The following is a 72,089-nucleotide window of genomic DNA, read 5'->3' as shown; positions in this document are numbered from 1 at the left end:
CTCTTCAATTGTGTTCCCGCATAATACATCCGATACTCTTGTCCCGTTGACAGAAAAATGCAGTCACTGTAGCTACAAATTAATACCACAATATAACTTCACCAAACGAACGTCTTTCTTAAATAAAATCGAAGCCAATACTTATAAAGTAAACTCTCCTTAAAGCAGTCAAATTTTTGTTAATTCGAGAATGATTAAAATCAGGAATAACTTAATTTCTTTTATAACATCGTAAGAGTTGTAACTCTATAATGTTTTAAACCAGAAATACGTATATGTTTCTTATGCAAATTACTTAAACAAGATCTTTGCTTTATTTAAATTTACCGATAGGTATATTCATGTCATTTTTCGCAGTCTTCTCCATTGTGCTCTATTTAACAGAGATGGAAAGGTCTGTAAGTCCTTAACAACACAATTATTCGGAATGGTCTGATCCAGCGCTCAGTAACAAATGCTTTACACAGGCCTACATTTTTATATCTAGGCTACGTATTAACAATTTCTCCTTAGTGCCATCTGCTGCCATTTTTACAACTTGAATAGACTATCCGCCATCTGTCGCTGCTCTACTCAACTAAGTGACGCTCATTTTCTTTCTATAAATTTTAATAAGGTATCACCACAGTTTTTCAGAATAATTCAATCCAGAACACGGCCACACACACAATATCTGTAAATCTCATAAATTAAGGTCAATAATGGACAAACTTTTCAATTGGTCACAGAAAGTTACATACTACTTTATTCTTTCCTTAAAACGCCAGCTTTAAGAACTAATTAGCTGCATTGTTTCGTATACAGCAGATTATTTTTGAACACATCTGAATACATATCGTAAGCAGCTACAAAAATACCAAAATATAATTTTTGAAATTATAGGTTACAATTGTTGCAGAATAAAAATAGACAATATCCCATGTAAATGAAATAAGATACTCCCATTACTGCATAAAAATTGCAAAAATATATTTAACAGAAAACTAGAAGAGAAACAAAACTAAAGTTCTATAAAACTATGGCAGTACCCGTGTTGACATATGGAAGTGAATCATGGATAATTAAAGAACGAGTTAAAAGTAAATTACAGGCTGCAGAGATGAGGTTTCTTCGCAGAGTAAAGGGATGTACAAGAAGGGATTTGATAAGAAATGAGGATATCCGTAAAGAATTAAATATAATTATACAACATAAACTAAAAAGTTGAAGATTATAAAGAAAAGTGGAAAGAACACCTGTCTCGAATGGATAACGAAAGAATTCCAGCACTGATGCAACAGTACCAACCTAAAGGCAAAAGAGACGTCGGACGTCTTAGGAAGAGGTGGAACTGAATGAAATGTGAAGACGGAACAGGCATTAAGCCTAAACCATGAAGTGAAGATGATGATGATGATGATGATGATGATGATATTTAACAGGGCATCAATATGCAGGATTAAAATCACATCTGGATGCAGACACTTGAATCGTTAGTAACATCGTTATTGTATAAGAATTATACGAGTAAGTTTCTGCCCAAGGACAAGTCTTTCGCTACAAACCCAGCATTCTCCAACCTTTCCTCGTTTCTGCCTTCCTCTTAGTCTTAGCATACGATCCAAAATATATATTTTCTTCTGCCTCGAACTTTTCTCCCGTTCACCACTCTTGCCAGTGTGTATCTTTCGTAGGCAGTTTCTTCTTAGCAACTGACCCAGCCAATTTCTCTTCTCTTCCTAGTCAGTTTCAGCATTATTCTTTCTTCACCAATTCTTTCGACCACAGCTTTATTCCACATTCTGTCTGTCCATTTCACTCTCCCCATTCTTTTCCATATCCACATTTCAAATTATTCTAGTCGTTTCTCTTGATTTCGTCGTAACGTCCATGTTTTTGCCCCATACAATACCACACTCCACACAGTACTTCACTAGTCTCTTCCTTAGTTCTTTTTCCAGAGGTCCGCAGAGTTCACATCTATTCTTTCACTGTGCACCCCTGGTGTGTGCTACATGACGGAGATGGAAAAGTCTATAAATTCTTAGAAACGCGATTTAAAGGCACGCAGAAAAGAAAGTCTTTTATAGTGTTGGTGGTGTGTACCCACTACTCCCTTCCAAAAACGCGCGCTGTTGCGAATGATATGTCGGTCCATAAAAAGAGTTGAGTTCATAAAATATCTAGACAAGAGGTCGGCAACTCCAGTCAACAATCAGTCCGTCCGTCCGTCTGTCTTCCTGAATTCATCTCGTCGGTTTGCCCTCTTACTAGTCGCGCGGGTGGGAGCCATTTTATAGTCGTAGGCGCCCCCATGGGGCGCATGCCCACTAATTACGCGGGAAGACTCGAAGGTATTCTTCCCTAACGATGTCTTCCTGGTGCTTTTGCATTCCATAGAGTTCTCTCTGCTGTCAGCCATGAGGGCAGAGTCTTTGCCCTCGTCGGGCTCAGATGCTGCCCGGAGAGGTGACCCCTAATAAAACACGCGCGCACCATTACAGCAATCTTAAGAAGCATTCCTGGACAACGCTTCGAGGTAGAGAAATATAGAGAGAAACATGGACGATGTGTGTAGGAATCGGATTTATTAGAACAGGTAGTTGGGCCTTGGTAGAGTTGAGAATTACATACTAAATCCAGTTCGCTAGGTAACACCATGGAGGAACATAGTAATGATCAGGCTTCGAGATTTTGGACCCGATACAATAAGACGTTTACTGTGCTTCTACTATAGGTTGTTGACTCGCTGCAGGTAGTGAAAGGTAGGGATGTGTTGAGGTAACAACGTTGCTATTTCGAATAGAGTACGGTAGTATGGGGAAACGCACACATATGTACATTCTGAAAGTAAATATACATTACACAATGACAATGTCAAAAGAATGTGAAAAGCATTTATTCTCCTGTCTTTTATAAGCATTTGTGTTTAATTATACACAGTATTAATGGTGGAAATAAACATGTAGCAATTTTAATTTCTTCATTTATCCTATTGATTGTCTTTAGGAAGTGCAGTTACAGTACCGAATTGGAATGTACTACAAGACACATTTTCAGTGTCTCAAACGTAAATCTTCTTCAATTGTCTACCAAACACAGTTTGTACTGTGAAAAGATGTGCTCTACGTGATATGACTTTATAGGAGCAAAACGAAAAAACCTAACATCATTGCAGTCTCTAAGAGACAGTCCTTTATTCTCGGGTGACCCTATGTTCACTAATTTGCTGTTTATATTACACAATGCTTCATATCCGTTACTTTTACATAAAATTGATTTACACTTCTGTTTTACATGTTCAGTAACCGGTGTACTGGATGTCTAATTAATTCTCTGTGTCTTTTCCTCAACTAATTTGAGGGTTTCCGGCGTCTCTTGCTCTGATTTTTCTAACCGTGTAATAGTTTCAGACACAGTTTGAAAATAGGTTTGTATGAAAACCAAATTATTCATCAGAACCTTCAAATGCAGAGCGTTTTCCTTTGCGTATTTGTTGTCATTCATTCTACAGTACCCCCACCCATTGTACGCTTTACCACTATACTCAGTACGCCGTTATGCAGATTTGCCACTGAACTGTTCTATCGGGTCCGAAGTCTCGAAGCCTAGTAATGATATTCTGATGTCGATGAGAGAGAATGTAAACTCTAGTGCAGCGTTTCTCAAACTTTTATGAAGTGGGGATTACTTTTTTAAGTCAGAACAGTTCCGCGAACCACCTTACTCTTGTTCCCTTCGAAAGCAGATTTATCATTTATGTAGCATATTTTAATATCAATATACTTACATGTTAATGTATGAATAATTAATTAAAATTAATTTAATTCAATTAATTTTATATTAGTATAAACTAATTAAGTTAATGTTAACAGAAGAAAATTTCTTATATCGTCATCTCCAAAAAGAGAAATAAAAAAATTAATGCAGAAACATGCCCGATTTTCAACAAGTAAAGATGCAATTTTGCATGTTCTATTATTGGTGTACGACGTATAGTACGTAACCATTTCAATGTGCAAACTACATATTAAGAAAATCATAAATACATGAAAAGGTTCGCTATTTTGGTCCTTTTATGAATTCGGGTAGTCCCGAGCTGGGTTATAGGAACGGCGCCAGATGTGCAGAGAAAAGATAGCGAGAAACACCACGTTCATAGTGCTTTAAATACCTCTTTTTTTGCTGAGAGTAGAGTGGGAAGTCGATAGACGGGCAGGGTAAATAAATTTCATAAAATGTCAGTATTGGGAGAAAAAGTGAAAGGCGATTGCCATGTGTCATTTACAAACTCTGAGATTTTCAGCTATAGTGTGATACGCAATTCGTTTGAATGTTATTTTTTCTTCTATCTTTTTTGAAGGACAAGGGACCACAGTCCGCGGACCATAGTTTGAGAAATGCTGATCTAGTGTCAGCCATCTTCAGATTTAGTCTTAAGTGATATAAAGTGTTAAAAGTATATATCAAGATGTATAATGTTTATTATTATTATTATTATTATTATTATTATTATTAACATGTTCAGCAAAACAAACTTTCAATAATGAATTAGAACAAGAGGATAATAACAATAACATTAGTTATTATTACATAAACTGTAGCCTATACAGTAAATAGAACTAACCAACTAAACCCTTAAAAAATTATGCACTTTCTGTACTTAAGGAACAAAGGGATCGTAACTTTTAACATATAAATGATCAATCCTAATGCACCTGAACACTAGGAAGAGATTTATAATTTTTATTGTAAGAGGTATAGTGACTTTTCTTTACGCATTTCATCGGAATATGTAAACTAATAGTTTTAATAAATTAGTGACAACTCACATTTGGACGGAGTTACGCAATAAAAGACCAAGCGCCAAAAACCTGTTTCGAGATATTGGCCATTGAAATAAATCTGTTTTTTTATATAAAACATTTTATGCAAGAAGTATTATAACGTTCATACTATTACAAAAAAAAAACACAAATAATATCAAAAAGGCTAACCTATTTTTTATTAAGAGACCAGCAGTTGAATTAATATTTCAAAACAAAATAAATTAATGAATTTTATGCAATAAACGAATTTTTGCTTATAAATAGCAGCAAAATTCAGATATCGCATTCTTGATTTTTTCCGAGTTAAATTAGCCTGCCATCAACAGATTTGTGGAAATATGAGTAACTCATTTTTTCAAATTGTCGATTGGTCTATTATTGTGTAACTCCGTTCATTTATTCTAAGGACCTGCAATGAAAGACAGCATCAAGATATTGATACCTTGAATATAAACTGCCACACTCATAATGTCATAATTTTTCTCATAGCTACTATTATTTGAATCACTGGGGTCCTGCACATACTGTATATAAGGGCAAGAACTTATGTACAATACATTCTAATTTTCTGAGTCAGTTAATTAAGAACTATAGAACCATATCCCAGTTTCGATAGTACAGAGTAAAGTATTAGAAGTAAGTGTATCGGCTGCAGAAAAATACCCACCTTTTTGTAATGGCATTTTTGTAAATCAAATCAACATGCTTCTTAATAGGCCTATGACATTTCTTGTCAGTAAATACGCCATAATGTTATTAAAATAATGTAGGATTACTAACAAATACAACATGACAGTATACAAATTACTCAGATGTTACATTTCTGTGTGGTCAACGAATAAAGATGTTGGTATTACTGGTTAACGGTACCAAAGAAGCATAACTTAAAGGCTGAACATTAGACATGACAGCAACTGCTCACACATTCACAATAGATTGTACGAAGAACATGGAAATTTTACGACACTTGAATCAGTTTCTACATAACCAAACCCAGTGAGTGAATGTAGATGGTGCAATGCAGTTTTGAAGTCGAAAAACATGCAGAGACAGAGACATTTCGTCTGACAGACATTACGGCCAAAAACAAGACAAATAAAATCTTCCTATTGATTGCTTTTCGTTATACTAGTTGACAGGAAAGTCGTGAAGAAGAAAGCTGGAAGGAAATGAAAATACAAAGCTTAACACATGTGGGGTAAAAACGCTTGAGTGTCTTCAAAAACGAATCACTCGAGGAAATAGTTGCTTTCACCTCTACACTACACGAAAATAAACCATATGTAACCAATATGTGCTTATAGTAAGACAATTTTTTTCGCTCTCTTCAAGACCTATCTTCTTGTCGATAAATTTCCCGCAGAATCATTTAAACGTTATTATTTCTATAATACGTCTAGTCGACAAGCGACGATTTCCCGTAATTAAATAACACACACGATCTATATTTTCTTAAGTGCATACCGTCTATTACCGATCTGCACCGTGATGTGTCCTTCCATACTAAAATCACGACACCAATATTCTTTACCGCTTGATATGAAGAAACATCAACTCACAGCACACCTGTTATATCTTGACAGATATGCTGAGAGCTAATTTTTTTTTTCCTGGAGCTATTTAATTACTGCATGAAGTTCATTTTAATCAGTTTCTAAAAATAGCACTGGGCAACAAATTTAAACTTTGTTTCTGTCCTTTAGATGAAACTATGTAATTTTAACTAAATGAGAGGTGCTGAGTTCATTTCTGAAAACCAACATTTTCTAACACATACCATTTTTATGGTACACGAACTTCACTTATTTACACAAATTTGTCACACTAGTACATAAAGTAACCTTTGTTTGGCCAAAACTCACATACTAAAAAGTCTTTTTTGATCTTTTACGTTTATAGACAGCTTCTACAATCTCTCTGATGGGTGACCAACAATATTCAGCCAGCATACTTGCATTCCACCTTCCACTGAAGCGCTTTTCGAAGGTAGATATTTCTTGATGAAACCTCTTCCCGTGTTCATCGCTTACAGCACAACGTTTTTTTTTTTTTTGGAAAGAAGTTCAGGTGGCTGTCAAGAAAGTGTACTTTCAGTGACATGTTGTATCCTATAAGGTGAAAGTAGTGCAACATTTTACTAACATTAAATAACTTTTTATTTTCGAGTAACAGTACGTGCTGGACAAAAACTAACTGCAGATTCGTTTTTGAGACCACAAAATACATCGAATACACATATTTTATGAAAAGGACAAATTTCATGTTTTTGTACAGTGTAATCAGTCACTTCTTGTGATTTCAAATGCCCAAAAATACAAGTAAAATTATATAAAATCAGTTGGAAATTGAATAAATAGACTAATGGACAACCCAGGCGGCTAAAATGACACATTCATTTATTTCTATTTGAGTCGAGGGATTTCATGAAATTCATGCTGCTCCTTTGTTATTATGAAATAGTTATACAATGAAAACGTAACTTTTCATAATATTTACATGTGTGTTTCTTAATGGACATTCTGGCAGATTAACTGGTATGAAAACGGCTGTCTTGAGATGTAAATCAGTAAAGACTTGAAGTCTGGGAGAAACGTAAACTCAAATTATGAAGACATTAATTAGAACCACCTGCAACCAGCTCGTTATCATAGCGCACGATTGTGTCATCCTACTGAAAAGAAAAGAAAAAAACTTCGGCGTCGTGGCTGACTTACAGCGCGACACTCAGAAGAGGTTTGCAAGCTCACAAGCAAACATTCTGATGGAAGCAGACAAAAAAGTTAATTTTTTTCCTTCCACCATGTTAATAATGTCAAAAGAAGTGCTTATACAAATTTTGGTCACTCGACCGCAATTACGAGGCCGTCCAGAAAGTTATTTTCCTCAGAACCGTTTACAGAAAAATAGCACAAATTCATGGAAAGATTTATTGAAACAGATACAGCAATTGTTGTGCTATTTTCTACATATCCCTCACTGGAATTGAAACATTTGTCATATCATGGTATCAATTTTTGTATCTTTGTCTCGTAGAAGTCAGCCGACTTGGCTCGAAACCAGCCTTTGTCAGTCGTCTGCCTTCTCTGGCGATCCCATGACATGGCAAATGTCTCAATCCCGATGGGAAATATGTTGAAAAATAGCTCAACAATTTCTGTGTCTGTTCCAATGATTTTTTCCAATGAAATTGTGGTTTCTTTCTGATAACGGCCCCTGGCGAACGTATTCTTTCACGGCCCACGTAATTGCGGTCGAGTGACCAAAATTTGTATAAGCACTTCTTCTGACAACATTAACATGGTGAAAGAAAATAAATTAACTTTTTTATCTGCCCCCCTCCCCCATCAGAATGTTTGCTTGTCAGTTTAGCATTTCACTCGCAAAATCACTGCTTGGTACTATTTTTATATACTTCCTAAAATGTACTTTTCTGTATCCTGAGATACAGAAGAAGAGAGCGACAAAGATGATAGGCTACATACTTTTCAATGAATTTTTTACACGTTTGAGACATTTTGGCCAAGTTATCGCTTCATACTTCCGTTTTCCTGCTAAAATGACTTTAACTGCTCCACTAACCATCATCGGCTTCATACTGGTACACTGTAGATCCACTTGCTAGCGTACAACACGAACTGTCCCTTAGACGGCATAATGCTCTACGAGTTTCATTGTATTGCTTCCACCGTCCTCGACGGATTTTGAGCTTGCGAACCTTTGATTCAACGGCCAGCATGAAAACTGCGAGATCACCGACACCAAGGACGAGCCGCCATGGATAGAGATGGTAACACATGGCGACGACGGAGAAGATATAACGATAAGTGTATGCAAATTATGTTACACGATTTCTTTTATTCCTTTTTTACTAGAGTTATGCGACATCGCATAATATCTTTGTAACAATAAAGTTCTAATATTCTACTGAATTAAAATTAATGTTACCCACTAGCGTAGCTCAGGCGATAGTGCGTTTATCTGCTGATCTGGTGTTGAGCTCGGGCGTGAGTTCGTTTCCTGTATTAGGTGATTATTTGGTTGAATTTTTCCGAGGTTTTCCCTAACTGTAAGACGAATGTTAGGTAATATCTGACGAATTCTCTGCCTCATCTTGTTAAATAGAATGTGGCTATCACCAATCCTATCGACGCTATATAACCTAGAAGTTGATATAGGATCGTTAAATAACAAACTAAACAAATAATTTTGCAATAATGTAGATGACTTTCTTGTCATAGCGAATTAGCCAGACTTATGACAAGAAAAGTAATGAATCTAGGATCATATAATTAGAATTACAGAAATATTAGTACACCCCTGAGTGTGATAATTTCTACAAAAAAGAAGGTGAATTTTGATATAGAAAAATCATGAAGTCACAAAGGATCTGAAGGAGTTCACCTTGCAGACTGTCTCGTCGGATCTAATGTTGTTACGGCTGGGAGATTTATCAAGATGCCAGCAGAGGACTTCTCAAAGGAGCACACGAGCTGATCCCACTGGGAGATTGCTTCGGTCTCAGTAATTATTCCTCTGGTTTGTTTACTTATCTGTATTAGTTACTTAATTAATCGTGATATGACAAGCCGACACAGACTTATTAGGCTAGTCGGAATTCTAGACCATGTCTACGCAGTGGGCTGCAATATGCTATTCAAACAGCATACGTGAAATAGGCTACATCGACTGCACGAACTCACGCATTAAACAATTTTATTCATAGGACATAATATTTTAATGTTAGGCATAATATTTCTCTTTCCACGGTCTCTCCTCACTCTCTTCAAATTTCTGCCTCCTCATATTCTTGCCAGTATGGTTAAATTTTTACTCCCTTCTCATTCTACTTTTTACTACATACTTACTTATGACTTTTAAGGAACCTAAAGGTTCATTTAGGTCTCACTTAAGCCCGCCATCAGTCTCTATCCTGAACAAGATTAATCCAGTCTCTACAATCATATCCTACCACTTTCAAATCCATTTTAATAAGCTATTATCCTCCTATCTACGTCTCGGTAGGCCTATCCTCAAAGGTCTTTTTTCTCTCCGGCGTCCCAACTAACACTCTATATGCATTTCTGGATAAGCCTAACGTGTTACATGACTTTTTATTACAACACTTTATTTTCCTTATCGTCTCTTCGTTTTTACCTGTAATTATAATTTTCTTTATTTTCTATCTTCCTCTTACAATCTTTCTTCTCTTCTTTTATTTCGGCTTTATTTTCTACGTTTTCCTCTTTCCTTTTCCTCTTCCTTCAATTTCTGCATTATTTTCTACTCTTCCTCTTTCTTTATCCTCTTCCATCAATTTCTGCATTATTTTTACTCTTCCTCTTTCGTTTTCCTCTTCCTTCTATTTTTTCGTTGTTTTATATTTCTGCATTATAATCTACTCTTCCTCTTTACTTTTCCTCTTCCTTCAATTTCTGCTTCATTTCCTACTCTTTCTTTCCTTTCCTTCTTCCTTCAATTTCTGCTTTAATTTCAATTCTTCCTCTTTCCTTTTCCTCTTCCTTCAATTTTTTCTTTATTTTCTATTATTTTCTACTCTTCCTCTTTCCTTTTTTCAATTCCTGCTTTATTTTCCACTCTTCCTCTTTCTTTTTCCTCGCCTTTCGATTTCTGCTTTATTTCCTACGCTTTCTCTTTCCTTTTCCTCTTCTTCCAATTTCTGCTTTATTTTCTTCTCTTCCTCTTTCGTTTTCATCAACTATCAAAATCTCCTTTATTTTCTAATAGACTATTTCTATTCTTTCAATTTGATCTTAGTTTCTACTCTTTCACTTTCCTTTTCCTAATCTTTGAATTCATACTTTAATTTTTAGTCTTCCTTTTTCCTTTTCAGTCGGTAACTTCTTTATTTTCTACTCTTCCTCTTTCCCTTGTGTTTCTCCTCTGTTTCCTTCTCCTCTTTCTATTGCTATTTTGTTCTTTTCATTTCTGCTCTATTTTCTTCCCTTCCTCTTTCTTTCTACTTCTAATTCTCTCATCTGCAGCCATGACGATGTCAATGCAGTCGTGGAGGATTGACGCGGAACATTCACAACACAATACTTTGACATGGAACACGAATGCTTTTCATAATGCGTCAAAGCATGGGAGACTATGTAGAGATTCTATAGCTGCTGTAGTGTGTACAAAACAATACCCAGAAATTTATCACTTCATTCCTTTGAAACTAATTGAAATTGCTTCTCGGAGAAGTCTAGTACGAGTATTTAATTCAGGATTACAGAATGAATTTTACAAAATTACGCAATCGTTGCAGATGCTCGACCTATCGACTCGTAAACTGTGGCCCTCTTTTACACGCGAAGATGAGCCTGGCAGTTGTAAAAGTGTTACTTCCTGAACTGCGTCGTAAATCCTTGGTACTATTTCGATCTGGACCATATTTTTACTTTATGGTCTGCGTTGCATTCTTCACACAATGGGCCGCCTCCATTTGAGAGGCATTTACAACAAAGAGGTCAGGTTATGCATGCTGTTAACAAAGAGTCTTCCGAAGTTTGTAGCTCCAATTTTCCGCCACATTGTCTGCCAGGCCGGACGAGTGGGTTAGCGAACTCCCGTCACATCTCAAGTTATGAAAAATCTATTATTATTATCATTATTATTATTATTATTATTATTATTATTATTATTATTGAGTTCCCTTACATATATTAGTAAGGTATAAATTTTCCAAATTTACAAAATATTGGTTACCTGCAGATGAAATATTCCTCTGACCTTACTTCTATGTATAGCCCTTCTGAAAAACCCATTGCGTTGTTGATTGTTGCTGCAATGTTTACAAGCACTACAACATTTCTCTTCTTTTACGAGTATTTTCCAGATACTCTAACTTTTTTTATTGTAGGTTTCTGTATTTGTTAAATTTCATAATATTATTATTTTTAATATGATTCAATAAAACAGCGACGACAATGCTAAATAGTCAGATTTTTTTTTTGTTTTTTATTCATTCCTTTGTCCTTCCCATCTCATTTCTTCCTCCTTTTGCTGCAATCTCTCTTATTTAGTTTCTTCAGTAACTGAATAATTGACTCACTATTCAATAAGTCATTCATTCTATAAATTTTTCACTTAATAGTATTTTTATTCATTAATACAATTATTCATTTTATTGACACAATGACGCATTAATTCATTGATACAATGACTCATTCATCCATTAAATCTTCCATTTATCCATCCATTCATTTACGTTTTAATTCACCCATTCATCGAATCACTCAATTCATTCATTCAGTCTCCATTCCCTCTTCAATTCATTCATCCTCCATTAACTCCCCAATTCATTTAACAATTCATTTTTATGCATGCATTTCTTACTTAATTCATCCACTCTTTACTGAAATCATTATTTCATGCATTCCTTCCTCAATTCATCCAGTATTCCATTCACTCCTCAATTTCCAATCATCCATTCACTTTTCAATTAATCCAATCATGGATTTACCCCTCAATTTATCCAATCATCCATTTATTCTAGAAATAAGCCATTCATACATTCATAAATCAACCACTCATCAATGCGCATCTTAAAATATAAATTCATCCATTCATTCAATTAATTTGTCTATTTATTCCTTAATTAATTCATCCATTCACTCCTCAATTCATTATCTCAAGTCATGTATCCATTCATTCCTCAAGTAATTCATCCATGCATCCTTGATTCATCAATCCCTTCACTCAATTCATACATTCATTCACTCCTCAATTCATCCATTCACTCTTGAATTAATTCATTCATGCTTCAATTCATTAATCTATTTCAATAAATTCGCTCTTACATTCACTGTTTTGTTTACTCTACAATTCATCACTCTGCAATTCATTCATTCATTCATTCATTCATTCATTCATTCCTTCCTTTACTCTATAAGTATAGTAATTTATTTTTCCACTTTTTCATTTACAGGTTAACTTTCCATCCTTCTTTTCCTGCTTCAAATCTTTCTCCTATCGATAGTCGACCTGAGTGGCGCAGTCGGTAGAGTGTTGGCTTTCTGTGCCCGAGGTTGCGGGTTCGATCCCGACCCGGCATTTAAGTGTGCTTAAATGCGACAGGCTCATGTCAGTAGATTTACTGGCATGTAAAAGAACTCCTACGGGGCAAAATTTCGGCACACAGGTGACGGTGATATAACCTCCGCAGTTGCGAGCGTCGTTAAATGAAACACAATTAAATTAATTTTTAGTAGGTTATTTTACGACGCTTTATCAACATCTCAGGTTATTTAGCGTCTGAATGAAGTGAAGGTGATAATGCCGGTGAAATGAGTCAGGGTCCAGCACCGAAAGTTACCCAGCATTTGCTCATATTGGGTTGAGGGAAAACCTCGAAAAAAAACCTCAACCAGGTAACTTGCCCCGACCGGGAATCGAACCCGGACCACCTGGTTTCGCGGCCAGGCGGCTAAGCGTTACTCCACAGGTGTGGACTAATTAAATTAAATCTCCTATCAATACTTTCTTATTTTTTTCTTTCTATTTCTTTCTTCAATTCTCAGTCTGGTTTTGCGCTTTAAATCTATCAATTTGTCTCGTTCTTTGTTTCTTTGTTTCTTTGTTTCTTTTCTTCCTGTTTTCCTTCCATTTAATCCCGAATTTTCTCCTGACTAAATGTGCCTAGAAGCCACTATATTTGAAACTACAGAGAAAAAAAGCACTTAATGGAACTCCCATCGCGTTTCATTCCTACTCCTGAAGTAACACGCTCAAAATGAACAGATATCCATGACTTCAGCGGGATTTGAATCCCGCAAGCATTCAATGTCACTTATATTGCAGTAATAAAAATTATTATACTTCAATATTGACCAAAAGTAACATGAAAGCTGGCCGAAGTCCGGCAAGATTTATGAACTGTGACACAGACGTCTTACTTCTGCTCCTTATGAAGCTATAACGGGATTAAGTATGCTCGCTGTCATGAAATATTACGGCTTGAATGTGCATGAGGATATTACTTAAGCCCCGGCTTCACAGTCGTGTCAATCCTCAATGCAGAGGTCACGTGCGAAACGATTAATCACCGCAGACTCGTTGGAATTACTTCGGGATTTGCAGACATCGTGCCTGTCATGCCGGTAGCCGCTCTTATCGCAGGGTATTTAAAAAATTGTGCACGTAATCTTCTTGTTTTGCCTTCTACTTTTATTACAACATTTGAACTCGTTTATAATATATTTCACAACCAATTTTTCATAATGGTATATGATCTATCACATTAGACATTTTTAAAATCATAATTCAATCCGCTCCAATCTCTTCAAAGTTTATACTCAAGTAGCTATACGTCAGTTTAATTGTCTGCTACAAATTACGAAGTGAGAGCGCGTGCTTTGCATAAAACAACAAGGCGTTTCCAAAAGCATGCTCCACAATTAAACTCGATGTCGTAATGCTTGTAATTCTACGGAACAAGCAACAACTATGAATTATTAAATGATTTTTGGGAAAATGGTCTTCGATAATGGTGTCATAACCAAGCAGCGCATTTTCGTTCCCAAACAAGTTAGGAAAGTTATCGGTTAGTATATCCTGGAGTTTCAGGGTTAAAACTCTAACACTAAATGCTTACGTCAGGACGCTACGAAAGGTAAAACCTAGTTCGGTACATAATAATAATAAAGCATGACAACTGTAAGTGGGATTGCTACTAAATTGAAATGATCTGTCCAGCTACCTTTCAACCATATAAACGCACTAACACTGCGAAACTAGCACTCTACAAAATATTAGTGCTACATATGACAGGAAATATAATTAGATCGATGATAATACTGAACTAGTATATATAATATACCAAAACATAATAGTAAACATGATACACATTTACAGTATACAGAGTGTTTCCGGGCTAGTGTTACAAACTTTCAAAGATGATGGCAAAGGGCACATGTATATATTTGAGAGAAAGAACCCTGGTCCGGAAATGACTGAGTCGAAAGTTATAAGCAAAAATAGTTGTGTGGAAATGAAATTATAATTTCGCACCACGTGCCCTCCGTCCCTTAACCTTTGGAACAGTCGTGGAAAGTTGGTATGGGCCGGATGTCTCCTACGTGGGTACTTGTACCGATACAATCTGTGAGCTTGTCTACTGTTCCCATTGGCTCATCCGTATTCGAAAATCACGTCTACATATTCCGCTCTCGTGTACTCCTCCATTTCACTAGGACTGATCGACTGGACACTGCAACTTGTACACATACACTGCTGTCTACAGACGTGCATATCAGGACCGGCCATGTCCGTTACACATTACGCCATCTGCATTGCTTTAGTGTAGTTTTCTGTCCCCATCCCTCAGACAGCGCACTGAATGCAATACTACCTGTAAGTAGACAACGTAACCAACGTCAGATGAATACAGTATGTGTAAGACGTGCAGATAAATACACATAATTAAGGTGTGCAGAGAAATAAAATTATTTCATTTCCACACAACTATTTTTGCTTGTAACTTTCGATTCAGTCATTTCCGGACCAGGGTTCCTTATCTCAAATTGATACACGTGCCCTTCCCCATCATCCCTGAAAGTTTGTAACACTAGACCGGAAACAACCTGTATAACCTAGTAGTTGATACAGTGTCGTTAAATAACCAACTAAAATAAAAAAATAACTTTACTGTATATACTCTATAAATACAATATATACAATTAATTCATTTAACAAAATCAGCTCCGTTACGGAAAACAGAAATATATAGGTATATTCTGAGGTTATGAAATTCGTATCTTTTATCATAACTGTCAGTAAAAATTTGTTTAAGCTAACAAAATATTCTTCCTAAGTCACAAGACGTACAAGGACACAATTATAAAAACAAAAATTAATATACAAATTAACAATATTTACATTTTACACAATATAGACAAAATACAGATCAAAATTAAATACAATATAAGATAGATTGACAAATTAAAATAATATTAACGCAAAAGTCTGAAAGAAAATGCAATTTACTCATTATTAGAATCGGATCACAATATAGTCGTAACTTGGTATTTTACATATACAACATTGAAGATGGAGCGCCTGTATTGTACTATGATTCATAGTCTATTTGTACCTGCTTACAAATTCTATCCTGCTTATGCATCCATGTGACGTAATAGATATACCAGAAGAAACTACTCGATCCGCTGTACGTTTGGGAACACAAATGCGCTACCTGGTCATAACTCAGTGAGTAGGATAACAATGACGATGATGATGATGATGATGATGACTTCGAGATAATGATAAATCGATTACGGTTAGATAGCTGCAGAATAGGGCTTATAAAAAAATACAACCGGTTTTCATTCGACCGGTCAGACAGCATCCGCCAACGTAGAGTATCCGACTGAATGTTCGAATTTCAACCGATAGCCCCTTATGTTTTGGAGGCTAGACAGAACACTGGCATTTTCTGAGTACATAAGCGGAGTAACAATTGAAGGAAATTTACCATGTGTAATTTAAAAAAAATATATTTGCTTAATATAAGTTAGGTCTACAATTTATTGCATACTTTATTATACTTATCTTAATACCTAATAGACTACATAAATGAACAAATGCACACCGGCAATAACAAAGGAAATAAGTGTAATGCATAATATGAAATTTGGTGTGTAAAGAAATGCAAGAATAGAATAAATTACAAGAGAAAATAAGTAGGCCTACACACATTCTATTGTAACGTTTACACTTTAAACTTAAAATGCATATCTCTAAAACAGTAGTTGTTAATAACTTTTATTTACTCTATGCAGATACATTATTTCATTAATAAATCATTTTCCAGAAGATATGTTTTGCTCTTGACGATACAACTGTAATACTTGAATTAATTAATTAACTAATGAATTAATCAATGAGTCAATGAATGAACCAATTAATAAATGAATGAACCATTTAATGAATGAATGAAGCAATCAGTGAATCACTGAATCAGTCAATGATTCAATCAATGAATCCATGGATGAATGAATCAATGAGTCGATGGATGGATGGATGGATGGATGGATGGATGGATGGATGGATGGATGGATGGATGGATGATTGAATGATTGATTGTAGTGAGAGAAGAATTATCAATTAAATAGTAGGCCTACACGATGACAATCACGTCCTTGCAAGGGCTCTTGGAATTCCTGCATGGCTCTATGTGGTCTGCCTTTGCCGTCCACTCACAAAGAGTGAGAAACAACTCGAATATTTGTTAAAACTGAACCTGAAACTCTCCGCGAGACGAAAGAATTTTGCATACTGACTGCAGAGCCAGACGTTCGATAGCAATAATATGATTTATATTTTTCGTAACCGGTTGTGCACGACTCTAATTACGATAACACTGCGGCAAAGAGATTTTGATGATACTGATTCTGAAATTGGCTAGAAATTCTGATCATTTGTTACACCCGAGTGATTCCCCCACAAAGTATCACAGCTTTCGTACACATACAGTACTTCTTTAAGGGTAAATAAAAGCATCATCTCTCTCTACAGAGCTTAGATTAGTTTCTTTTTACATTTAATAGGAAACAATCAATGCGCCATTTTGAAATCAATTTTTGGGAGTGTTGCCGTGTTCCGCTTTTGTATGATTTTAATATGTTATTCAGCATGGATTCCTGAGCTGTACATTGATTAGAAACCTTCTTAAGCAATTTTTCCCAGGTCGAAATGCAAATTGCCTTGACTACACATGAACAGAACATTTTAAAGCGTCAATAAAATTCGTAAGATTTTTTTATCAACAGTAATCTCACTAGAGGTTTTGATTTATATAGAGAAAATCAAAACTCAAGTGAGATTTAATTAACTATTACACGATTAGAAGAAATTAGCCCATATAAAAGATTAGAAGAAATAAAGTACTCATACAATAAAATGGATATTAATTGAGGGGCTTAGAACAAAAAGCAGGTAAGTGACATTATTAAAAAAATGAGGTAAGTGCGTGTTGTGATAGCCCAAAAGGATGTTTGTTTGGGATAAAATCAGGTAAGTGATCACACTGTGCAGTGCTGCTATATGGGCATCATTTCACCAAGCTAGTGTATAATATTTCATTGCATGTAGAACTTCAACTGTAATTTCCTCAAAACTAGGTTTCCGTCACTTACCTGCTTTTTGTTCTAAGCCGCTCAATTGACTTATTAATATTCTATTTCACCAAAAGTTTGAACGGAGCCGCCATTTTCAGTCGACTATCTATGAGGGAAACAAATGACGATTGCAAAGCATGTTTTATAATACCGTAAAGAATTTACAGTTTGAAATGTTGGCAAACAAAGAAACAAATGCTAGGGAGGGGATAAAAACAAATAAATGCTAGGGAAGTGATGAAATTGTGCAATAAGCAGCTATGATTGGTTGAAAGACGTCATTTCGTACCGTTTTATTGGTCGAAACGTAGTGAAAGTGTAATAATAGTCAAAGAAAACATGCTTTTACTGGTAAAGTTAGTAGCAAGTCACTTCTGAATTGAAACAGAGTCTTTTTTAATTGTGGGATTGTCTTTCTGATTATGACGATGACATTGCTTTGATGATTTCAATACATTTCGAAATACATGATCTATAGTATTTAGCCAATTTGGTCTCAAACTTTATTTGCCGTTAATACAGACAAAATTAGTGCGGTACTAAATTTGTTAACGACGTCTTTCCGGACGCCATGACGCGTTGCAGAGCTCGGACGGTGCGATGGGCAAACAGTCGCAGAAGCAGTGACTGGTACTGAAGCGTGGCACTCTTATCTAGCGGGTGATCTCGGTTCGTAATTTCTACTGACTGACTCCGAATTGGGGTTACAAGCTAAGTGATCGATCATTGCCGGCGAGTTGACCAACAAGAAAACAATCCCAGCGACACGACCCGCTCACGTGGCCAGCTTGCTTTTATTTTTAGACTGCTTCATTAGTATGCGTCTCGCGACACGTGGCGTAGGTCAAGACCAGCCGCCTCCCAACAGCTTCACTCGCTTCAAAGCATTCCGACCACTAATTTCTTTATCAAGTTCTAAGTCAGTTTCCAGGAACAATGCAATAGATGTTACATATCCAAAAAATTATTTCATTGATAAGTTATTAAATTTTCCGTGTAACAGGCCTATATCAGTTTTGACTCTTCCATATGATAAGCAACAAAATATCAGGCATTACAGCGTTTACTTTCCCTTAGATTTTATTGCCATTAAAGACTCCTTTTTTTTTTTTTTTTTTTTCTAAAATTATTACAGCATTATATGTCATCTCCATGGAGAAAGTTATACAACGCAGAACTGCACGCATTGTATTCTTCACCTGACATAATTAGGAACATTAAATCCAGACGTTTGAGAATGGGCAGGGCATGTAGCAAGTATGGGCGAATCCAGAAATGCATATAGAGTGTTAGTTGGGAGACCAGAGGGAAAAAGACCTTTGGGGAGGCCGAGACGTAGATGGGAAGATAATATTAAAATGGATTTGAGGGAGGTGGGATATGATGATAGAGACTGGATTAATCTTGCACAAGATAGGGACCTATGGCGGGCTTATGTAAGGGCGGCAATGAACCTTCGGGTTCCTTAAAAGCCATTTGTAAGTAAGTAAGTTATATGTCATCTCCAATATTCTGAGATAAATTAATTGATAGGTATAAAATATAAACTTAAACCGTACAGTAGTAGCCTATAGGTTAGAAAGTTTTTGAAATTTATATTTTCCCCGCCATTCATAAAATATTTTGATATGATACCTCTTGCACAAAAGGAGAGATCTATAACTGAAACTCGATTAATATATTTCAGTATTATTTGTAGTTATCCTGGTAATAATGAACAGTTTGACTCGTAGACATTTTGTTTTTCAGCATTAACTTCCCATGATTTTACGAGAAGATTAGAAGAGAACGGCAGTTACGTAGACTTTCAGCTCCCCACTACTACCATTAATGCACAACACAATGTCAATACGGCGGTTGCTGTCGTCTGCGATACAACGAACTTTTCTGTTGATTTTAGAGTTTGGCATTTTTCCCGGTTATTATATGCTTATTTAAGTTGTGTTAACTCTCGCTAGTGGTTTTATATTTTATTTTATCCGTCTTAGCATTTATTTTATTATCGTAAATATTTTTGTTTTATTATTATTATTATTATTATTATTATTATTATTATTATTATTATTATTGTTGTTGTTACTATTATTTATATCATCAGCATTATTATTTGAACCCTGTAAAATTTATGTAGACTACTGGACTGTACCCGAGCACGAGCATATGCTCATTTCGGGTATCTATTCATATGTATTCAATTCAAATGTAAATTGTAAATAAATTTGAAATTTGAAATCACTATCCACAGACTAGTCACATCTAGTTTTTCGGTTATCAGGTAAATTGAAAATCTGCATTTCCGCTAAACTTTCGCAATTATTTTTGTAGCATTATAATACTTCCTGCTTGGATCGTGAATTGTAGAAACCCCACGTGTTCATTTGAGTAAATTATCTGAAAAAGTATTTGGTATTTTGAAGTTACTATTTCTTTTTATTAAAGCATAATAATATGTTACAGTGTTTGACTCACATGAAATTTTTTTTCTGAAGTATTTTCTGGAAAAAGTCTGAATTACCTTGATATGAGGAGGTTTCTGCAATTCACGACTAGTAACAATCAGTTTATTTCTTTGAAACAATTTTTAGGTGAAGACGACGGAGGACAATTTTTTTTATCTCATAATGAGCTTTAAATGTATATTTAAGCCAAGAAATTGGAAAAAAGTGAACAAAAATACACAACTGAAAAATTATGTAAATATCATATTTAATCGAGGTTTTAGGTATTTACAGTGACTGTGATCGGAATTAGGCTTTTGGGTATTGCATCGTGTCCTGGAACTTAACATTTCCAATGTTTCAGAACTACATACAGGTTCCATCATCAGGTAAGACCAGAGAGGTCGCTTACTCCGTTGGACTCGTTAAGCCAGGCTAATTCGGATGACTAGAGCAACGAGGCCTCTCTGGTCCTACCCTGATGAAAAAACCTGTATGCAGTTACGAGACGTTGGAAATGATAATGGCAAGTTCCAGGACACGGTGGATTACCGAAAAGCCTAATTCCCAGCATATTTAATTCTTCAAATTCCTTTAATCTATACTAATAATAAATCTGTAGCCGAAATTTGTCTGGTAATTTTCGATTTTCCAAAAATAATTGGTCCTAACATATATAATTAACCGCCCTGAAACCGAAAATCGCTTTTTTGAAATTTTTGTTTGCATGTCTGTCTGTCTGTATGTTTGTTACCTTTTCACGCGATAATGGCTGAACGGATTTCGATGAAAATTGGAATATAAATTAAGTTCGCCGTAATCTAGATTTTAGGCTATATGGCATTCAAAATACATTATATAAAAGGGGGGTTATAAGGGGGCCTGAATTAAATAATTCGAAATATCTCGCTTATTATTGATTTTTGTGAAAAATATTACATAACAAAAGTTTCTTTAAAAATAATTTGCGATAAGTTTTATTCCATGAAAAATTTTGATAGGGCTGATATTTAATGAGATAAATGAGTTTTAAAATTAAAATAACTGCCATCTAAGGTCGTGTAATGAATTAAAAAACAAATGACTTCGTCTATAAGGGGCCTTGGCCAGCAACAATCGAAAGCTATGAAAGATAGCCTACAGAGAATGTTTCTGTGTTTGTATGAAGTAATATCGGAAGCTAAATTAACCGATTTGTGTAATTAATTATTATTTCACCATTGGAAAGTGTAGTTTCTGTAGATGGACATAATGCTATAATGTTATTACAGTAATTTCTTATATAATATAATATATTATAATATAATATAATATAATATAATATAATATAATATAATATAATATAATATAATATAATATAATATATGTAATATTATATAACATAATTTAAGTTATTTGAAGGGTTCAGAACCACAGTGGGCCAAGCGCCACTTACTGAATACGTAGAAAACAAGGGTTAAAATTAAGTTAATACCATAATTCAATGGAAACCTATAACAAATAAAATAAAATATACACATTAAATCTAAATGATGTCAATCTTCATTAAACTATGGTTGCATGTAATAAAAATTAAGAAACATGTTAAAGGAATTGTCATTGTACCAAATGAGTGTCTCTGGACCAAAATGATCGCATTTTAATTATTTGGATGCAATTTAAATTAAGTAACATATTAAACGATTTATCCTTCTATCAAACACGAATGTTCCCTGGATCAAATGTCTTATTTTAATTATGTAATTACTTTATATTTATTTCTAACGGGTGCAGCGGAGCGCACGGGTAGGGCTAGTTCTATAATAAAACGAAGAAAAGCAAACTGATTTTTTTTTTAAATTCCACAAACCCTAGATTCCTGATGTTTCTGCAATTTCCTGCAATTTACTGTAACTTATTGCCACAATAAAATGTACACTGAGCACTGGACGTGTGGGATTTCTGCACCACTTGAAAGCCTTATGCATGGATATTATAAACAGTATCTTACGCAAGGGGGAAGGGGTTGCCGGTTTGAACTCCTCCCTTGAACTTAAAAAAAAATGACATGTTTAGATTTGAGTACTTTTTTTACCCATAATCGTTTTAGTAAAGTAAATCCGTGGCGCTAAAGTCCATGAAGGGCCAAAACCTACCAGTCGGCTGCTGGGCTCACATCCTCATGCCGAAGCAGAGGTGGACGATCATCCAACCAGAATGGAGGTATCGTGTGGTTAGTACGATGATCCGCCAGCCATTATAGCTGGTTTTCGAAACCGGATTTTCGCTGCCTATCGTAGCTCCCCAAGTGCATCACGATGTTGGGTGGACACCAGTCCCGTACACTGGCCGAAATTTCATGAGAAAATTTCTTCCCTCATGAGGACTGGAACCAACGCACATTCCGTAACGCGAGTCCTAGACAGGATGCCTTAAACCACGACGCTACGGCGCGAGACTCATAATCGTCTTCCCTTCTCTAATTTTTCACTGTCAGAGTAATAAAATCTACATCGACATAAGGCATAGTTCTCCTACCCCTCCTTCAATATAATCCCTGTCCTTGGTACTGCGGCACGTTCGAATTTTAACAATGTTACCTATATCATAGAGAGACCTATCGCCTAATATTGGCCTTTTAATAAAATGAAGCAGACAAAAATTGAAATTTAACTTGTTCTGAAACATATTAAAAAAGCTATTTTGACAGTTTTGCAATGCATATGTTAAATATTGTACAATTTAGATTTTAAACTCATTTTAAGAGCGGTATTCACCCGTTGTTAGTTTGAGTTCTGACTTTACTGTGAAACGTTCGTTTAACGTTTTATGCATTTGACAGTTCATATTTTTAATATAAATATATAATGTATAATAATATTAATAAATATACCGTAAAATAATAATAATAATAATAATAATAATAATAATAATAATACACTAACAATAGGCCTACAAAAAATTTAAATTACCTACCGATAACGAAAATTGTAAACATTTGTAATACTGAACCCCCTACCCTTGATAAAATTCTATGCACGTCACTGATTACAAGTATATGAAAAGCTGAATTTCAGAAAACTAGTGACTTGTGGAGTTTCTGCAATTCGAGATTGATTTATACTTCGTAGCCTATAACGAAAAAGTAGGCCTAAAAATATTTGCACCTTTAATCAGAACGAGAATTTTCTTTGCTGAAAAGACGGAAAACAACTCCAGTACCGGTATTATACAAGAAACGGTATCTCCCAAATATGAAATGAACACAATATTGCACAGCCAATGCGTTCCGTTCTAGTCGTTGAACAAATTCGTGACTTTGCGATACACGAAACAAATTTTCGGATCACCCTATTCTGTTCTTTAGCACCATATGAAGCTACATAATTTCCTTACGATTAGTCATTGCACCACAAGTAAAGTAGCCCCAAAGTCCGGTCCCCCTTAATGCTACCGCATGACTCCTTAACAATAACTTTCTTTTCAGTAAACTACGATTACAATCCAACAGACCGTGATCAGTTAACCTTCACGGATCCGCAGGAGCGTGACCGACCAGGGAGCAGCCTCTGTGAGTCAATATCGCAGAGTATCGATATATAAAAATGGCGGTGCTGCACCCATAGCAGCTAATTGTGATGTGGGGTGAGGATAACAGTGCGCGCAGTGTATGCATGATATAGCAGGACGGCCTCCAGCGGTACCTGACAGCACGCGGGCAGGCCGCCCGCTCCTAGCCGCCTAATTGCAGAACGGACACGGTGCAAATAAATCTGCCCGCCCGGCCAACTGATGACTGCGTTCAATGACACCACCCGGTAGAACGGAACGGTAGTGCGCGAGATCGATTCTAGACAGGAGCAACTCATTTTTTTAATAATTTCAAGGGAAAAATTGTTCCGGGGCCGGGTATCGATCCCGGGACCTCTGGTTGAACGTACCAGTGCTCTTACCAACTGAGCTACCCGGTAACTCCACCCGACACCGTCTCAACTTTTCCCTTTATATCCACACAACTCGCGTGGGCTGACGAAACGCCTGAGACCCACATCGAGTGCACACAAACTCTGTGTGACTTGGAATTGCGGTTTTCTATTAACATACACAGTGACGTATATATTATGCAAATCTAGTCTTTCAGTTAAAGCTCCCTGTGTAAAGCAGATTTGAATAATTTCAAGGGAAAAATTGTTCCGGGGCCGGGTATCGATCCCGGGACCTCTGGTTGAACGTACCAGCGCTCTTACCAACTGAGCTACCCGGGAACTCCACCCGACACCGTCTCAACTTTTCCCTTTATATCCACACAACTCAATTATTCAAATCTGCTTTACAGGGAGCTTTACCTGAAAGACTAGATTTGCATAATATATACGTCACTGTGTACGTTAACAGAAAACCGCAATTCCAAGTCACACAGAGTTTGTGTGCACTCGATGTGGGTCTCTGGCGTTTCGTCACCCCACGCGAGTTGTGTGGATATAAAGGGAAAAGTTGAGACGGTGTCGGGTGGAGTTCTCGGGTAGCTGGTACGTTCAACCAGAGGTCCCGGGATCGATACCCGGCCCCGGAACAATTTTTCCCTTGAAATTGTTCAAATCTGCTTTAAAGGGAGCTTTACCTGAAAGACTAGATTTGCATAACTCATTTTTTTCTCTTCCTGCAGATTGTGTCGCAGAAACATTCAATATTTCGAAACTAAGAATAATTTTTGGTAACGGATTCAATAAATAGAACGTCCCTTTCGAATGGAGTACCATTATATCCTAGCACTGCTAGCATTGATGATTTATTTATTGTGCTAAATCGCGCACACCAGCCGACTGCGCTAAAGTCCGCTGTGTATTCAGGATTCAATAGGCACACGCAATATTATATGCACCCTCGACTAACCTCCTCTGTCGCCGACCGGAGATCGAAGAATCTCTCATGAAATGATGATGAACTAGAGAAATGATAGACTTATCCAGTGTTGCTAGATTATTGCTGCTGAAGTTCGTACTAGCAGCTGAAAACTATCGTACGAGGACCTTGAATCTATATCTGCATGGGCCAGAAAGTTTGTTTTGACTCTCAATGCAAGAAAATCACAAGCAATCCTAGTGGGACATCAACGTCTATTATGCAGTATTACTCCTGCTCTTCCAGTCAAGTTAAACGACACAATAATCCCTTTTGCTTCCTGTGTTAAAAACCTTGGAGTTTACTTTGATACGCATTTAAACTGGAATAACCAACTAACCCATATTACCAAAAAAAATGCTTTCCATACTACATTCCTTAAACAGCATTCGAAAATTCCTTCCGCTATCACTCAAGAAAATACTAGTGGAAACACTAGCAATGCCCTACTTCGATTATTGTGATCTTCTACTGACTGATCTCAATGTCAACCAGTCGCAAAAATTACAACGTGTTCATAATTCTTGTGTTCGCTTCGTCTGCGATGTCCGTCGCGCTGACCACATTACCCCATCCTTCCAAACTCTAAACTGGCTACGGCTTAAAGAACGTAGAAATGTTCATTCTCTTGTTTTCCTTTTCCAAGTCCTTCACACTTCTACACCTACCTACTTTGCCTCCCGTTTCAGTTACCTGTCATCATATCATAATCTCTTCACACGCACACAAAATAGCCGCATACTAGCCATACCAACACATAAAACATCATCGTATTCATCTTCATACACAATCTCGCTCTCGCGCCTGTGGAATACCCTAGCCAGTGACATCAGAGACTGTCGGAAATTAGTAGCGTTCAAAAGCAAGCTTATTAAGCATTTTCTTACTGCGTAGAGTACGTTTAATTTGTACTTAATCAATAAAAGAAATGCTTCTCTCTTCTTAACTTTTACAATAAACTGTCTAGCTTTTATTAATCAATTAATCTTTTAGTACTTTGATTTTTATTGTATCTATAAATTTAATATTAATTGTAGTTGTATTCTTAATATTGTAGTTGTAATCCCTTGGTTGAGGGGAAGAGAAGGCCTGATGGCCTTATCTCTACCAGGTTAAATAAATAAATATTTTGACCAAAAATTTTTACACGCACCTTTCTCCGTTCGTTGAAGAGCAATGATTTGCCAAAGGAATATGAAAGATTAAATCGAAAATTAATACTTCCCTCAAAAACAGAAATAAAATGTAAGGTAAATCCTACAGTCCTATATTAAAAGGTGCAAAGACTCCCAATTCAGACGCTACTCTTTATCAGTGTCGATAATAGTGGTATAAATTGTTATTTGTTACACATGATGATAAATAATAATTACTGGTATTATAGATATGCAATTAAAGACAATGTTTGACAGTAAAATGTCCGATAATTTTATAATGTAATGGAGACCATATTCATACATTTGACGGAGATTAATATAATATTTTATTTTAGCCACACATTCAAATATATAAAGTGTCAAACGTGTCATCAATAAGTTACAGAAGACACAATAAGGGCCCACTCGTATACTGTGCACAAGGTATCGTGTATCGTATCTAGAAATCGAAAATCGAGATCATAATTTTTATTATTACCGCGACCCTCCGTAACTATCGTACCAAATGGCAATATCGAGACCTGTTGTATTGGACTAACGGGAAAACCCAGACAAAACTCCAACTGTGATCTTGTCCACCAAAATTACTGAAATTCGAAATAATGAAAGACATGACTGCTGCGGTCAATTATACATTGCCATTTATTGAATTTCTTTTCAACTCGCAGAATACTTTGTACGTTTAATATACAACTGTCAACTGCAACACCTTAACATTTCCTGCAGAAAATCACCATTTTCTTACTATCTAAAGGAAACATATCCATGTTTTTAATTTTAATACATGCAAAATAAACGTCTTTAGTTTGCTGCACCTAAAATCAGCTTCCTAGTGAATATGGGGAATTGGCCAGCAATAATTATACGATAAGGGACTGGTTGGAGCAGAGGACCGTTGGAGAAAGGGTGGGGATTGAAATAATCCGTTATTCTTGACAGGGTTCGAACCTGAGACCAGTTGCTCCATAAAATGAGCTCAATGCATGCTGCAGTATTTGCAGCTACATCTGAATGGATTTAATGTAGGGCCTATAGTTCGTGGTACGTGTAGATCATTTTATCTTTACACAGAAGCAATAATCTCTACTATCTCTGTTTTTCCATAATAATGTTAAAAATGTAAATCGAGTAATGTAAGTTAAATTAACGAAAACTGGTGTATGTACAATTATATAAGCATTTCGATTTAATTACGATGTTAAAAAAATCTTCGAAGGCGATATGAGTACGAAGCTAAGCAGCCTAATGAAAATTGTTAAACCTGCGACTTATAATAGTAACAATTTGTAAATTAAGAGAGATCACAATACTGTTATGTACATTTCTTAATGAAGGATATGAGCTATTCACTCTTAAAACTTCCATTATATCTGATTTCAATTAAATTTTAATCACGAATTCCTTTCATTAAGAGTAAATAATGTTGAAATTTATCATTTTTTTAAATTTGAAAACTTGGTTCATTAAAATAAACAGAAGACTGCAGATCTTACCAATAAAATTAGATTAACCATAAATTAAAAAGGAATAATTGTTCTAGTTTAATGGTTTAACATATTGCTGAATGATTGAACAATGGAAATGTGTATTTGTTTTTATTATAATTTGGGGTTTGGGAAAAAAATTACTGTTTTTTCTTAAAGTCATGCAAAAAAAAAAAAATATATATATATATATATATATATATATATATATACTTGCTGTATTTTTCAAGTGACATAAAAATATTGCACATTTTCATAGAATACAATGTTTAAAATGCGTGGTAAAATGTTATTGTATTATCTTACTTAAAATTTTAGAAATCTGATATCGGATAGAATAATTTTTAAAATTTCATATCCAGAGAACTGCATTTAAACGTAACTTATCTTACGGTCAGGTTAGCATACCACCCCTTAAAATGATGGATATTTAGGTCACCTACAATAAATTCGAACAATGAAATGAAATTTTACATAAATGTTTGTCATAAACGAAATGATTTTTGGTGTAAAAATTGAAAAAAAAAAAATGATACAAATTGAAATGTTTTTCCACAACTCTGTAGTGCATACCCTTAACAGAGATAGAGGATATCGCAACACAAAGTAAAGGTTTTTTTTTTTTCTTTTTCTCCTTCACTTCAAAGTACAGATAATCTTTGTTCCGACGTCACAGATTAATCCGGCTTTTCCTACGCCTTCACTGATATCTTTTGCATCTAAGTTTTTAATAACACGCCTCTTTAGCTGGAGACGTGCATTCTTGAAAAACTACTTCTTCAAAGCTTCCTGGTATTATAAAATCTTGTTCTTCAATGAAATACCGGTAATTTATATTTCGACTCTAATAGTGTCATTTCTGATTTTACTTAATTTTGTGCATCTTTTCTCTCTCTCTTTCTCGACTAGTTTTCTCTCCCAAGATTAGTTGCGAAAGTGCTTCGTTTATGTCAGAGATCTTAGGATTGAAAATCTACTCTCACACGTTACATCGTTTCATCTCAAAAGGCTTAGATAAGTATATATTAAGGTATTAATACTGAAGAAATTCGAGAACGAATAATAAACTGCTTGGTATCTGAAACGTTGGCTGTCTTTACAGTACATTATGACGCGATGCAAATACCCGAATACGTCGTTCCATTTCAGGAGTATTATAATCTTGTTAATATTAGGCTATATTACTTACACACCTTATAGATTATTTGCTACAATTATTATTTCAAAAATATATCTAAATGAAATTATTTTATAGCTACGCTCTGACAGGGTGAGAATTAACGGGGAGAATGGAGGGATTTTCCTCCCTATTGGAAAATTATCCCTCTCTCATAAATTCATATTAACATCTCTGCCAAGGATAACTTCTATCACCCCTCAGAAAATATAATTGTTTTAATAGAGCATACTTTATAATGTATAAAGTAAGCAAAGAAAATAATACTGATGTATTATTATCACCGGCAAGCTGAAAACAATCATCTTATCTTAAGCCTGCTTATGGATATAATTATTATTGTGATCAAGATGATGCAAGACAAGCAATCAGTGCGGCCAAGCGTTGAGCCGTATCTAATGAGGGCAATAATAATTTTATGTATGGTATTCCCTATCTAGGATTGTATGCTCCCCTCATCAGAAATCTTAATTCACACTCTGCACTCTGAAATAAGTAAATAAAACATGGTTTCTGGATTACACATAAAAGGTTCTCTGCGTAATTCCAAATATTAACACATTTCACTTCATTTATACTTTGTACTGTTTATTTATTTATTTATTTTTTATTTTTTATTTTTACAAATTGACATGAAACAGCTCAGGTCTATATATACCTCCATATGTATTTAGTAATCACTTTAATATTAATTTCATATTTATTAAAACGGTACTTAGAAGTAATACAAATCTTAAAATATATTAGCGGTATATTATGTCCCGGTATATTATGTCCTATTTAAACTGTTTCCTTCCAATTCGAAGATAATACCTTGCTCCTATGGTTCACACATTCGTAACGAATGTTTGGACATTAAGTCTACCCGGCCTGATCCCTGTTATGTATGCTCTACTGCATTATAGCCTTTGAAGGATTCAATATTATCTTATTTATACCTCAATATAGTTGTAACAGTTATATACAATAAAAGTAATTTAATACAGTTATATGAACACTTTTTAATGAAAGAATAAAATTAATAAAATCGGTTAAAAAGCAGACATGTTTCGGAGGAATGGTCCTCCATCTTCAGTGGTAGTACCACGACGCTGGTATGGATGTTCGACCGCGTAACCTAGCTTATAACAGTTTTCAGCGTCTTATAAGAACAAATTAGGCCCAGTAATTTTTCATATTGAAGGCAAGTAAAAAGTATGGAACACTGCTTATATCTTTCTTGGCTTTAGTAATATGAAGTAACTCTATATTATATAAAAGTTACAGGGGGTGAAGAAAGGTATATTTTTTTAAATGTTTGGAAAAAACTATGAATTTCATTTATGAATGTTGTACCAAGGAGTCTGACTTTTTTAAAATGACAGTATGTAAGGCCTACTTATTTGTTTCATTTCTGAATTCTTTAGGTCTCAAAACTTACAAAGAGAAAAACAAGTTTTATAAATTAAAAGAAAAATTATGGCACAGAAATTGAATATGCGCTACTGAAATTTAACAATATTAACACACATAACATTTAAAGAAAGAAACACCATTAAAATCAACATAAGGCTACACTGTAAATCAGAAATGTCAAAGCGCCTACACTGCGTGCTCTCAAGAACCCGCACAACATTTCCTTAAGAGCGATGATTGTACTTTATCTTGCTGAAAAGTGAACCTTGTTGAATTTGTATTTACTTTTAGTATGAGTACATAATACAGGCGCTTTGACATCCCCAGTGTTAATCTTTGACAGGATATGCACATCCACGACACATTGTTGGTTTTTGACAGGATATACACATCCAGGACTCATTGTTGGTTTGACAGAGTGTGCATATCCAGGATACTTTGCTGAACTATGACAGTAAATGCACATTGAAGACGCAAAGTTATTCTTTGACGAGGAGGGTACATCCAGGACAACTGTTGATCTTTGGGAGGGTGTGCAATGTGTGCATATCCAAGACACACATTTGATCTTCGACATATTGCGCACATCCAGGACACAAAGTTGGCCTTTGTGGAATTTCGCATAACCAGAATGCACTTGATCTGTGGATATTAAGTTGCGCATATTCAGGGAGCAACACTGAACTCTTACAGGATACGTAAATCTAGAACTATCTACAAAATAACTTTTTATCTCTGACGATATGCATACATTCAAGACATAATGCTGATTTGACAGTATGTGCTCATCTAGTATTTATGTTGTGTATCTACGGCAAGGTTTACTGAACTTGAGAATTTGATTTTAGATAATGTAGAACATTTGTTACTGTGTTCAGCTTATCAATGAAGTAATGCATTTGGTTGGAAGATGGCATTTCAGATAATACGTATATGATGAAACATTCTCTTTATTTGCTTACTTTACAATTCGTCGGCGTCTGTGAAACTCGTTCATTAATGTCCCGAAGTCAAGGGCTCACATTTGACGATAAATAACTGTAAGCCGTGTTTCAGTTCGAGAAACTTGTAAACACTGCGTTGCGATGTCCTTGTGAAAGTTGTTTTTTTTTTAGCTGTCTCACTCAGCATCCCATGCAACCCTAAGCTATTTTCAGGTGTGAAATGTTCAACAAGACAACGGAAAGGTGTCGATGTGAACCATAAGATTGTAACCTGTTCCTCTCTGGGCTATGTTAGAGCGGCCTCATCCTATTGTCATACCTGTCTGTGCCGAAATACGTTAAATTCACTAAACAAGTCTCTGGACCTGTAAATCTAGTTGAAATAGTCTTTCACTTGTAACGAAAAATTCATTCTCTCTCACTCCACTGTGGATCAACCTGTTGCTCAAAATTTCGAGGATCCAGTTTCGAGTTGCCCTCAAGCTGGACCGTACTCTAAAGAATGTTAGAAACATATTTGAAACCAGGATTCTTGTTCTGAACAATGTAGAACTATTGAAACTTGTGATATTATTTTTATCCTTATCAACATCTTAGCAAACTTAGGCCTATATTATTTAAGGGGTGAAACAGAGCTAAGATAAATATATAGCTACTTCACGGGGTACTCGTAAGTAACAATTACTACTAAATGAATATGATGGCACAAGAATTCTCTTTCTACGACAAAACAATCTGTAGAGTTGGTTGTGAGTTTCTGGACTTGTCTCAGTGTTTAGAGCTAACATTTCGACCATCCTGCTGTGATCGTTCTCAGAGGTGTGGGAACAAGCCCGGAAACTCTCAGTATATGAACAGCAGCCGCGGAAGCCTACGCAAAAACCTGATAGGTTGTCGCTCTCTTACAGAGAAATTATTTATCTGAATAGAGAAAAACAGTGACTGTTGGACGGATGAAGCTTACAATCTTCTACAATGTTAACGTACATACTTACAAGTGACTTTCATAGAACTCGGAGATTCATTGCCGCCATCACATAAGCCCGCCATCGGTCCCTATCCAGAGCAAGATTAATCCAGTCCCTACCATCACATCTCACCGCCCTCAAATCTATTTTAATATTATTCTCACATATACATCTAGACCTCTACAAAGGTCTCTTTCCCTCTGGCCTCCCAACTAACACTCTATATGTATTTATGAATTCATCCATACGTGCTACATGCCCTGCCCATCTCAAACGTCTGGATTTAATGTCCCTAATTATGTTAGGTGAAGAATACAAAGCGTGCAGTTCTGCGTTGTGTAACTTTCTCCATTCCCCTGTAACTTCATCCCTCTTAGCTCCAAATATTTTCCTTAGCACCTTATTGTCGAACAGCCTTAACCTCTGTTTCTCACTCAAAAAGAGAGTCCAAGTTTCACAACCATACAGAACAACCGGTAATATAACTGTTTTATAAATTCTAACTTTCAGGCTCATGTTCACTACATCCATAAAATATAAACGTTTCTCCGAATATAAATAGGGTATAGACTAAGAATAACATTGAGATAATATTACTCACAGTAACTCACAGCACTAAGGAAAGCGAGCACATTTAACTCAGTGGTCACTAGCACTCATTGAAGTGGGCAAGAGTAAGCGGAGCTGTCCTGCGTGCCTCGTCGTGGAGCAGGAAGAGGTAGAGAGCATACCCTCTAGCAGCTACGAACGCATCATCGTGCAGTGTGTTCTCCGCTTGTAAGAGACGCTAGCCCCAGGGAGATCTGTGCTGATGACCGCTGATTTAACGTTTTTGTTTTAAACCACCGCATTTTCACCTCGAAGTACTCTACTACCTTAATACCCATCCACCACGACGTTGGATAGGACGTGCAGGAGAGAACGATATGAATCTTTTAAGATGGTCTCCCCTTTCGCCAGATTTAACGCCCTGCGACTTCTTTTTGTGGGGTTAAATCGAGGGAGCTATGTTTGTTCCACTCTTACCACACAGTCTGAGTTGAGGCTATATATATATATATATATATATATATATATATATATATAATATCATATCATATCTCATTTATCATATCATATCATATCATATGAAGAGTCCACTGCAAGAATGATGGATGTCATTTGGAATACATTTTTCAGGAGAAGCAATTGAAAGTTTGAAATGCTTAGCGCTCAAAGCTTAACTGTGATTTTCCGATCGTTACTGGACAATGACTATCAGTGTTAATGCCATATAATTCTCTATGTACATTCTATATGTCTTAAGCTATGCATTGACAGTCTTGGTTCATTTTCGACAAGAAAGTGACATCCACCATTCTTGCAGTGGACTCTTCATATCATATCATATCATATCATATCATATCATATCATATCATATCATATCATATCATATCATATCACATCACATCACATCACATCATATCATATATCATATCATATCATATCATATCATATCATATCATATCATATCATATCATATCATATCATATCATATATCACATCACATATCATATCATATCACATCATATCGTATCGTATCATATCATATATCATATATCGTATCACATCACATCGTATCGTATCGTATCACATCATATCATATCATATCATATTATATCATATCAATTCATATCATATATCATATCATATCATATATCATATCATATCATATATCATATCATATCATATCATACTTCGTTTTACACAATTAGGTAAATTTATTCCAAAGAGCGATCCTCGAAATCACTGCTCACAATAAGTGTATTGTCAGTCGTATGGTCGTACAGTAAACAAAACAAGAGAAGTGAAGGGAGCCAAATCACCATTTCACTTCCAAGAATTGAACTTGTTTCCGCTATATTTGTAACCGGAAACACTACAACTTGATTCATAGCTAAGGACAGTGTATCTCTATTGCGAGCTAATTTACCGACATTTTTGTTTTGTTGGCAGTCCTGACGTTAACAGTGCGTTTAATGACGTCTTTCACAGCTTCATTGTAGGGCGAGATGTCCGTGGCTTCAGCCGTCATGTAGTTTCAATCGCTTAGCAGGCACAAACAAGCTTTAGTTATGTCATTCCAAATAATATTGTTACCGGAGAGTAACGTGTGAAGCCTGTTACACGGTGCCGAGAGCAAAAAGCATGTGAAATTACTACACGGGAAGCTTCAGACCATTAGCTCCTTTATATACAATATTTCGGTTACAGTGTTCAACCCCGTCCTTACCCGTGTTGAACCCTTTTCATAGTCCATCTCATTAGATATGCATCGTCACTCAAAACATCTAACGAAAATTTCATAATCGCCGTCGTATCTTCTAGGTGTTACAAGAAAAGGTGACATTGTGGGAAGTGGACACCGACCTTCACATTAACTTCTTAAAGCCCTTCAATGGGGAACACCTCAAGCTCCCTTACTGCTTGACCAAGTCTTTTATTCATAAAAATAAAGTCCTTCTTTTTGCCTCCCTTTTCCTTTCTCTTCTCTTGGCTGATGACTTGGACGGAACACTGCCCTTTGCATATATTTCAATTTATTTTCCTTCTGGTTCTTTTGGTGTCACAAAAATAATGAAAATGAGAGGCGTGGTGAACCCCTGCGATGATGATTGACCAGTGCAGCGTGCAAAGGATCGTGGGATGCTGCAAAGGACCTGCTCTGAGCCTACACAAACAGGATCCGGAGGGGTGCAACTCCGCCATCAAACATTGTGGAATTTTTTAAAACATGCAACCAGTTGCTACAGGTTGGGGCGGGTTTAAATGGAGAGAACTAAAAATTACAAGTGAAAAAGAACCAGACTAAAGGTCTCTGCTCTCTCCATCAGGTTCAGAAACTGCTGTTTCTTAACGGTATTTTGCATTTGAACTTGAAGTGATCGAACGGCTCAGTCTTTCAATTGAAAGCGAAGATTTTTATCTTCTCTAGTTTATACATTATTGGTTTACAACGCTATGTGATATACGAGTTGATGCTTTGACATCTTCATTATTCCAACTGGCAAACTGCAGACAGGTTGAGGTCGAGCAGAAGAAACAAGAAAAGTGGGAGGAAAGTAAAGGAGGGGAGAGGAGCAGAAAATGAGAAAGAGAAAGAGGCAGAAAGTGTATAACGAGAAGGAGGAGGCGAAGAAGATGGAACAGAATACGAAAGATAAGAATAATAAGGATAAACTTAAGTAGAAGAAAAAACGGATAAGGATGAAAAGAAGATAGATGAGAAAGAGAAGAAAACTGAAGATGATAAAGAGAAGAAAACTGAAGATGATAAAGAGAAGAAAACTGAAGATGATAAAGAGAAGAAAACTGAAGATGATAAAGAGAAGAAAACTGAAGATGGGAGAGGCAAGAAAACTGAAGATTAGAAAAAGAAGAAAACTGAAGATTAGAAAGAGAAGAAAACTGAAGATGATAAAGAGAAGAAAACTGAAAATGGGAAAGGGAAGAAAACTTAAGATTAGAAAAAGAAGAAAACTGAAGATGATAAAGAAAAGAAAACTGAAGATGGGAAAGGAAAGAAAACTGAAGATTAGAAAAAGAAGGAAACTGAAGATTAGAAAGAGAAGAAAACTGAAGATGATAAAGAGAAGAAAACTGAAGATGGGAGAGGGAAGAAAACTGAAGATTAGACAAAGAAGAAGACTGAAGATGATAAAGAAAAGAAAACTGAAGATTAGAAAAAGAAGGAAACTGAAGATTAGAAAGACAAGAAAACTGAAGATGATAATGAGAAGAAAACTGAAAATGAGAAAAGGAAGAAAACTTAAGATTAGAAAAAGAAGAAAACTGAAGATGATAAAGAAAAGAAAACTGAAGATGAGAAAAAGAAGAAATCTGAACATGAGATACAGAGAAAACGGAAAATGAAAAAGAAGAAAACTCAAGATGAAATGGAAAAGGCAGAGAAGATAGAAAAAAAAGTAATCCGAAGATGAGAAACAGAAAAGAAGAAAAAGTGAAGAAAACGGAAGCTGAAGACGAAAGAAAACGGAAGATGAGGAAGAGAAAAAATGGAGGAGGATAAAGATAGGAAAACGGAAAAAGTCGATGAGAATAAGAGAAAAAGAAAATAAAGGCAAAGGAGAAGAAGTCGGAGGACAATAAAAACATGGCGAGGAAGATGGAGTAAATTTGAAGTACAACTTCGTTAATCTCTTCTTCAAATATTGGTTACTCTTAAGAGAACAATTGAAACGTGTGATCCCAAGTCCATTTTTATGAAAGAGCTGGACTAGTTTTAGTATCTATGGGCCGTATTCATAGACATTTTTAGGGCGGCCTTCCGGTGGATGATAAGCGTTTTTCGTATTCATAAACCAGTGTTAGCGATAGGATATGATTTGAATTCTGTTCTAGTAACCAGTGGATAGCCGGGGTTAGCTTAGTACATTCGTAGCGCGTGCTGCGAAATGTCTATGAATAGCACCCTATCAGTCTACGGACTGAGCGAGTTTTCAAGCACAATAACATAATCTTTTAGGCAAGAATTGACATTATTTTGGTAGAACAGGCTATAGAAATGACAAAAATGGCCAACTGGACTGAGCGAGTTTTGTGGTCACGCTCTTCAACTTTATTCTCGAGCAACGAAATGATAATGAACAATTAAATATCAAATATCTCTACATTAAACATTCTGGGCCGTACTACTTCTGCTCAATTCTCTCTAAAAAATCTCAGGAAGTCTCCGTAAACACACTAGTCTATATAGCTGATCGCAGATCAGAAAGTCAGAGCAGATGTTGGAGAGAGGAGGCGGCGATTTGACTGCACTTGTCTGATCGAACTTATGATGAAAGTTCACAGGCAGAGACGTTGATTAGTCTACTTTGTACGAGCCCACACACATCTATCATTCCTCACGCAGTTCGCGGACCACTGACGAGAAATAAAACAATGGGGGCACGCTATTATGGCCCTGGTGTTAATCGGCCCATAAATATTACTCAGAAACTGATACAGGTACCAGATAAAACTACTCGGAATGAAAAATAAGTTCACACAACTGTACAGTGCGTGCCGCAATGTTGGGACCAGACCTACGCAACGTACAATTAATGTATTTACTTCTTGAGTAATGTTGTGATCGGGCGCGGGTTCGATTCCTGCTTGGGCTGATTACCTAGTTGGATTTTTCCCGAGGTTTTGCTCAACCGTAAGGCGAATGTCAGGTAATGTATGGCGAATCCTCGTCCTCATCTCTCCTTATCTCCAATCCCATCGATGCGAAATAACTTAGTAGTTGGTACAGCGTCGTTAAATACTTACTTACTGGCTTGTAAGGAACCCGGAGGTTCATTGCTGCCCTCACATAAGCCCGTCTATCCTGTGCAAGATTAATCCAGTCTCTATCATCATATCCCACCTTCCTCAAATCCATTTTAATATTATCTTCCCATCTACGTCTCAGCCTCCCCAAAGGTCCTTTTCCCTCCGGCCTCCCAACTAACACTCTATATGCATTTCTGGATTCGCCCATACGCGCCACATGCCCTGCCCATCTCAAACGCCTGGATTTAATATTCCTAATTATGTCAGGTGAAGAATACAATGCATGCAGTTCTGTGTTGTGTAACTTTCTTCATTCTCCTGTAACTTCATCCCTCTTAGTCCCAAATATTTTCATAAGAACCCGATTCTCAAACACCCTTAATCTCTGTTCCTCTCTCAAAGTGAGAGTCCACGTTTCACAACCATACAGAACAACCGGTAATACAACTGTTTTATAAATTCTAACTTTCAAATTTTTTGACAGCATACTAGATAACAAAAGCTTCTCAACCGAATAGAAACAGGCATTTCCCATAATTTATTCTGCGTTTAATTTCCTCCCGAGTGTCATTTATATTTGTTACTGTTGCTCCAAGATATTTGAATTTGTCCATCTCTTCGAAGAATAAATGTCCAAATTTTATGTTTCCATTTCGTACAATATTCTGGCCACGAGACATAATCATATACTTTGTCTTTTCGGGATTTACTTCCAAACCTATCGCTTTACTTGCTTCAAGTAAAATTTCCGTGATTTCCCTAATCGTTTGTGGATTTTCTCCTAACATATTCACGTCATCCGCATAGACAAGAAGCTGATGTAACCCGTTCGCGTCGTTAAATAACCAACTAAAATAAAAAATAAATACAAATTCTTGAGGACGAAGAAGAAATACAATCACGAGACCTGGTGAATGATACACGTATATAATTATGTGAGTATCATATTCTGAACGAAACGTCACGAAGGGGGGAAAATGAGGTCTGTTATGTGTGGTTCAGTTCAAAAATGAAATAGGCCTACTTAAAGTCAAAAATAATAACTTCCTTTATATTGTCGTCTGCATGTCGAGCAGATAGTTTATTCTTATTGGGTGTCGGAGTTCCAGAAGCACTCATGAGAATGAATCAGTGATCGACTGTGAGAAAAGTTATTTTAAGTTTTCATATGTATTTGCAGGATGTTAAAATAATTCGTAATGCGAGTAATCGAACCATTGAAGAATACGTTTTGTGTGAGAAAAGGCTTCTATAAATCGCAGATAAAACTTTCAACGCATTGTATTCACAAATTAAAAAAATATATATAATATATCATTGTGAATGTACACATGCGAAGAAAAATAAAGGACTATCGCCTGAATCTCAAACGAAACGTGCATTCTTATTCGTTGATCAACTTGACAAATTCTTTACATTGGCGCATTGGGTACGTGTAAAATTCAACAGGCCAAAAACTTTTTACTGAATCAGCGTAGGGTAGTTATTTCCAACTGGCCAACCTGTGACGTAGGAGCGCGTTTTTTCTCTCGGAGCAGAACTGGAAGAGCACGTGAGGGAGGGTAATGTGTCTCCGCTATTCATTTATTTATTTATCTATTTATTTATTTATTTATTTATTTATTATTTTGCTAATAATTGTAACATAAAATATAATATAGGCTATACAGAAAAACTTTAGCTCGCCCCTGAAAGAGTAGAACTCGTGCTCAGGGGTGGATTCCTGAATTTAAATTAATAATTATACAATACAATTTGTCTTATGTCTACTGTGCAATTATAGTATACAAATTTAAATTTACAATTTTTCAATTTTTATAAAATCCATACATAACTTTTTTAATTTAATACTAGAACTATTAGAATAGACAAGATTAGGATATTTAAATATAAATTTGTTATATATTCTTGGATCTAAATTACTACTATGATTAAATACTGTAACAGTGTTGCATTTTGGTTCAAACAATCTTAAAGAATTCATACCTTTTCTTTCATAACTATGAGAATACAACTCAAAATTATTTCGATTTTTAATGTATGAATTTTATTAATACAATATAATAAATTTGTCTTACGTTAAGTACATTAAAGTCTAGAAACAAATTTTGAGATGGAAAATCAATAGGTTTATGAAGACATATTTTAATTATTTTCTTCTGTAATAAATAAAGTGGATTAAAATTGGGTTTAAATGAACTACCCCATCCTATAATTCCATACGTAATTACCGATTGAAATAAAGTTAAATATATTGTACGTAATAAACTTATTGACAAGTAATTCTTCAATAAAACAAAATAATATACTATTTTACGTAATTTATTATAAAGGTAATTAATGTGTTGGTTCCATTTTATATGATTATCGAAAATTATGCCTAAATACTTAACTTCAGAGGACTCTTTAATAATCGAATATTTACACTGTATAATACAAAAATCAGAATTATGTAATTTAATACTTAATATAGATGTAGGAGGTTTGTTACATTTTTCAGATAATGAGAATTGAATAATTATGGTTTTATTTTCGTTGATAGAAAGATAATTTATGTCAAACCATTTTTTTTATTAATTTAAGTCCATTATTTGAATTATTATATACATCATACCAGGTTTTTCCACCAAAACGTAAAACTGTGTCATATGCATAGGAATAGTGAACACCATTGTATTTAAACATCTCCATCCTTTTCACTGCTACTCCTCCTACATTATCCTTTCACATATGCTTACAACCTCAAGGAACTTGAGAGCAGAGACGTATGATGTCACAGAGCCAGCAGTTGGAAATGCCTGGCGAAGAGGAAGAAGGATGATTATGATTATTAATTCTAAAGGTAAAAGTATCCCCTATGCATGCCATTAAGGCACTTGTGGTTCATGGAGGTAGAACACCATGCTTTCTTGATCTAATTCAAAAGAAACCAAAGCAGGAAAATAAGGCATAATAAATCAAACTAACAAGGCCAAAAATAATCTAAAAACAGGGACAAAATTACTTCATATGTGAATACAATAGGCGTTTAAAAACTAATCTTCGTTTGGAATCGAACCCGGTATACTGGATTTATTCTCGGACATGCTCCCATTCAAATCATAGCTTACGGTGTAAACGTCAGTAAATTCGAAACTGACTCAGGTTCTTAATTTTCAGTAGTGACTGTATATTTAAGTTGTGAATGAAGACTGGCTCAAAATTACGTCACTCAGAGACACAGCAACCAATCATTGAAAAGGGAAGCTCAGTGAGGGTCAATTGCGCGCGTAATACGTACCGGGCTGCCAACTTTCTCTGGGGCATAAATTAACTATAACAGTTTATTAAATGAAACAAAACGAATAAACGGCTGCTGGCGAGCGAGGGGAACGAACGAAGGCTTTCACGTCAACGGTGGCTTTTTGATTAATTGGCGCACGAGAATGGTTACGAGCTCCAATGAAGCGTGACTGGAAGTTGCCCAACCCCCACCACCACTACTGCCCTTCGCGATAAGTGCTGCACAGCAGTGTCACTTAGTGCACTTTAAAGCAGAGCTTTCAGTTCCCAAACAGATTTTCACGACATGTTTCAATACTTTTCCACAATGGCTGACTGCTTTTATTAGCAACAGCAACGACTCTAAACAAATCAATATTCTAAATCTAGGCCTATGTGATTATTATTATTATTATTATTATTATTATTATTATTATTATTATTATTATTATTATTATTGGTGCTGCATTATCAAATCTCATATATATTGACTATCCATGCTGGAGTCCCGACTTCAAATCTCGGTTGTTTAAATAAAATTTTTTAACAAATATAGTGTTGTTTCAGGTTTCCATCGGGATACTACAATTTCCCTTGCTACCACTTTACGATTTCCTACAATTAAATATAAGAAATAATTCGCACTACCACTGTGATGAGGCCAAGGATCAAGAGATCGAAGACAGAAGCACCTATTGCACAAAGACAAGACATTCATGGACTTCATCTAAATCAATCTTCCTAATGTATCCAGCTGTTTGCTGACAACATAAAGTCCACTATAATCCACTGCAGTCTATTCAGTTGTTTTTCACGAGAAATGAGAGGTATTTTGATCGGTGTTCATTATAGTTGCCTGTTGCTAATAGCCAGAGGTGGGGTGTTATACAGCAGGGCTGTCTTCTGCAACTGGTACTGATGATTTTAATTTACTACTTATTTTGTGGTTTATGGATGGACGGTATAGGAGAATGTGTTCCAGATCTTCATCATGATTATTACACCACAGACAAGTAGAATTATCAGAAATGTGAAATCGGTGTAGGTACAATTGTGTGACAATGTGACCTGTTATAGCTCTTGTTAAAAATGTTTGAACATGTCTGGGCAAGTTTTTGTACATATCCAGGTCATTTGGTTTCTTTTGTACAGACTGTAAAATTTTTCCTTTGTCAGAAGAGAGCCAATTGTTGATCCATAGGTTTGTAAAATGAGACTTTACTGAAGCAAAAGCACAGGATAGAAATGTCACTTGAAGAGGTCTTGAATATGTTGCCTGTTTTGCAATATTATCGACTTTCTCGTTTCCAGGTATACCACAATGACTAGGTATCCATCGAAATGTTATTTCCTTTTGGAGTTCTTTTAGTTTAGGCCTACTTAGTTGTTTCTGAATTGGAATAATTCTATGTGCATATAGGTTTGGTACATATTTCATTATATTAAATATAGTCCCCTTGGAGTCGGTAAGTATGCAAATAGATTTTTCAGAAATTTGAGTAACACACTGAAGAGGAGCATCAATAGCTAGCAATTCAGTGTCAAGACTGAAGGAGGATGAACATGGTATGAAATAACTTTCCTGCTCCTGATGTCCCATTATTAGGATTTGACTTTTTCTAAAGTCCAGTTGGTTTACACTGGCAATAGAATTTTTAGAGGCAGGAAGAAATATCCTCTCTCTTGGAAGCATTGTTGCCGGAACCTCTAAAGAATGCCATAGGGTGTTGGAGAGAGGTGGAAACTACCTGTGGTAATAGTGTCGGAACTGTCTCCACCATCTAATTGTAAAAATGTGTCTTTTTTCAACACTTGTTTGAAAAATCACAAACATATGTGAAACTATCGATGTTAATTAAAATATGGAATCAATTTCAACTTAACAACCAACATAACTCTCAATGGGTACACCACCAATTTTATTATAACCATCACTGACTGACTGAAGCGGCGAGGCATCTAGGAAAAAGGTATGACAAAAGCGTTTTGTTCTTCAGGAAAATTCTAAGCCTTAATGAAGGTTTTGCATTGAGCTTCAATAAGTGTAGACGAGATTCCTTCTCCTACCCGCTTGTGCCAATATAAACCGAAAATAATATAATAGACCTCAATGCTATCATCATCATCATCATCATCATCATCATCATCATCATCATCATCATCATCATCATATTTGCTAATACAGTCGAAATTGATTATTTCATATATCAAGGAAGCATTAAAAAAAGGCGAATTATCCAAGATTTCAATTGAGACAAGTTCCAATTGTTTCTTACTTTCTATGCCAGAGAAATTTTGATTGAAATGTATCAACTTTTTCGACAGAAAGGGTCCGAACCAACCAAGTTTATGGAGCCTCCATGGAAAACGTTCATAGAAACTCTTGTATAAAAAATCAATGTAATACAGTAAGAACAAAATTTTTACTCAAGGTTTCATATTACATTGTGAAAATACAGGACAGTCAAAATTAAAAAAAAAAGCTCGATATATTATTGTTTTTAGAATTTAATCTTTGATTCATGCAAAATGCTTCAATTTTATTGAGCGACTGAAAAATATTTTTCATTCATATCTTGTTATCCTTCAGCATAGCATCTTAATTCCCTGGTGGTCCCTGACCAGGGCTTTTGTACTTAGATATTGGTTTCTCGGGAAGTTCTGACCCTTCTTCATCTAAAGACAGGTCAACGGTCTGCTCGCGTTATATTGATGTATGATTTTCGTACTTTTGGAACTGAATTTCGTTCAATTTCACTTCGAATTACAAAAAAAAAAAAAAAAAAAAAAAAATTGAATGTGATTTTTTAGCATTGCGTTTTTTGTGGGGATGTCAAGAGATGGCATGAAAAGTTCGAATTAAACACGATTTCGAATTTAAAATTTTCGAATTTGACAAGATCGACTATATTTAAAAACTGCAAATGCACTGAACATGTGAGTCATAATTTTATATAATTTTCACAGCGTAAAAATGAATCATTTAGGAGTTTTTATGGTATGAGACGAAACTTTTAAGATTTTCTTTTTTGTTATTACGTACCGGTAGTATACGAATTCTTTTATTCTTAAATTTGAATATAATACACACTTCTCAAAAACAAATTATGTTACAAAATTAAATTTTTGTCTAGATTTTCGGAACTAAAGTACGATAAAAGTGTATTATTATTATTATTATTATTATTATTATCATTATTATTATTATTATTATTTGACAATTTCAATTATTTTCATTGAAACTGTTAATTTTAATTACAGTATGTTTGATAGTGAAATGAATTCTTTTTTCAACGTTACTAACTAATCAGTAATCACATAGGCCTAAGCACTATTATAATAATACATTTTATAGAATTTCATTAAGAATTACTAGTATAAAATGAAGCTCCTTACATAATTTTTGTTTGAGAACTATGCCCTCATTCTCATAAAATAATTCAAATTTTAATGTAAGTTATTATTGGAAGATTATACAGCAAGTCTACTGTGAACCTTCAACATCTGAACGTTTATTTTTATTGTCAGGATGTACTACAGATGTGTTTCTGGTCATAAAATAATAGCAGACTCAAAAAGTTTATGTATCAATTTCATAGTACACGCCGAAGTCATTGTAACGCTGCGACAATGAGTCATTTATAAAATGGCGTCTCCTAGCGAGCGTGCCCATGTTGTTTGGTGGCATGCAGAGACACAATCAGTTATTAAAGTGCAAGAAACTTCCGTCGATAGTACAATAAGGACTTACCGACGTTTAAGAATATCAAGGAGTGGTGTATAGGCAGCTTCACCGTTTTTGGCATGTGAAATAAGTAATGGGAACCTTAAGTGTGAGTGTGTTACATTTGTAACAGACTATGGGCGATAAAGATGGCAATTATTGTGATTTGCAGATTGCTGATGTGACGTGTATTTAGAAAGAGGTACGGTTCTCAGCTGCAGTGGCAACAGAAACTCACTGACTGGACAGTGTATTCAAAGACAGACCGCAGGAACGCTAGCGTAGGGAAAGCTAAGTGCGAGTATCTTACTTTTGTGCGAGATCGTGCGTATTTGCTTGGTTTCCGCACAAAACCAATCCGCGGAAAGTCTAAAATTCCACATTCAGTATTCCCAACCTAACACACATAACAATTTCCCTCTTCTTACCGCTTAAGTGACATATTGATTTTACTGCTTTAGGCTTTTAACATATTATTTTTAGAGACGTTCAATATAGTAATAATTATAAATTGGAAATTTACCACTGCAATTTCACCTAAATTGCACTGTTAATTATTGTTTTTAAATATTTGTAAAAATTAAGTAAACTCTACAACTCCACTAAAGTTACTGCATTCGTGATGCAAGTAACATTAAGGAAGCCGTGAAAAAATCAACACGATTCCAGATTCATCATAGACTGGGGGGAAAAAAAAAAGACAGACGTATATCACGGCCTGCTGGAGTATAGTAAACACAGAAAACATTTTAAAGCAACAATGTTGAAGATAGATATTTTTTGTTTTTCAAATTTACCGTCATTGAACAGAAACCAAGATGGAGATTTCATTGCAACGAATTAGAAATTCGTCTTTCAGGTATGTAATAAACGATCTTCACACAAAATAATGTACGATACACGAGCGGTATGTTTTCTTTCAATTCTCGGAAATTAAAAAAGCTCAACTACGTTTCGCTTTTTTCAAACTTTTCCTCGAACATGAGAACTTCAACATACCGCGCTTGTAACGCATATTACTATTGCCGCAGTCTGGGCAGTAAGACTGACAACTGTGGTTGGCAGATTGTTGACTTGACGTGTACAGGAGGCGGTACAATTCTCAGCTACACTATCAACAGATGCTTTCAGACTGTCTTGTACTCAAGGAGACGAGCTAGAAACGCTGGCGTCAGCAATAGTAAGATTTGACCAACGGTAATGTGTTGAAAGGACACGGAGGCGGGAATCCCGGTATCCAGGAAGGGGCTATTGAAAATGTGCGGGTATTGTTTGAAAGAAGTCCAGAGAAATCAATCAGACAAGCAGCGAGAGAACTTGGAACAATGGTACACAAGATTCTTCACCAACGATTACATTTTCACGCATTCAAGGTGCAGATTTTGTAAGAAATCAAACCCTGCAGATTTTGTAAGAAATCAAACCCGACAACCGAATAAAGCGAGAATCATTTGTAATCGATATGTTGTATCACAGTGCTGATCACAGAAACTCTATATCGCACATAATGTTTTCAGAAATTCGTCGAACTGAGTGATGTGTAAGTTGAATCGATAGATAACACCAAATAGTGAATTACGATACTTACAGGAAGGCGACTCTACGAACTTCAATAATCAGCCCTACTATAGCAGTAGTAAACACAAGAAGTCTCGGGTTGCGGTATAAGTCTTCGGATCCTCCTCGGTGCTGGAAAAAAGAAAGAAGAGAAGTTAGACCTAAGGTTGTCAGAAGAGATGAGTTTCGTGAGAATAACGATTGACTGTACTAATGGGCTAAGGAAATCAGAGAAGACAAACCGTAAGAATTAGAAATGGACTTTATCCAATAATATCTACAAGAATATTGGCTGAAGTATTATCAGCAAGTTTTCAGAACAGAAATACATAAATTATCAACAGTAATCTCACTAGAGGTTTTGATTCATTTAGAGAAAATCAGAACTCGAGTGGGATTTAATTGACTATTACACGATTAGAAGAAAGTATATAAAGATTAGAAGTAACGAAGTACTCCAATACAATAAAATATTGACTTACGAAAATACAAAACGGTCTTCAAACTTGTACCATCTCGACATTATAAATATTACGCTAGTAGATGGCAGTAGTGTGTTATGATTAGCTGTTTTCTTATCAGTTGTGTCAACTATGGAATCTTCATTGAACTCTGTGGACGGTTACTGGTCAAGAAGGCTTTGTTGATTCAGTTTCATTTTTATTAAAACAGTTGCATTCCACTTCAATTATCCCGATCCCAGTAATCAACGTCATTTGACAGATGATTTTCAATAAATCTTAGTATTAAACAATCTCTGATACGTGACTATTCATAATATCATATAGGAGAAGCTATAACATAACCTAAATAATATGAACAAGTGTTAGAAAAGTTTTAATTAGGGATGATGAAATAAACAAGAAACATTTTAATTAACGTTGACGTAATAAAAAATAAAAAATGAATAATTTTAAAAGAAACAATTATTGAAAGTAGGTACAATTTTCAAATTTGAATGTTTTAGTGGTTGGTGGTTCAGTTGATGTTATATTGGACGTGTGCGTAAAAGAACTCGTTGATGTACATGGTGTATCCCTCAACTTATTCAGGATTTCCGAATGGTGCTCTTCATTTATTTGTAAATAGGGTTTCAGGGAAGATGTATAGCTATGACCAGTGATCTTTATTAATTCTTGTTCTTGAATGCCAATGTGAGTCATATTTGAAAGTGCTGTGCATCGACTGGAGTGGTTTGTAATTTTCTGTTTTTTTTTTTTTTTTTTTTTTTTTGACGTCCAGATCAGTGCAGTTTGAAATGTTGGCAAACAAAGAAACAAATGCTAGGGTAGTGATAAAAATAAACAAATGCTAGCTCGCGATAAAATTTAAAAAATGCTAGGGACGCGATAAAATTATGCGATAAGCAGCCATGATTGGTTGAAAGATGTCCTTTCGTAACATTTTATTGGTCAAATGTAGTGTGACGTAGTAAAAGTGTAACAGTCAAAACAAATAATGAACTGTAAACTACAGGTAGAGCTACTTGAACAACATACAAATATGATGAAGAACGCAACTGGACACCGAGTTCTAATATAGGCTATGGCAAAGGTGGGACTTTTTTCATTTGTTTATACATTCGTATTTACTTAACTACTAAACATTGATTGTGTACTTATGATTCTGAAATAAATTATTTCAATTTAAAATTACGATTTGTGTTGTTTGAATATGTATCCTCGCTATTTAATTGCAAGAAATTGGATAATGAATTTCAGTTTTCCTATGTAATTATTAAATTGAAATACATAGACACAAAATAACGTTAGTTTATAATTATCGGAAGAGATTTTAAGATCATTCTACAACCAAAAGTATATCGGTACTGAAGTAAAATGGACGGCTAAGGGATAGATTCGGATTAAAATTTCAGCGCTATCATATATACAGTCTTTAGATACGATTCTGTGAAATATTCATGTATTTCCTGTCATAATCTCACTGTCTTCATTAGTCAATAACATTCTTTGCTCTATATAGAAATCAAATTCTAGATCCAATACATTATTAGGCATCAAACTGCAACAATACAATCAAAACTCTTTTTTATTAATATTAATTATTCCTTATTTATCTATTTATTTATTTATTTATTTATTTAACCTGGTAGAAATAAGGCAACAAGGCCTTCTCTTCCCCTCTACCAGGGGATTACAACTGCAATATTAAGAAAACAATTACAATTATAATTACAATTAATATTAAATTTACAGATACAATAAAAATCAAAGTACTAAAAGATTAACTGATTAATAAAAGCTAGACAGTTTATTGTGATTCCTTATGTAGCAGAAGAAAAAATGAGGCCCAGAATATTTCGATATGAGCCATTCTTAGCGACGTATTACCAAATGACTATTCACAGCTATTAAAATTTTCTTCTCGACTTCATCTTTCTATCATTACCAATCTTTATCTATAGGCCACGTGTCAATTATATGGTATCTAACATTTCATCGAGATTGCCTGGCATCGCCAATTGTCCAATCTTCTCCAATAATGACAGAGTATTGAGGTTATGTCGCTTTGTCGGGGTAACCATTAAGCAGAACACAACAAAGGGTAATCTGCGGTTGGAGACATCCTGGATCTAATTAGTGCTCGACACTAATTCCTGTTTGCAGTAAGTCACGCGAATCCGAAGGAAAATGGATGCGAGCTGCAGTGCAATAAGTCTGGCCGTACTTTATAGCTTCGCTTGTTGCAGAACAGGGGTGGCTAACTAAGATTCCTTTTAAGGAAACGGAGCTTTAATGATACTTGAAGAAAGTATAATGGATGAAAAGAAGTGTTCATAGTTAGCTTTAAAGGCTTCAATGCCTTGGATGAGGAGAATTTTTCGTTTTTAAGTGTGAAATCACTTGTTCAGATATGAGGCTCTGCCATACACAGTAACATATTTCCAACTAGTTTATAAAAGAAGGGATGTGAAGAAGGCTGAAAAGGTGTAAGAAACGAGAACGGATAAGAGAGTGCGCCCAAGTAAGAGGCGAAGAAGAGAAAGTGAGAGGAAGGGGAGGTAAAAATGAGAGAGGAAGAAAAGAGGAGAGTATGAGAGAAACAAAATAAAATAAAAAAGAGCGAAAGGAAAGAAAATAAAGAAAAGAGAAGAAGAAAATAAAAGAAAAGAAAGACGAGGAGAGAAAAGAGGAAACAAAATAGTAGAGTGAGAGGAAGGAAGGAAAACAAAAAGAGAGTTATAGAAAAAAGGAAAGAATAAGAGAAAGAAAAGAAAATTATTATTATCGTATCTCCAATGGGGGTAGCCCTATTTTACATATGTATGCTAGAGCTATAGTTTTACACAAAAAAATAGGCCTAAGCATAAAAACAAATTGAAAAGAAAAAAATTAGCTTACACAAAGTAAACAAAACGTAAACAATCCGTAATTTAAACACTGCGATTGCAAATCAAACATCAGGCATCAATTTGAGACATACAAAAAAGAAACAGTTACAACACATAAATGTAACATTTCTTATAGCCGTTCTCTATAACACAGTTATGCAACTTTCCGTAACATACATCATAAATTAATACACAATAGTCACACAAACACAATCAAGCATCCCATAACTATGACTCACATACACAACAAATCAAGCATCCTCTACAACACATACACTTCAACGTAATAGCCATACTTTTAAAAGTTACAAATTTGGCTCCAAAAAGAATAAATAGGACACTGTTACTAAATATTGTTATTTTCTACAAGGTCTTAAACACATCTGTAATAAATCTGTGAAATTCCTTTATGCAACATTGTTTCAGAAGAACTTTTGTTATTGGTGGTGAGAAAGTTGTGTCGCACATGCTAAAATGGGTTTCTAGCCGGTATCTCTTGCGTTCTTGTAGGGGGCACTCAAATAACAGGTGGTCGACTGTTTGTGTGGGGTAAAGAAAAGAAAATAAGAGAAAATAATGAGAAGAAGAGGAGAAAATAAAAATACGAGAGAGAAAAAGATAGTGAAAGAAAAGAAATGAGCGACAGACAAAAGAGAAAATAAAATATAAAAGTGATAGGAAGAAAAGGAAATACAAAGGAGTGAGAAAGAAAAAAAAAGAAAATAAAAGACAAGGGTGAGAGGTAGAAAAGAAAAGAAAATAAATAATTGTGAGGAAGAAAAGGAAATAAACGAAAAGAGTAGACGTAATGGAGGATAAGGAAACAGAAGAAAGGAGAGAGAGAAAGAAAAGAAAAACAAAAGAAAAGAGCCAGAGGAATAAAATAAAATAAAATAAAAGTGTGAGAGAGAAAGGAAAGAGAAGGGAAGGAAAGGGAAAGGAGATACGAAAAGAAAATATGAAGACAACAGTAGTGAAGAGGATAGAAAATGAAGATAAGAGAGAGGATAATAAAACAGTGGAAAGGAGAAAAGAGAGAAGAAGGAAAGAGAAAGTAGTGTGTTAGAGGAAAATGAGGAATAAAGGAAGGAACGAGATAAATTAATAAGGAGGAAAAGGATATTCATGCAATGATACTAAAACAACCCGCGCAGTTGATACAGCGTCATTAAGTAACATATTTGTTTAAATTGTCAAACAATCTTATACCACAGTCTAGTATATACAGTCACGAAGCTCAATACGTAGTAAATATGCATCCATAGATAGTTGTTAACCACTAGGATCGCTACTATCGCCTCGTTACAAACAATGCGAAATAGTACCTGCACAGTCTATTGTTCCTAGTACCCTCAAAACTCAAGCTTCGTGACTGTATATACTAGACTGTGCTTATACACAATCATTTTATCAAACGGAATGAATTAATTAAGAAGATGGTCGATGTATATAGTTTAAAAAATATCGCGAAGGTAAAATATTCGCAGGCTATGCGTAACTGCAAGTGGAAATAAAAGTTTTGATTCACTTGTGTCATATACAAGATCTTTTTCAACACCGACTGAGAAAACAAAGACGCTTTCTATGTTTATTTGAAATTATAAATGTTAGTAACTGGCACAATATTTTCCTGCAATATGAAGTTTGTACTCGTATAATATGAGTCGTTCAGAGCAAAAGTGGTGTAAGTAAAAGTTGGTTAATGAGGTTTAAAGTAAAATTTATGTAAAATATAGAGCAAAGTAGCAATTAATATGGCCTTCTTGCTATCCATTGACTACTAATAGTTTAAATCAATTGAATATTAATTGCTATCTTGCGCTGTATTTTACAGAATGTTTACTTTAACCTTCATTACCCATTTTTTACTTAGACCACTTCTGCTCTGAACGGCTCATATATGAGTTCATCGATTATCTAAAAATAATATTTGAGTCATTATTTTATTCACTATTTGTTAAAGTAACAATTTGTTCATCATTATTGTTAAAGCGGAGTTTAGTAACAAGATTTAGTCATTAACCTGCTACTTATGAGGGTGATTAAAAAAGTAAGGTAACAAGAGCTCTCAGGGTGAAATATTCCCGTCTTGTTCGAATTTTCAGTCAGAACCGCAGCAGCAGACCACAGCTTTAACACGCAGTCATTAGAGTGCACATTATGTTACGTCATACCCTCGCAATATCAGTTGTAAGATGGCTGCGCGCACGGAAACATGGTCAAACGTGGAAGAGTGTAATGTGATCCGCTTTTGAGTTTGAAGGGCACCTCACTAGCAGAAATTCATCGTTGGAAATCTGCGAAATGGCGCTTCCGTTGGAAGGAATTGGGCCTTTCCCCTACAGCCCCGACCTGGCACAAAATTCGAGTTTTATGAAGCACTTTATAGGACAAGAGGTGTCATGTTATTTGGGAAACTATGTTGTGACATTATTGAGTTGTGATTTGTTAGATACACCCTTATTCGAGGGAGGTCTTCAATTCACAACATGAATTGAATTTAAGAGGCATATTGGTCGGACAAGTTAGCATATAAATGAAATAAGTATAATAATCCTTCAATAACTGTCTTTTTAACCTAATAAATAATACAAAAATTACATTAGGTCATTACACAATCAAACATGACTAGCTGTTTCGCCAATTAATGGCATATAGTAATGCTTTGAGCATAAAGACATAGGTAAATGACAAAATACGGTAATAAAATATGATGAATTGCATGATGAAAAATTGGAAGAGATTAATTAAAAACAGTATTACATGAATAACAAAGTAATGTAATAATAATTACTTAAAGGCGTAGTGGTTGTAGTGATTAAACTTCATATACAGTTTAAATGTTAAAATACAGAATCCAATTTTTTTATTCATAACACGCTACCCATTTTTTGCGACGTGATGACTGCTGCAATATTTTTACCCTTTTTAACTATGTTATCTTCATACTTCTACGCTGCAAACATGCTCTTTTAGCCTTCCATTCAATGCATGGATTCTGTATTTTAACATTTAGACTCTATATGAAGTTTAATCACTATTACCACTACGCCTTTAAGTGATTATTATTACCTTATTTTGTGATTGTAGAGTTATTCATGTAATACTGTTTTTAATTAATCTCCTCCAATTTTTCATAGTGCAATTCATCATATTTTATTATTCTGCCATTTACCTATGTCTTTATGCTCAAAGCATTACTATATGCTAATAGACCTGAAGATGCCATTAATTGGCGAAAGCGCTAGTCATGTTTGATTGTGTAATGACCTAATGTAATTTTTGTATTATTTCTTAGGTTTATAAGACAGTTATTGAAGGATTATTATACTTATTTAATTTATGAATTGAATTTTTGCAGCAAAACGTATAACGATAACAAAATGTTATACCCGGCCCCGGAAAAATTTTTCCCTTGAAATTATTCAAATCTGCTTTACAGGGAGCCTTACCTGAAAGACTAGATTTGCATAATATATACGTCACTGTGTACGTTAACAGAAAACCACAATTCCAAGTCACACAGAGATTGTGTGCACTCGATGTGGGTCTCTGGCGTTTCGTCAGCCCACGCGAGTTGTGTGGATATAAAGGGAAGAGTTGAGACGGTGTCTGGTGGAGTTCCCGGGTAGCTCAGTGGCAGAGCGCTGGTACGTTCAACCAGAGGTCCCGAGATCGATACCCGGCCCCGGAACAATTTTTCCCTTGAAATTATTCAAATCTGGTTTAAAGGGAGCCTTACCTGAACGACTAGATTTGCATAATATATACGTCACTGTGTACGTTAACAGAAAACCATAATTCCAAGTCACACAGAGATTGTGTGCACTCGATGTGGGTCTCTGGCGTTTCGTCAGCCCACGCGAGTTGTGTGGATATAAAGGGAAGAGTTGAGACGGTGTCTGGTGGAGTTCCGTGGCAGAGCGCTTGTACGTTCAACCAGAGGTCCCGGGATCGATACCCGGCCCCGGAACAATTTTTCCCTTGAAATTATTCATAACAAAATGTGTTATATTCTTGAAATCAATTCCTTTTGTTCTAATTTCAATCGAATATCTATATTACTCGCTATATCTTGTGTTTAAACGAATACGTAGGCGTCCATTTTCTCACCCCTGTAAAACAAGCAAGGAACTATTTTACACCACACACCGGGAGTGCAATATTTATGTAGTCGCTGGATCAATTTACACATGTTCGAAGCCGAAGGTGTACAAATAAGTTGATTATACAAATGTGATCGATTGCTTTACGTTTTCAATTATTGCCTCTAACACGACAGAGGAGTGGGGAGAGGGGACACGATATTCACCCCTTCTCTCCCCTCCAACATATCCTTTTCTCCACATGTCAGTTTAAATTGTTCTAACAAGAAGCAAGCTCGGAACGTGACCGGCCGCCAACGCCTACAATTCCGACGACAACCCACAGAAGTGTGCGAGTGTGTGTTTTCATTGTGATTTGGGGCGCAAGTGTTTATGTCTTACGGTGGCTTTGCATAACTTAAAAACCAATTTTACTCAATCGCCGCTACTAAATCATTGTACTGTGAGTTAGTACGCTTTCCACTGATAGTTGCGGAACGCCTCACGATTTAGTTATTGAGTTGTCTAGCCTATTAGCTAATAGGCTTCCGAGACTAAAAGGATCTATAAAAGGATATTACGATCTTGTGTGTGTGCAATTATTTCACCAGTTTTCCTCCAAGCTATTTTACAATCAGCTTTAGTTTGTTATTGCCTCATTTAGCAACTCTATCAACAGCAAATATTAAACAGTTGTGATTATCATATTACAAAAGACAATCAAACAAGGTGAAGGTTTATCATATTCTGAAATGCTGACAGATTCTTCTCACCAACGAGCTCTTTGTACCAACTTCGTCATTTATATCACTTTTGCGGCTTCTGCATATTAATTCTGCAGTGCCTGGGAAAAGTGACATAAGTCAGTTTCCACAAACCTTTTTTGATAATTTATATATATATATATATATATATATATAGTAAAATATCGTTGGAACAAACGCCAATATAACGAAATATATAGCCTAGCATTACGAAAATATTTCCCGTGTCCTGCCGTTTTCCCGTATAATTTTATGTTAAAATAGATCAGTTTAATGAATTTCGCTTTTACGAAAAGAAAAACGTCAGTATAACAAAAAAATAAATTCGCTCCTTGCCGAAAAGTCGAATGCTTTAAATATAGGACACAATTCTTTAGCAAGCAGGGAAATATTTCATATTATAATAACACTGCAATTGCATAGTGGCCACGTGGTCATCAAATATCTAGCTAATTAGTAAGTGTGCTATGGTGCAGATATCTCACAATTTTGCGTTAGTTTTTTCATGCAGTTCTTCCCTTGTTCTCTCCATTTAATTTCCTTCAACCACTAATTTCGCAACATGGATGTGCTCATTATGACATTTTTTTTTATTTAAAGTGCTAACAATGTTACCTAACGTGGAAGTCTGAAAATACTCGTACATTCCATAACACGTGATTAAAAAAGGTTGGAGCAAACACAATTAATCTCCTATCGGCTGTACTGTCCATTCACTCATGTTTTAGCTAGGGGATGGGGAGCGCAGGTAGAGTTTTAGTCAGTGGAAGGGGGTAGTGTTTACTTGATCTGAAGCTAGTCAAAACCCTATTCTATACAGCTATATAGCCTATCCTGATAGAGCTACTTTATTCGAACCTTATTTATTAATATAATACACAGCTCCACATTGACCACGTCTTATTAAAGAAGTGGTTTAGCTACGAGAAAAATTTCAAGAATATTTTACAAGTATGTTGCTGTAATTAATGAATGAATCTTATAATAAACTGAATGAGCAAGGTATTAACTGACATGCCATTAGTGAATAAAATAGCCCGGAAAATTTTAAATGGGAAAATCTTCCTAAACAATTTCATGGCAGTTTTTCCCTTATTAAATAATTATTTTAGCTTACTGATTTTCATAAGTTTTACACCCATATACCATGCACACATGGACACTTACACATGACACAATACATTCAAGTTGTCTTAAATTTAATTTTTTGCTGCTTTCCTAACCATGCAATTATATCTACAAAAAAATGCAATTTTTATGAGTTGGCCAACACCTTCAAATAAAGAAAATTAGTACAAGACAGCGGGTCGATAAGGCAGTAATTATATGAGCGACAGTCATGCTCGTGGTTTTTTGAGCCGTGGCTGCTTTGCAACTGGACAGCTCGTGCGGAGGCCATATCTCGAATCTCGGGATTACATTTATGCGAGGAAAAGACACTTTAGAGTGTGTTTCTCCAGAACGTAGCCTACTGTTGTGTTTCACAATCTCCTCTCTGCGTAACCTTGACAGCAGAGTCGTTCATTAAAATTTAATTTATACCCGTGTTCAAAGCGATTGCCCGATAGACCTATCACTACCTAGTGCGAGCAAACATGCTAAAATATCTATTACGACAAACCATACTTGGACTTGCATTCAGTTCTCTATCAGCTTACACATCTTCTTCTGTTCATTCTTCCATCTTCATGTAGTAGGCTCTAATGAACCTGTTATGTGTGGAATACAGTTTGAAAATGTATCATTCTTTCATTTTCCATTTATGTATTTATTTCATATTTTTTTAACTAGTCGCCGCTGTCGCTGAGAGAAAAATGAAGTATGTAGGTAGAAAGTAGTCAAATGTAGAAGAAGAAGGATAAAGAAGAAAGGAGAAAACGGGAAAATATGGAGATGATGATAATAATAATAATAAATGTTAATCTATTATTACTGTTATTATTACAATATATACTATATGAAAACAAAAGACAATATAATTTAACCACAAAAAAGATAAAGCATAAGAAGATCAAGGAGGAAGAAGAAACAAGGTAAGAGGAAGAATAAGAGAAAATAACAGTAACAGGAAAGGAGAGAAAAGCGGAAGACTCAGAAAATAACAAAATTAGTCCTATAAAGACGCTATGGAGAAGAAAATATAAGGTGAAGTTAGAAGATTAAAACAAATTGAACAAATCAATGAAGCAGGAAACAAATTCGAAATACTAAGAAGAGAGCAAAGAAATAAAAGTTAAATTAAAGTGAAAGACGAAGAAGGGGTAGCAAAGTGAGAACGAGAAGAACGAAGGGGCGGTCAAGGGTAAGAAAGGAATGGACAAGGAGAAGAAAGAGACGAACTGACAAGAAAAAAAATTATGGACAAGGAATAGCAAAGTGCAAACAAGGAGAAGGAAGGAATGGACAAGGAGGAGGAAGGGACGGACATGGAGAAGGAAGGGAGGAAACAAGGAGAAGGGTCAAGCGAACAAAAGGAATGAAGGAAAGGACAATATTTAGGATGAGATGGGCAAGAATTAAGGAGGAACGGATAAGATTTAAAGAGGAGCGGAAATGAAGAAAAAAGATACGGAAAAGCTGAAGAAAGGGACGGACAAGTAAAAGGAAGGGACGGCAAGAAGAAGGAAGGATGGACAAGGAGAAGGAAGGGACGGACAAGAAGGAAAGGACGGACAAGAGAAGGAAGGGACGGACAGGAAGGAAGGGATGGACAAGGAGAAGGAAGGGACGGACAAGGAGAAGGAAGGGATGTACAAGGAGACGGAAGGGACGGACAAGGAGAAGGAAAGGACGGACAAGTAAAAGGAACGGACGGCAAGAAGAAGGAAGGGATGGACAAGGAGAGGGAAGGAACGGACAAGGAGAAGGAAAGGACGGACAAGTAAAAGGAAGGGACGGCAAGAAGAAGGAAGGGATGGACAAGGAGAAGGAAGGAACGGACAAGGAGAAGGAAAGGACGGACAAGTAAAAGGAAGGGATGGTAAGAAGAAGGAAGGGATGTACAAGGAGACGGAAGGGACGGACAAGGAGAAGGAAAGGACGGACAAGTAAAAGGAAGGGACGGCAAGAAGAAGGAAGGGATGGACAAGGAGAAGGAAGGGACGGACAAGAAGGAAAGGACGGACAAGTAAAAGGAAGGGACGGCAAGAAGAAGGAAGGGATGGACAAGGAGAAGGAAGGGACGGCAGGAAGAAGGAAGGGATGGACAAGGAGAAGGAAGGGACGGACAAGAAAGAAAGGACGGACAAGGAGAAGGAAGGGACGGCAAGAAGAAGGAAGGGATGGACAAGGAGAAGGAAGGGACGGACAAGAAGGAAAGGACGGACAAGGAGAAGGAAGGGACGGACAAGGAGAAGGAAAGGACGGACAAGGAGAAGGAAGGGGCGGACAAGGAGAAGGAAAGGACGGACAAGGAGAAGGGATGTACAAGGAGAAACAAGAGACGGGCATGGAGAAGGAAGGGATGAACAAGGAGAAGAAAGGGACGGACAAGGGGAAGGATCGGGATAACAAGGAAAATGAAGGCAGGAGTTAGACTTAGGAAGAGATGGACAAGGATTAGGAAGGGACGGACAAGGAGAAGGAAGACATGGTCAAAGAGAAGAATGTGCTAACTAGGAGAATGACAGAGCGAACAAGAAGGATAAACCGAACAAAGAGAAGGATAGGCGAAACAAAGAGAAGAATAAGTTGAACGAGAAAAGGGATGGGGTGAAAAAGGAGAAAGGAAAAAGGGAAAACAAAAAACGAGAATAAAAAATTAAAGAGACGATGAATGATAGATTTTAAAAGGTGAAGATAACATAATCAGACACAAAGTAAACTACTGGCCATTTTCTTGCGCCTATTGATGTTCGAAATATTGGTAGCTATATCGAAATGGATATTGTGGTCCATCCCAATCTATTCTCCACATTTTTTCTTAATGTGAAAGTTAAAAAAGGTTTCTCAAATGACTCATGTGTGCCAATCCTATACAAACATGGTGTACTCGTGTTGGTACAATTAACCCTGTAAGCCAAACTCTTAATTAAATCTTCAGATACTTTGACAGTTGAGAGTGCTTGGAGTCCCAGTGAGGTAACAGCACAGGTCGCTTGCTGCATGACCCCTCTCAGCGAGCTCTGCCATGTTCAGGCCTTGGAATACAAGCTTAATGGTTTGATGAAATAATTTCACACTGGACGAAGGTAATCGACAACCTTGGGCAGACCAACTGAAGGAACATGAACCTCCATTACTATGATATAATATATCAACGAGAGTGAAATGATCAAGCCTTCTGTAGATATTGCGAAGGTTTTAACACCAGGATTACCGGAATATCTAACATTTCCTGAGTTTTTACACATAATCATAACTTACTCTGAAGTAAACAGAAATGCGATAAATTCAACGTATAAAAACGTTTGTCTATACTTTTCACTGGGAAACGATACTTTTATTGGACAATTTAGTAGCACAAAACCATTTCAATTGTTTTTCTTAGTTTAAATGCCAAGTAATAAAATCGAAAAAAAAAATGAGTCTGTAATGGTATAACTGGATGGGGAGGCATTACAAAAACTGCTCTTTTTTTCTCTAATGATGTTGCAAAAACGTATAATCAAAATTTGTTTGAAAAGGCGACTGGATTATCCAACAAATTTGATCCATTTCGAATTGAATGTTTTTAGAATTGACCAAATTTATAAATACTCTTTAATGAAATTCTATCATAAAAATAGAACGAAATTTGTAGCTCAGCCACATTCTCATAATACAAGACGAAATGAAATTCTTATATTAGTTGGACCTAAATGTTTCACATCTGCTGCTTTACTACACAGTACAAATTATGGTCCACGTCTATATAATTCGATAATAACATTTCATCCAGAATTGACTACTTTGAGCAATTAAATTTTCAGATCCAGAATTACAAAGTTCATATGACAGACTTCCCTGTAATTATATTATGTACCATGCATTGTAAAACAAGTTTATTTCTATCCTATCTTATCTTGGTTACTATATCAACATGACCTGTACTAATTATACTACTAATAATTTAATATTAATCCACGAATCTCAACATCGTCTCTTTTTTCACTCAGTTATTATTAGTATTATTATTATTATTAATTTTATTATCATATTTATGTGACCTTTTTTTCTTAAGTACGAGTATTTTGTCGTACATTTTATGTAACGGAACTGTCCCAGAACACGAGCTTTGCTCTTTCGGGGTATTTTAATGTAACGTTTTTATGTACACGTTATTATTAAATAAATCTAAATCTAAAATTAATCAGTAATTCAGGGTGAATGTTTTAGATACATACAAAACTATGGCAATAATATGGCATGGTGTGCATAAGGGGTACAGTCTTTGGTCATAACCATTGTCTAGGAGTCCACTTGGCTATTATAACATCCTTAATTATTCATTTTTGCACATATTCCACATGAATAATTTGTGTACCCACCATTTTCCTCCAAGACAGCACGCAATCTTATGTCGATTATCAAAGAAGAAGGTGCATCATGGAATGGAAACTATTTCAGGAATACTATTTTAGAAAACAAAGTGTTTCCACTTTTGACGGATCCTAATAACGCCCTTGAAACCCAGGAGATTTGTTTCCTGCACGATAAAGTAACATTTTTAAGGCAAACGCAACATATTGACTTATTTGGGAAAGCAAAATGATCTCACACCTTAACGTGGAAAAACATTTCGTTGTAATATTAAAGGATGCAATGGGGCCTCTTGTGATGCAGAAACGAAGACATTATAGGTATTCTGGGAATGGCACACCTCGCAGCTGTTCTAAACGATATTAATGGGATACAAATCTTTTTGTTGCACTATTACGCTCATTTTCGAAAGATTACGTGGTGCCCGGGAGTCAAATAGCGGAAACATAAATTATTGATGTGAAACATTTGTGAAAATTGATAAGTAGAAACGTTATATAGCCAAGAGTGTTTGTATGGGTTTGCTTTTACGTTGGCCTCCTAGACAAAGTTTATGGCCAACGGTACAGACACTTTTACGTATTAGTTGTTTTCTGTTATTCTAAATATTAATTTTCAGTTTTATTCACCTGACACTTCAATAACAAATAGTAATCATAATGTTTAAAATTGCATCTGCAAATAAAATGTAATACAGATTCAGGCAATCTGGCAGCCTGAGTAGAGTGTAGCATTTATTATGGCGGCAATGCATATCTGTATTTCCTTATTAGAATTATTTAAGTGTTAATTGATGTTACTTTAGCTTCTTTGCCGCTGCACCTGCAGATATTTACGAATCGGTGTTCTAAATTGGACGTTTTAACGGCGCAACTGACTGAAGAAATTATTTCTATACTTGTTAATGACCACTAGTTACGTTTTATTTGGTGCGCAACGTGTCAGGTTTCTGGGCTAGTTATTGTTGGCTTTATTGGCGTCTTGCACCTTTTTAATGAGCAATCAAACGTTAAGTATTTCCTATCAGTTCCAATTATTAACTCTACTGTGTTGCTCATATTCTCGGAAAGAATTTCTCGATTAAGTTTAATTACGATTTTATTACATTTTACTGTAACTAGAACCATTTGTTAGAATGCGACTAGTGGCTTTCATTCCAGACATTTTGAATATGTTATAATAAGTTATTTTCTTACAAGACACCGGAATATAACATTTTTAGGCCTGTTACCATCTCAACGAAGAATGTTCATTTCATACGAGTTGTGGACGAGATATCAATATGCATTTTTATGAAATATCGAACGTCATTTTAAAATTAATCCTACAGTACGTCGCGTTTACGCTGCTTTATGAAGCCGTAAAGAGCTGCATCATTTCCTGGTAAATTGCCGGACAAATTTCCGGATTAAATATAATAAAATAATGATATAGGTCTATAATTTGAAATAACGTTCTAAACAAAATATCAAATTACTCAAGAATAACAAAGAGCATTTCGTAGGAAATAATAGTAATTTATAGTGTAAGGGAGTAAAATTAGATTTTATGCGCGAGTAGGAAGTTTAGCGCCCGAGGCGAAGCCGAGGGTGATGATTTCTACGGGCGCCTAACTACTCTCGTGTGCTATACAATAATTTAGCCATTGCTGGTATCTAAATTTAATTATTGGTATCTAAATTGAATTTTCAATTGTACACTTTTCTTTGTAATGTGTTGTTTGTGGAGAAGTTATAAATGAATGAATGTGTAGATTTTATAGTTGCTAATGTGTTGGTTGTCATGGAAAAAAAAATGCGTTTACTACATACTTTTGCGTTTGTAAAGTATGCTTTTATTTAACATGACTTTATTCCGCTAGTGAAATAAACTTTATGCTCGATCATGCCGAAATGTACTAATTATACACCTGGTAGCAGTCCTTTAATGCATGTCATTAAAGTACACCTACTCATTAAAGTACAGGTGTTTTCAGCCAATGACAACTCAGCTTACAGGTGTTCAGCTAATGACAAGTCAGCTTTGTACCGTTATAAAACCGCAAGTATCGATTATTCTCGGATATGCAATCGAAAGAGAATTAGCGAAAAGTCACGGAGGCTGGAAATCCAATACTGTCGCAGAAGGTTATGTTCTGTTACTATAATAATTAGCGTTAATTGTAAATAATATTCAAATAAATTCAATTTGTCATCTCGTTTTTCAATGTCGAATTCAATAATCAAGGTTATACCAAGTTTAACGGGATTACATCAAGATCAATGACATTATTGTTCCTCGGAAAAAATGAATACTTTCGCGTCTGCGCACATCTCACAATTCACGACCTAGAACAAGGTCACTTCCGATCTTGTCAGATACAAATAAAATGTATACATCTGAATAATTTCAAGTTAGAAATATGGTCGAGCATAAAAAGTCGTATGAAATTCGCCTATAATGGTAATTAAGAAGCTCGTATGAAAATTATGAAACGAGCGCAAGCGAGTTTCATAAACATCCATACTCGCTTCTTAATTACTATCATTATAGGCTCGTTGCATAATGTACTATTACCTCACAGTTCAAAGCCTACATGGGATGGTCGAAGAGCTATATATTTTCTGCAAATATCAGCACAATTTATAACATTCTCTTTCTTGTCTGACATAGTGAATGTACGTTCAATATTAGTTTTTGTGTGAGGTATGTTCACTACAAACAAGGATAATAAGGATCCTTTATCTTCTCCATTATCAATTGTCATTTTACTATGTTCATCTACGTGACATGCACCACACAACCCAACTATCAAAGCTACTTTCATCACAAGATACATTTCATCATTTTCTTCTATTAAAAATTCATTTACCTCTTGTCTTGTAAAAACTTTTGTCTTCTTTGCCCTGAACCCAGATGACTTCATTTTCAGAAAAGCTTTTAATTTAATGTATTTGCTTATATGAACTCCACTTTTCACTAACAGTGTACATTTCAGCATGGAATACTTCGACCAAAGGCTTGATGATTTTAGTACTTCTGACTTATCTGAAAATTTTGCAAAACTACTTCCTCACAGATTTTATTAACACTTTTTCCACTACACCATTTCTTAAAACATCCATATTCTTTCTCTTAAATATAAATAAGTACTGACTTCTTCGGCAACAAGCTTAGCGCAGCACTTCGAGCTGCCTCTCGAATTTCTTCTGGCAAACTTTCACCACTGGAATCACTCATTTCTCCACGGAACAAATTTGTTATTTATCCAACATCTTAGATAGATTCTTCACTATTCATCATAACCAGAGCCCGGATGTTAGGCAAAATTCCTTTTCTAAACTGAGTGTATGTATGAAAGACCTATTAGATTTAAACGTTTCCACACATTTGGGGACCATAGGCCCAATTTTTATTTTGCCTTTTTGCCTATTTTATCTCCCGTTGTCTATTTTAAGATTAAATGCCTTTTTTAGCCTTTTTATTTCGCCATTGTATAGTTTCTATATTTTCAATGCATTTAAAATAAACCTCACATAAATTATATAAAAAAATAAAAAAGAACGGTTGTACAAATTAAAAATATATATTCACCTCACACAAATATTTACTGAGAATCTTATTCTCCAGAAACGCATATGTTTCCAAGAAGTCGTAAACTTTTCTCCCCTACCGATTCCATCTTTTATGTCACTTAACAAAGATGTTTGAACAGTATAACCCTCAGTGCTCAGGTCACTTCGAGGTTTACCAGCGAAAGAAAGGGGATGAGGAAAGTATTAAAAGCAAGTCTCCAGGCCCCGTTACTGTTGTCGCTTGCACGCACAAGTCACGCGTACTTTGAAGTCTCTAATCCCTTCTCACACCCCTCTTTTTTGAGACAATACACAGTCGGTTTTTCCCGATCTCTGGAAGAAAATAGAGACAGTCCTTTTGAAATAAGTTGTTTTAAGTTTTCTCCAATCACTTCAGTAGAAGTAGAAAGATCTTTTTCCACCATGAAAAACGTTCTCTCTGACAGACGGCTCACTATGATTGTTGACAACTTAAAAAACATCTTGTTGTGACATGTAACCAAGGAAAGTGAATACCGTAAGGGATAGTTTATTAAGTATTTGTCTATTTTTTGTCTGTTTCCATGAACAATAAATGCCCATTTCATTGCCTATTTTTACTATTTTTAGTGCCTATATGCCTGCCTATTTTAACCAAAATATATACCTAAACATCTGGGATCTAATCACAACCTACCTAGTATGCGTATCGATTCTAAAATCCATGCCATGATATCTGATTATATGAGGACTTATTTTCAACATAGTTTTCTTTTATAAAATATAATTTTTGTTTTGGTCATGGATAAAATTACGTATGATACTTATAAGCGTGATATTTTACTAGCACTTTCACAAACACTGACTTTACTATTTACAATATTTTAAAATAGATGATGTTCGCTATTTACAATGTCCTTTCCTAGTTCTTTCTATAAAATTCTGTCCTTTGCTGTCCTAGACCATTGCTTGCTCGCCTCTTTCGCAAACATGTGAGATCACCTGATTCGTGGTCTTTCATGTCCTCTCTTGCCGACGTAGGAGTTCCATATAGTGACTTCATGGGCCCATCTTGACTGGTGCAATCTCGCCACAAGTTCCCTCATTTTCACTTCGTTGCCGTGGCTCGTTCAGTTTCGTCAGTAGCGTTCGCCAGTCTTTGTTATGTTTCATACTTCATGAAAATTACAAATCGACTGTAAAAATACTATATATATTTCCTGGCAAGAAATAACTCTCTAATTGAATTAGGTGAAAATCTAACAGATAGGCCTACGTCTCTCTTGTATTTTCTGATTATGAAGCCGATATACAGAGTGGAAGTGAAATAACCCTGCATATTTTTACAGCGAGTAGCTCATGTTGTACGTAACAAAAAACAGTAATACCGTATTGGTGGAAGTTCATAATTTTCTAAAAAAAAAAAAAAAAAAAATGTTTCTTCCTCAAATGTTTACCACCCTCTTATTCGGTAACTATTGCTAATTGGATCGTGATTTTTGTCCATATCGATAGAAAATATAACAAAGAATCATCTATCCCTCTGTCGTATTTCAATTACGTTGGCGATTTTCGTGTAAATTTAATTTAAAAACCACTAATTCCAAACCACTGAACATGCAATCCACGTCGCAACGTTGTAACTAGAGAAGGGAGCGCGAGGCAGTACAAGTTACGCTGTGTTCATTGACCAATTACATCTGTATTGCGATACGAAAAGAGACTTTTGGCGGCGATGTTGCCAGACTGCTGGAACTTCCAACTTAATTTTCTAATTAACCGTGCATTTAACCACAAAACGTAACATAGATTTTCTATTAATTTGAGCGTACCTTATGGTCCCTTTCAATCTGGAAGGTTAATTCACTTCCACTCTGTATAACCCAGTTTAAATACTTTGGATGTTTCCGTCATCCGTGATAAAGTGTAACGACAAAAATATGTCAGAATTATTTTTATCCTCATAAATAATTTTCTAGAGAGATAATTTCGGTCTGTTCAGATTATTCATCAGTGGTCTAAGAGTTTAGCATCAGCATTTGAAAGGTCGAAAAAGAAAGATTTGTCTAATATTACACAATATACGAAATAATTCCACTTTATCAAATAATATTTCAACCACTTACTTACTTACTGGCATTTATGGAACCCGGAGGTTCATTGCCGCTCTCACATAAGTCCGCCATTGGTCCCTATCCTAAGCAAGATTCATCCAGTCTCTATCACCATATCCCACCTCCCTCAAATCCATTTCAATATTATCTTTCCAACTACGTCTCGGCCTCCCCAAAGGTCTTTTTCCGTCTGGCCTCCCAACTAACACTCTATATGCATTTCTGGATTCGCCCATACGTGCTACATGCCCTGACCATCTCAAATGTCTGGATTTAATGTTCCTAATTATGTCAGGTGAGCTTGTTACGAAACCTTCAAATAGGCCTCGGAATGGGTTTATCCTTTCAAGAGGTGGAAAAATTCAAGTACCTGAGAGCAATAGTAACAAATATAAATGATATTCGGGAGGAAATTAAACACAGAATAAATATGGGAAATGCCTCTTATTATTCGGTTGAGAAACTTTTATCATCCAGTCTACTGTCAAAAAATCTGAAAGTTAGAATTTATAAAACAGTTATATTACCGTTTGTTCTTTATGGTTGTGAAACTTGGACTCTCACTTTGAGAGAGGAACATAGGTTAAGGGTGTTTGAGAATAAGGTGCTTAGAAAAATATTATTGGAGCTAAGAGGGATGAAGTTACAGGAGAATGGAGAAAGTTACACAACACAGAACTGCACGCATTGTATTCCTCTCATGACATAATTAGTAACATTAAATCCAGACGTTTGAGATGGACAGGGCATGTAGCATGTATGGGCGAATCCAGAAATGCATATAGAGTGTTAGTTGGGAGGCCGGAGGGAAAAAGACCTTTGGAGAGACCGAGACGTAGATGGGAAGATAATATTAAAATGGATTTGAGGGAGGTGGAATATGATGATAGTAACTGAATTAATCTTGCTCAGGATAGGGACCAATGGCGGGCTTATGTGAGGGCGGCAATGAATCTCCGGGTTCCTTAAAAGCCAGTAAGTAAGTAAGTAAGTAAGTAAGTAAGTAAGTAAGTAATTGTGTCAGGTGAAGAATACAATGCGTGCAGTTCTGTGTTATGTAACTTTCTCCATTCTCCTGTAACTTCATCCCTCTTAGCCCCAAATATTTTCCTAAGCACCTTATTCTCAAACATCCTTAACCTATGTTCCTCTCTCAAAGTAAGAGTCCAAGTTTTACAACCATAAAGAACAACCGGTAATATAACTGTTTTATAAATTCTACATTTGAACCACTACCATAATAATATAGCATCTTATACCGAAAGGATTAAGTGACGTATCACAGATGACGGCCGATAGCAAAATAACGAAGCGGTTTCACAAATCTCAGTCAATTTGTTCAAACGTTATTGGGGACAGAATGGCGGGTGCCCGTAACCTTACTTCTACGTGAAAGTGGGCTAATGAACAAGGTGATTCTTCATGTACAAGACAAATAAGTAAATGCTGATCACTTGCTGCAAGAGGCAGACGCCCATAATGACTAATCGCCATTATCAACTCATCAGGGGGCAGGCGCTGTCAGGTCTCGGGAAGTAGGCCTGTGCTACGGAGCAGAGTCCGTGGTACCGAAGACTAACTATAAATAGCAAAGGGTGAAATTAACGCCGGTGACTAAGCACTATGCCACGCAGGCGTGGGGGCATCGGATTTGGAGTCAGAGTGTGTTTGTTTATCCATGAAATTATGTAACTCTTAAAACTTTTAGCGATATTTCATCATCTCTTTTCTTCTCCATATGTGAAAGATTATTAATAGAACTGGAAACCTATGCAGGGTGAAGTATAAGTAATGTCATTAATTTCAGAGTGTTATTCTTTGAAATATTTCAAACAAAAAAGTTTAGTGCAATTTTTCTTTTTTTGCTTCCTTTTCGAGATAGAAATTATTTTATATGAAATATTTCATAGCGTGTTTTGGGAAAGCATTTATTGTGATTATGTTTTGTCTTTCGTATTAGGGTAAGGTTGCTATCAATGGGCCAGTTCCTTCGATGGGCCGGCTCAATTTCTCCATAGGTATTGATAATAGGTACACTCTGGTGGCTGTTTAGTGTACTGTCTGGAATTTTAACAAAACCGATGTCCATGAATTACAAACGTTTCTACGACAAAAGCATGATGACTTTCTAAGGACTGAAGGAAATATGGAAAATGTGTGGCATAAATTTAAGTGTATAATTTTCGAGGCATTAGTAAAATGTGTACCTTCTAAAATAATTAAGAAAAATCCGGACCCAGAATATTACACTAATTATATTCGCTACTTAAAGAAAAAGACAAGGCGCGCATTTAGCAAACGTAAACGGAGCCATGAGCATTGGGAAAAATATGTTGAATTAATTAAGAAACTTGAGTGTGAAAAAAGGTTAGCTCAGGAAAATTTTCTAAAAACTATTTTAAAAGAAGATGAAAGTAACAATTGGAGACAGTTTTATAATTATGTACGCAGGAGAAAAGGGAAAAATGAAGGAGTAGTGCTTTTACGAAATCAGAACGGAGAAAGTATAACTGATGACAAAGAAAAGGCCGACTTATTAAATTCCTATTTCATTTCGGTTTTCAATAATAATAATAATAATAATAATAATAATAATAATAATAATAATAATAATAATAATAATAATCCCGCTGATAGGAGTGGTTGTGTCACAGACCGTGAATGTGAACCAAATTCGACTTTCAAAATAACTTCCAAAGGGGTTAGAGAGAGAATAACGAAATTAAAAAATCGGAAGTCTCGAGGACCAGATAGTATTGCTACAGAGATTCTTAAATTAGGTTCCGAGGCCATAATTCCATACTTAATGCGTATATTTCATGTTTCCATAAACAATGCAGCTATTCCATGTGACTGGAAATCAGCTATAGTGGTACCCATACATAAAGGTGGAAATAAATTAGATGTCGGAAACTACAGACCGATTAGCCTTACATCTGTCGTATGTAAAGTCATGGAGCATTTGATATCGGATTATATTCGTCATGTTCTAAATGCGAAAGACTGGTTTTACAACCGCCAGCATGGTTTTAGGGAAGGCTTCTCATGTGATAGTCAAATTACGTCGCTGGTTCAGGATCTAGCTGAAGAGGTAGATAGAGGCGGAAGAATCGATGCAGTTGTGATTGACTTTTCGAAAGCATTTGATTTGGTGCCACATGACATATTAATAGATAAGTTAAGTAGGCTAGGAATAGGTAAAAGAGTGGTGCTATGGATCCAAGAATTCTTAAAAGGTAGAACCCAGAGAGTTAGAGTAGGTCATGAAATATCGGAAATTGGAAATATAAGTTCAGGGGTGCCACAGGGTAGCGTTCTGGGTCCATTACTCTTTATAATATACGTAAATGACCTATGCCAGGATATTACATCAAATGTGAGGCTATTTGCAGACGACTGCATTATCTATAGAAAGATTAGAAATAATTCAGATGTAGATGCTATTCAAACAGACTTGAATAACATTTACAACTGGGCGTTAAAGCATAGGATGAAAATAAATGGTTCTAAAAGTAAATCTATAACATTTTGTAAAACCCGAGAGAAAACTAGTCTAAATTACGAATTCAGTGGTGTTGTAATTCCGCAAGAACAATGTTGTAAATACCTAGGAGTGTATTTAAACTCCAAACTTTCTTGGGGAGAGCATGTTGATAATGTTACAGGCAAAGCATGGAGGGCACTTCACTTTATTATGAGAATCTTGAGAAAGGCTAGCCCCAAATCGAGGGAAATAGCATATCTAACATTAGTGCGACCGTTAATGGAATACGGAACTACATGTTGGGATCCCTATAGAATATATCAGATAAATTCCTTAGAAAGAATCCAGTATAGGGCAGCTAAATTTGTTAAAGGTAAAAGAGAAGATGGGAACGATACGATAAAAGAACTTAAATGGGAAACTTTGGAAAACAGACGTAGGAAAACTAGAATAACATCATTGTATAGAGCACATCTAGGTCAGAAAGCATGGGTAGACATAACGGCTCGGTTAGAAAAGCCAACGTACTATGGTAGGAACGATCATGATTTTAAAATTAAATGTAGGAAACAGAAAACGGATGTAGGTAAATTCTCATTTTTAAATAGAACTATAAATGATTGGAATGACCTACCTGCAGCGGTCTTTGAGGGCTGTCCTTCCTTAAGGAGATTCAAGAATAATTTAAAGAGTTGTGTATAAAGTGAAAATTAAAATTAAGGTGACATTCAACATTTAATTTTTTAAGGTGGCATGTATTTATCTAGCCTGACGAGTTTACTTCCTTGGTTTGAATTGTAAATTATTTAAAAATAGCGTGTAAGAGGGCCTTAGACTAGAAATGTTTAGTTTAAATGTAGTTCTGTTTATAAGTATGCATAAGAATGCAATTATTTGACTTATTTGAACTGTTGTATCAGTGAAGCGAGGTGAGTCAGTGAAGTTATGGTTTTACAGTGCAGTGAACAGTTCCGATCAGTGATAATTTATAGCGTCAATGAAATGTGTTCTATAGTGTCAGTGAAATGTGTTACAGAGTGTCAGTGAAATGTGTGCTAAAGTGTCAGTGAAATGCGTCATAGTGCCACTACAGGGAATGAGATGAGAGTAAAGTGAAAGACTATTGAAAATTATGTAGGACCTATACATAATTATGTAGGTTGTGTTGTAAAATTAGGTGTTTTATTTTATGTTTTATTATTATTGTGTTAAATTGTATTGTGTATTCTTATTGTATTGTGTGTAAAATTGTATATGTGTTGTAAATTTTATTATGTATTGTAAATTTTATTGTGTATTGCTTATCATTTTAACTGTGTATTGTTAATATTGTATATACCACTGCCACCGGGTGCTTGCCCACTTGCAGTGTAAATAAATACATACATACTTCGGGTTGCCAAAGTGTCGCCATAACAGTTGTGAGTTGCTCGACGCAGACACAAAGCAGCAGTGAGAGAAGGTAAGTTTTTCACTTTTTTCTTTTAATTTACTAATATAATGAAGGAAGCATTTCTGTCAAATATTAATCCTATATAAAATTCTACAGACAGTGTCTGAAAGTACTATGAATTCTCGTTAATTAGTCATATTTATATTATCAATTTAGTTACTGTGAACGGAGACAGGGTCATGCTAAACGATGCAGTGCTAGTTGCCTTCAATGAGCCACTCCAAGTTGCTATGAATGAGCTAGTGGTACAATGATGGAAACCGTACCCGCGCACATTTTCGTAACTACTGTTTCGAATTAGTTAACAAAGAGCCGTGCTACCTGTATAATGTAAATGAATGATTCACAGTTCTGCATGGATTTTGTTGTTTTGAAATAAGTGAGCGTCTCTGAACCACAATTTCACACTGTTTGCAAGACTGAAATCCGTTTTCGCGTACCACGTCAGAATTTTTTACAATTCAAAATTTTATGTTTTTCAATATTTTTCGTAATATAGTAATATTACAGTGTGCTTTTCATTTGTTAAAAAGGCACGACAGCTTATAATTTAAACTTTATTACTTAAAATGTGACATAATATATTTGATTATGTTTGTATTTGATATTTATTAAAATCTACTAACTATATCCGCCCATGAGGGATGTACAAAATTGTATCCTCCCCTTAAAATGAACCGAGGTTAATACATCCGTTGTTTATTCTTGGATATTTTTATCTGTCTGCAACCAACGTTATCTATAAACAGTAAGTTGAAATGTTTAGTGTTTCAGGTCATAAAAAATTATGAAGGAAATATTTACTCTTAGAGATTGCTATTAAAACTAACAATGAATTAGAGAAATGACAGAGGGTCCCCGTATATATATGTATTTATGGAAGTGTAATCCAGCTTATGAGGCTACAGATTTTCTTACTGAGATAATAAACATATCCTCTTTTAAAAGCTGTTTTAAAATTAGAGATTCAGTTTTGTGTTGTTGGTTGTCGTGTAAAAGTGAAGTGTGTGAGTTCTCATTTTTCTGCGAGAGTACAACTTAATAGTGTTGTTTCATAGAAATGTCGAAACGTGGTTGTGTAAATGATCCAAATTTGTTTTTCTATATATGTAATAATAATAATGATGATGATAATAATAATAATAATAATAATAATAATAATTTATTTATTTAATCTGGTAGAGCTAAGGCCAGTAGGCCTTCTCTTCCGCCCAGCCAGACTCTAATTCTAATTGAATACAATTGCTTGCATAGTTATTACATTAATATCTAGGCCATAAAACAACATGAAAGTAAATAATGAAAGTTGGATAAGTAATGTTAGTGTGACAATAATAAACATTGGTAATGTGTAGGTCATAAACGTTGGTAAAACAGAGAGAGAATACAACAGCTTTTGTAAAGAATACTTTCAATATTTTGGCATTAAGTTAGGAGGCCAGAACAAATCCTGGTGCCCCCATAAAGTGTGTCGTAGTTGTGTTGAAGAGTTGAGGAGTTGGAAAAATGGAAAAAGGAAATCATTGTCCTTTGGTATCCCTATGATTTGGAGGGAACCTACAAATCATGGAGAAGATTGTTATTTTTTGTGTAGTTAAGGTAGCTGGATA

This window comes from Periplaneta americana, chromosome 9 (genome assembly GCF_040183065.1).
Source record: "Periplaneta americana isolate PAMFEO1 chromosome 9, P.americana_PAMFEO1_priV1, whole genome shotgun sequence".
Lineage (NCBI taxonomy): Eukaryota > Metazoa > Arthropoda > Insecta > Blattodea > Blattidae > Periplaneta > Periplaneta americana.
Note: the sequence above shows the minus strand (reverse complement) of the source record.